At 44.1% G+C, this 72089-nt stretch overlaps 2 protein-coding genes across 2 annotated transcripts; one reads left to right on the top strand and one right to left on the bottom strand.

Moving 5' to 3' along the window:
- Positions 1-27844: 27844 nt before the first annotated feature.
- On the bottom strand, positions 27845-45590 carry NDUFS6 (NADH:ubiquinone oxidoreductase subunit S6). The gene is made up of 4 exons (XM_090039115.1): positions 45417-45590; positions 44498-44551; positions 28869-28991; positions 27845-28009 (listed from the first exon to the last, which is right to left on the bottom strand). The coding sequence occupies exons 1-4, from the start codon at positions 45543-45545 to the stop codon at positions 27941-27943; spliced, it is 375 nt and encodes a 124-aa protein (XP_089895241.1). The 5' UTR covers positions 45546-45590; the 3' UTR covers positions 27845-27940.
- Positions 45591-45640: 50 nt separating this feature from the next.
- Positions 45641-46350, top strand: MRPL36 (mitochondrial ribosomal protein L36). The gene is made up of 2 exons (XM_090039116.1): positions 45641-45787; positions 45879-46350. Exon 2 carries the CDS (start codon positions 45886-45888, stop codon positions 46153-46155), a length of 270 nt encoding a protein of 89 aa, XP_089895242.1. The 5' UTR covers positions 45641-45787; positions 45879-45885; the 3' UTR covers positions 46156-46350.
- The last annotated feature ends 25739 nt before the right edge of the window (positions 46351-72089 follow it).

The raw sequence follows: 72089 nt of genomic DNA on the forward strand, positions 1-72089 counted from the left end.
CCTTTCACACGGTCCCTTTGCCTTACTACTCTAGCCATCTCCCCTCAGTTGAGGGTCCCAGCCCTCAACTTTAGCTATCCCCTCAGTCAGGCCAATATTTGTACTTAAAAACTCAGATAACACAGAGAGCTTGGCCTACATGAGCAATGAAGTGTGTGACTTCTCTAGGGGGTTGTCTATTTTGGACTTTTATAGGCCAAATTCATCTGTCACCACAGTGCCTTACTTTCCATCTCTGGGAGGCAAGCTATATAATCCCTCCTCTCCACTACCTCACAGACAGACACAGATGAAGAAATTTAATTAAGGTGAGGATAGGGCTTCACTTCACATGGCCAATAATTCCTGTCCTTAGGTTTTGCACACTACAAATATTAGTTACTTGTGGGCTGCTATAATGTACCAGTTCCTTTCATCTGTTTTCTAACGTGTATGTAATTAGCTTCTTTCATCTGCCTTCCTAAAAGAGCTCCTACTTCCTTTTGCCTATTACTGCTGCTTTTGCCTGACCTCACTCCATTTTGTAAGCCGGGTAGTACATAGCCCAGAGCTGAACCCTTTATTCCACGTGAAGTCATGTGAGAGCTGGATGGAGATTTTTACTTCCTTGTTCTAATGGCTCTAATTATTGAGCCCAAAACAACATTCTCCTTTCACTTGCCCGTGTTGCAACACTATGCCTATCTAACCAAGAGATCATTTTTAAAGAAAGTTTTATTTAGATGCTCACTTTAAATTCACGTTTCCCAAGAAAGATGTAGCATATATTGCATTAATGGGGAGTGTAGTAGCAGAGCTATTAAGATGAAGGGGTCCTGTTATACCTCAAAAGGCTTGAGTTGGAGTGTCACTCTGGACTCACGTTGACCCTTACTGCAAATGGCTACCTCATCTTTCAGAACCTAGAGTACCATCATCACACCAGCCCAACAGGCCACTAGGCTTAGATAGACATTTGACTTTTGGACATGCTATTTTCTGAAGGATATCTGTTTCTTCTTGAAGGTTACATATTCCATCCTGACATCTTGTTTTTCCCAGTACAGGAGGATATACAGTTCATATCTATTCTGATAAATGAACCAAAGACTACCCTATGATGTTTCCTTTTAATTTTTTCTGAGAATGGCTGTAAATGTCTCTTCTATGTAAGACTGAGGCATGTCATTATAAACACAGTTCCTGTTTTCTTCTATGCATATCTGTTTTCCTAAAATTCTTCCACATGGCAGATACTATATATTTTCCATAATTTGGAAAAATGTGAGCCAAAGATATTTAAATAACTTGGTCTGAATACTATTAACCCCCAAAACATTTGATTTGGTGGCATATGTAATTTTTTATTCTGAATACAAATCCATGCCTGCTGGCAATGCTAAAAATGGACTCCACGCTGCTAGTTTGTAGAGCTTATAGTTATTGAACAGAAAGAAACTTGAGAATGTTAGTGAATATTTAGCACCTGCTTTTCCCTGTGGAATTTGTAAAGGAGAAGGGAATAATTGATTTTTGCCTGAAAATGTATATTTCTATAAATCTTGCATATATAGTAGGATATGTACAAAGATTGTATTAATTTTCTTTGGCATTTTGTATTCAAAAATAATAAACTTGGACAGAAAATATTTCACAGGTGACCTGCTGCCAAGAAGGATTTGAATTATTTTTGGTCATTTTGACTTATGAAGTCTCAAGATAAATGAAAAGAACATTAAGAATAAGCCATTAAGTCACTTAACCAAACAGTCCTAGAGGAACACACTGCTCAAGTGAACCACATTTCTGTGTTCCCCTACCTGCTGTAATGAATGATACATGAAACACTTTAGTTGGTACCATGGGGTTCACAGTGATGAGCTGACAGCATGACTTTCCTTGGCTTCACTAGCAAACTATCCAAATATTTTATTAAACCATGTTTCCCACATTTGTATCCTCACAGAAAAAGTTCAGATCTGCTCTTAAACTATATTTTAATTTAAATGATATATTAGCTTCTAATGCTACACAACAAGCAGTTTAATAATACCATAATTTCTTGCACACAGCCTGCACTGTTATTCAAAAAAAGAGATGCTGGAAATTGTACTGTGCATTATATGTGAAAAATATAGTAAGAGTAGTGACTGCTGCTTATGGGACAAAAGTGAAAGTAAAATCTGCAAGTGATTTACAGAGAGCAGAACAATGCTCTGCTCCTTCCCTAGCTGCTGCCACTCAGTTACTTACTATAAGGAAAGAAACTTTGTAAATTTCCATGTACTGAGGTCCTCACTTCTTGAACAGGATTAAAAGAAGACTTCACAGAAATCAGAAATAGTGGAAAGAAAAAAAACCCAGCGAATGTCTTTGAGGACATAATTAGCTTAAATTCAAATAGCAATTACTAGCTATTTTTTTGTTTTGTTTTCTCCAGTTTGGTTCCCCAGTTTCAATGGTGTGAAAGGAAAAAGAGAGCATGTCCTATGTTTATGTGGCACAACTTAGGCAGCTGTCAATCCTTCTGGATCATGAGAGGTCACCCAGATCTTCAACACATATGTCTAGGCAGGAATTTGGAGGAGTGGAGGCTGCCCAGACTTTCCATCCTCCCTTTAGGCCACTGAGACAGAATCCAAAGACCAGGCTGAGTCCAGCTGTTCAGTGCCTCCATGGCTGTAGTTGTATAAGCATCCAAGAACTGAACAAGGTCTCCTGCATAGTAGACAAGGAGTCTACTACTGAACTACAGGGTACTCCATTTAAGCAGCTAGGACCAGATCTAAGGATGAAACAGAGCACCTTCTCACAAGACACCACAATACCTAACATTTAAGTGTCTGTCCCCAGAAAGGAACCCAAAGCCCTGTATTAGGGAGCCTAAGTAATAAGTGGGGAAAGTTCAGTGCTTTAGACAAGCAATCCAGAGCACCCATGCACAGAGCAGGAAGCTGTTTTGAGCAAGGCAGTCAGAACTGTTGAGCTCAGCTTACAGCTAAACTCCCACCCCTTTGTGGAGCTGAAGTGAGTGAGTCAAGGCCACAAGGGAGCTGTCTGTCTGCCTGGGATCCAGAGCCAGGAACCCACTTGTAACAGGAGGCAGCTACAAGTGTCCTTTGAAATTATAGAGTGGGCCTCTGTCAGTTTAAAACATGGATGAAAAAGAGAGAAGGTCGTGCTATTGCCCATCTTTATATAGTACACTTGTGATTAGAATACTTGCCTGCTAATTCTGCTCTCAGGATTATTTCTGGTTTTATCCCTTTCATGTAAAAAGGCATGAACAGCCCCAGAAGCAGAAAAAGCACCCCACCAACCTTAACTGCCAGCCTAGAGTCATTCTTCCTATTGCGCCTTCTCTTTCTGACATGACCCCAGCACTCCCGTCTGCCCAGTGACCCAGCTTCAGCCAGCAGGCAGTGTGTGCCCCCACACTGTACTCTATAGACTGGTCACAGTAGCACTCAGTAGGGAAGTGGAAGATGTGAATATCCTCAGGACCTAGAACCCTGGCCAGAGGTCTTGTTCTTCCATTCAGGGTGCCCTCGTCTCCCCTGCTTTTACCCATGAAGTGTGGTGTTTCAGTTTCTGTTCTTTGTCATTGGGGGTGAGAGTTTGAAATGATCATTTTGAGAATTCCTGCAATCAATAATAACAACTGATCTGAATGAACCAGGTCTCTCACATTCTAGGCAAGTTCTTTAATCATGCTGTTGTACAAAAGGGGATGGTGGTGACACTGCCACCTCCTCTTCCTCTGGCCAGGCTTGTGAAAGACAGTAGCTATGGCTATCATGTTATCTGCTGTGCTCAATGCTTCCAGTGTGTATAAGGTGTTCTCTGAGCATGCCTTCCAAAATAGGCCTCTCAGGAGATTTACATGCTGCTCTTAGTTTCTGGATCAGAAACTTGTTCTTGCCTAGTGAGGTTTAGGCAAGAACAATATGGCTACCGGTTTGGGCTGGGGCAGCTCTGGGCATGTGCAGAAGGCAGAGCTGCAAGTCCTAAGGCAATTTTCAGATAATAGACAGAAGGCAGGTGGCAAGGGTAAGAAAATGAAGCGCTGGCATTTTTTGGGGTGGGGGGAGGGGAGGACATTGAGTCAAAGGAGGGGTATCTTGAGTCTAACAAGGTTGAGAACCACTGGTCTATCTGGGCAGGCATCTACACATGCAGGGACACAGGAACAGATTTTCCGCTTGTGGCAACAATTTGCTTCCATCCCTGCTGGCCCTGCACTAGCTTCCTGCATCAGCCAGCTCCCCTTGAGTGCTAGCCCAGGGGCTGGCGGGCAGCATGGGGCCAAGATACAGCTGTCTCCTGGCAGGGACTGGGACATTGCTCCCTGTCCCCAGGAGTTGTTTGCTGCTGGGGCAGGCTCCACCACCAGAGCCCAGGCAGGGACAATGTCTCCCTGCCCCAGCAGCAGGGAGCTCCCAGATCCCACTGCAGCCCAGGCCCCATGACTGTGGAGCTCAGGCTGGGAGACAAAGATCTCTTAGTCCCCGCTCCACAATCACAACTGCAAAGCAGGAGCTGGGAACTACTTCCTGTCAGGGCAGGTAGACATAGTCTTTGCTCAGGCTGTGGTCATGGAGTCCACCCCAGCATTAGGCAGCTCCCAGGGGAGGGAGCAAACTCCTGCCCCTGCTGCCCAGCTCACCAGAAGCCATTGTCTGGCAGCTAATTGCACTGACTGAAATGAAAACAACTGTCAACTGTTTCAGATGGAGTCAATGCAAAGTTATTTTTTTTAGTAGCATGAAGATCTACAAGTGAAAAAGCAATGTCAGAAGTCTATGAGCCAACGACTGTCAGTAGCATAGCACTTTCTGGTTTGCCTCAAAAATCTGATTGGCTTCCAGGTAAAAGGATGAGCTGGTCAGTGTAGAAGTCCTAAGATAATGGCCTAGCCACATCAAACTCTTCTCTGTGGCCCAAAGTCTCCATCATGGATAGCAACCACACTCAGGACCCTGTGGGCAGGATTGAACCCCATTGCCTGGACTTCCTGGGTGATACAGTGTCGCCTTCTCCTTTGAAGCGCACATCACATACCATTCAGGATGAAGCATGGGCAGCATCCTGCCTACTGGGATCCCATCCTTTTAGCCAGTTTTGTCTATTGCAGAGGTTCTTTGTCCCAGTGAGATCAAACAGGAAACAACAGGGGCAGCCACCTTTATTGAACAGATATGAATATTCTTCATATCTAAAAGCAGGCAGCAGAAAAAGTAAAATACAACACAGAGTAGCCCCTCCTACTTACAGGAGTACACATATATACACACACCACTCAGTATACAACACCCGCCCTTTCCTTGAACTGATAATATAGTAATATATTTTATTAAAATAGCTCTTGTCAGAACTTTAGCTAGTATAAACTGGAAGTCAGTTTGAGCTATGCACATTTGTGATGGCTAAAGATCAGTCTTCTATGCCCTTCCTGTACCAAAAAGGGGATGAGAAACCTCCCTCTAATCCAGGGGAAGGCCATTATTTCATCTGAAGGGCCACTTAATGAGTTTTGGCAAGCTGTCGAGGGCCACAAGGGTGGCTCTGCCCCTTGACAGGTGCTCTGCCCCCTGGCCACCATCCTAGGACCCGAAATCCTGCTCCTAACCCCTGACGTTTGCCACCAGAAATCCCTTCCCTTGCCCCCTGAAAATACTCCTTTTGGGAGGGAAAGGTTGCCATCTTGGAACCAGAAAAAAAACCAAATTATATATAAAAGTCAAACACTTACTACAACATATTTTAATCTTATTACAAAAATGTTTTGTCATGATTTATGTTTGTGTAATGTACATGGAGATGATTGCATAATAACTCAAAAATAAAATCTTAGTCTTGTATATTATGTGTCGGGGATGTGGGATGTGATGTGGGATGTGGTTGGGGATGTGTGTGTGTATGGTGGGGTATGTGGCAGGGGTTGTAAGGGGGTGTGGCTGTGTGAGGGGGCAATAGGGTATGTTGAGCAGGTGTGTGTATATGTGGGGGGAGAGTTGTGGGGCAGGGTGTGGGTGTGTCGGGTTTGTAGAGTGTGAGGGAAATTGGGGGGTGTGGGGACCCCCTACACACTCCCCATGGTGCATAGCCCCCACCAGTACCAGCAGGGGGGGCCACTAAGGGCATTCATGCCCAGCGCAGGTGCTGGCCAGAGATGCACATGGGGGCCAGGTGCATAGCACAGCCTGCTCACCTCTATCACACAGGGCTCCCCATGGCACACATGCAGCTCCCAGCATCACACGTCACCAGGGGAAGTCCTGCACAATGGAGCTGGCTGCCTTCACTGCTCCCTGCTGTGCAGGTCCCAGGACTCCATAGGGAAGCAGGGGCCAGGGCTCCCCTCCACTTCTGGCAGAGTCCCAGGACCTGCATGGCAGGGAGTGGCAAAGGCAGCTGGCTCCATCACACAGGGTTTCTCTCCGCTGGGAGCCCCATGCAATAGGGGTGAGCCAGCTGGGCTATGCTTGTCATCCATATGTGCAGCGCTGGCTGGAGCCACACACCACCAATGTCAGTGCTTGCATGGGTCACAAGTGCCCTGGGAATCCCCTCCTGCTTCTGCTGCCACCAGCTGGGACTGTGTGCCTTGAGAGGGTATGTGTTGGGGATTCCCACACCTCCTCACCCTCATTCGCACCCTTACCCTGCCCTCCTGAGCTTTGAATTCCAGCTGCCCCCCTGGGCATGGGCTCCATGCTGCTACCAGCCCCAGCCCCATGCTCCACACTCTCACCCAGCTTCAGCTCCCTCCCTCTCCGCGCCCAAGCCCCATGACCCATCCACTTTGCTCCCTCGTGCCCAGAATGAACATGATGCCAGAGAAGCCAAGCAGGTCCGCCAGCAGCTACAACAGTGGCAGCAGAAGCCCTGCCTAGAAGTTGTGTGCTGGCTGGGCTAGGTCCTTCCATTCACAAAGGTGGGAGCAAGGCACAATAGGGTATGTTGGAGAGGTGTGTGTATATGTGGGTGTCTCACTCCCACCCCCATGAATAGAAGGACTGGGTGGGGTACAATTAGTTGGTGGGCACCCGTGGGATGGATAAAATTGCCTGACAGGCTGTATTCAGCCCACAGGCCATATTTTGCCCACCCCTGCTCTAATCTCATACACATTTGTTGTAGGTAGCTTGGTGTGGTGAACTAACTCTCCAGAAACTTTTCTCTTTTTTTATTTGACTAAGGAAAACAGGTCAGGGTAGTTCCCATACTTTGAAGAATCTGTCAATTTCATTTTTTATTCTTGGTTTTGCTTTGTTTTGTTTTTTCATGGAGAAAATTCACAGAAAAGCTGATTTCCAGACAGATGAAGCAAATGTGCAGTCCCAACTTCAGCATGTCAAGCTTGCATTCTGTACTTCAAAAAGAAGCAGCTTGAAGCACCTCCTTATTGTGATCACCAGATTCAATGAGGACAGTCAAGCATGACTGAGAAGAACTAAACCACAGTTTTATTGTGAAGCAGTGAGCACGCTTCTGCAGTCCGTTACTCTCTCTAAATAACTACTCGGTGAGGGACCATCTCCCAAATCCCAACTCCTCTAAATCAGGAAGTATTTCTAAAGCAGATACCTATATCTGTATCTATATCCCTTTCATTGAAACTTTGAAAAAAGAGTGAGAGAGAGAGAGTGTGTGTGTGTGTGTCATAAGGGCTAAGTACAGACAGTCAAAAAGCTTGAGACTTAATCAATTCAATCTTCACAGGTTAGTCGAAATTGCATAGATTGAACCAATAAGCAAGGGAACAGACATTCACTTCTGATTCCAGAAATGCAGCCACATGATGCAGTGGCCCAGACTAGAAACGGGGGGGGGACATTAGACCACACCTCCCTGCTCAGCTGAAGCAGACAACTTGAGCCAAGTGTAGCCTGCCCAGCCTGCAGGGTGGGGGGTTTTCAGGGGAGATGCAAAGCATCCTGGGATACTGTGGTACTGTGAGTTAACTTTAATCTGGAGGGGATCTGGGACAGAAGTTCAGTACACATTACACAGAAGGGAGCATGTATCAACAAATGATGTAGAAATGAAGACGCCCACTTTATGGCACCAGAGGATAGACCTGTATCAGAGCAATCTCCAGCTGCTCTTTCAGTATAACTTTCCAGATGCTTTGCACTCACCACACTGTGCTGAACATTTAAGATGGAGTGAGAAAATTAACACCCCTTCTAACTTTTACATTTACCCTCTGTTCAGTAAGTAAATTTATGCAGATTTCCACCTTCTGTGAGATAGGGCTAAGGTTTTAACAGATCAAATACTTCATTGACTTCACTGAGAACTATGGAGGTTCCACAAATTCTGTCTGTGACATTCATTCTGTTGATAGAAAATCCACAAATTGTAATTTCCTTGGATGTAGTCATCTACTCAGACTCTTTTAGAAGTGTGTTTTTTTCCTTCAGGTTTTTGTTGTCTCAGCTGCATAGAGCGATCACAAACAATTTGCTGTGCTTGTTCAGAATTTGATTTTTTTTAGCGGTAAACTCGATTTATTGATTATGGTTAGACAAAGATTGTTTCTTTTCCCTGAGTAGGGGACCCCAGCTTTTTCACACACAAGAATTTCTTTAATATAAATTTAGAGTCACAACCTCACAATAATGCCATGGGCTGCCTGACATCTTTCAGTGTTGGAAAATCAGGAACTAGATTTTCAATTTCTCCTAAAGATGTCTTCCAAAAGTGTTAGAGAGACACTAAAAAAAACAACACACAACATAAAACACTGGGAAAACAAAATTAAGGTGACATACCCTTAGCTCTGCCCCCTTGGAGTTGCCAGGACCTTGTTTTATCATTCTTTTGGAATTGGGAATGCTTGCCTTGGGTGATCTGTGACCTTCAGGAAGGCAATTTAATGAAATCCTCTAATGTACTGTCAGCTTCATTAATTGCGTTCATGCAGCTGGAGGCAAGGAAGAAATGCAGCTGAGTGTCACAAGTGTGATCTCTGTTGACCTCCCGCAATTACTTTCCTGATCAATGCTGCTATGAGGACAAGATTGAAGGACCTACTGAATGTTATGAATAGGATATAGAGTTCCAGTGAGTACAGAAAAAACCTGGCAGGTTTCGTTAGGCACATGAATTTGTCTAAGCATCTCTATGAGAGCAGAGTGAAGGTGGTATGGCCACATCTTAGTGGAAATGTCATAGGAATTTAACATTTCCTGGTTTTCCAATATTTTTGTTTTATTTTGGGGACTGAAACACTGATGTTCAGCAAGGAGAATTGCTTTGTATCTGCTGTTTAAATTCATGTAATGAAGTTTTGTGCTTGAATGTTTGCCTTTTGTTTATTATGCTGACACTGACATTATTTTTAAAAGAACAATGTGAGAAATATTAATAATGTTGCTTATTAAACCATAATTTGATGCATATGCATTATGATAGAGGGAATTTTTTCATAAGTGCCTAAGTAACTTAAGAGCTTACATCTATTTTTCAAAAAAGTTTATGCAAAAGGTATAGAGTTTGCCCTCCTGTTTGCTGCTTTCGGGATACATCTACATGTACTATTAATGCAAGATAGTCTCACTGTGCAATAAAATACTGTACAGTAAGCCTTCTCTGGGAGTGCATCTACACATACACCCTGTTGGAAACAAATCTATTCCTGCCTTGCTCTGCCCTTCTGCAGTAGCCAGGAGGTGGTCCCAATGTCCAAGGGGCCAGGAGACAGCTGCTGCTGCAGGTGGCAGAACTCTCCTGGACCCATGCCCACTGGAACCACCTCGTGTCCCTTGCCGGCCCCAGGGGCTAGCAGGGGGTATGGGGGCTGGTCCTAATGTGCACAGGGCCAGGAGAGCTCTGCTGGCTGCAGCAGCAGCAGCTGTCTCCCAGCCCTGTGAACATTGCCAGGGGCCTGATGTGCACAGGGATGGGATAAAGCTTCTTCAGAAGCCAGCAGAGGTCTCCTGGCCTCATACACGTTGGGACACAGCTGCCAGTAGGCAATGTGCCCAGCAGGGCTTGTCTTCCCAGGAGGGGGCTCACCGGGAACTGTTCCACTTGAGAGGCAGCTGTTGGTGAGCCCTCTTGCCTGCCAGAGAATCCCGGTCCAGCTAAGGGCTCACTAGCAGCTGTCCCAGGAGTGGGACAGGTCTGGATGGGGAATCCCTGCCCAGCAGCGGCCTCACTGGCAGCTGTCCCAAGTGGGACAGGTGCTGGTGAGTTCCCAGCTGATCAGCGAAGCAGAGAGCTCTCCAGTTCTGGCACTGTGTCACTCTCAGCTCCTGTGGGGAGTCAGCAGCCACACAGCATGGGATGAAGAGGGCAGAATGTGACCCCATCCTGGTGCTGATTGGCTCCTGGGGGAGGCTGGCCCATTGTGATAGGGCTGACCAGAAGCAAAAGTGCTCCCATTTGGCATTTACATGTGCATTACTGCCCAGTAACTACTCATGAGTAAATTTTCTACTTGCAAATTTACTCACAAGTAGCTAAGTTTACTGTACATTAAGCATGTGCACATGTAGATGCACAGTAAACTGCACTACTGTGCAGTAAAGCATCACATGTAGATGCACCCACTGGGTATGTCTACACAAGACATTTTATTGCACAGTAAATTATTCTAATGTGCAGCAAAATACCACTATCTACACATGCTCACATTTACTGCACAGTAAATTAGTTTAATGAGCAGGTAGTAGATATTGTGCAGAAAAACACGTGTAGATACTAGCTGGGAGCAAATTTCCTCCCAGTCAGACTAGCCAGCAGGGGGCCCCAGGGGACAGGGAACTCTCTGTCCATGGTCCTGGATCTGCTAATCTTCCCAGTTCCCCCCAGGAGCTGGGAGCTGATCAGGGCCAGAAATAGGGACCTCTCTGCCCCCTGTACCTGCTCCCTATGCAGAGCTGGCTGCACTAGGGGACAAGCAAGGACTGCATTCCCAGCCCCCACTCACTCCCCAGAGCAGCCTGCTCCATGCCGTTGCTCCAGGGGGATAGGCAAGGGCTGAATTCCAAGTCCTCCCCCTCCTCCCCAAGGCAACCTGCTCCATGCCAAGCAGGGCAGCTGCTAGTGAGCTTCTGCCCCTCCACCCAGCAGAAGGCACATTCACAGTTGCCCCACACCCCAGAAAGCTCCCAGCAAACCCTCTGCTCCTGAAAGGGATCTTGCTGGCAACTATGTGTCTTGATGTGCACAGGGCCAGGATAGCTCTACAGGGCAAAGGCAGCTTTCTCCTGGCCCCGTGCACATCAGGTCCACTCCCAATGTACAAGGGGCCAGGAGACAGCTGCTGCTGCAGCTGGCAGAGCTCTCTTGGACCCATGCTCACTGGGACCACCTTGAGTCCCTTGCTGGCCCCCTGGGCTAGCTTGGGGTAGGGGGGAGCCTAGAGCTCTCCCTGACTGCTGCAAAGGGCAGAGCAGGGCAAGAGTGTCCCTGTACCAGGCTGCTCCCATTGGGAGCAAATTTGCTGCCAGGGGAGAGCATGTGTCAATGTGCTGCCCTGTAGACTTAATGCACAAAATTTTTACTGCACAGTAAGCCTACTTCAAATTAATATCATGTGTAGATGTGCCCATTGGGTTCAAGAAACACAGACCTAAGTGAATTAGAAAGACTAAAGAATGAACTTTATTGTGGAGCAGTAGGCTTTTGTCTGACTATAACTAAGTGACTATTTACTTGAGGGAATCTTCTCTCAATTACTAACTTCCTCTGTCTTGTTTGCTACAGAGCATCTTTAAATTACAGATTCTATCACTATACACTATCCACCTCAGCTAGCGTGGCTATCGTTGTAGTGCTGGGCATGGCATCCTTCCCCTGAATCCCCCAATTAGGCTGATGTTTTCTGTGACTTCATCCAGAGCTGCCCCTGCTGTGCTCACCACCTTGAAGCTGCCCCACATAATTTCAGTCTTCAGAGAGGAATCAGTGGTCTACAGAACCCCAACAAGGAAGACACTGTTGGAGATCACCTTTCTCCCTTCTCTATCCTCTCCTACCTCTCTTCTCTTGTCATTCTGTGGCTACAAACAGATGTTGTATTTGTCCCAGAGTAAACCATTTTATCCAAAGACAAAGTGTAGCCATTAAAGCGTTCGTATCCATTCTTCGAGGATAAACCATAGAAAGGTTCATGGGACAAAAAGTACTAACAGTTTATCCCAGGACACTGGAAAGTGCATCTAATGATTACTGCAAGACTACAGCATTGAATAAATGGCAGAAAAGTGTCAGTGAATTCAGCTGCTCACTAAACCCTGATTAGAAGTGCCATGTGTGAGCAAAGTCAGATCAATCTCTATTCCTGTTTCCAAAATGGGAACGAAAGGTCCCCATACCAGGATGTAGCTCCCAAATTTGTCTCAGGCCCTACTGAAACCTGGGACTCCTATATTCAAGGTAAAAAGCTTTGGTATACCAGAAGGGGGGAGAGAGAGGTATGTGTGTATTTCTCTCTTCCTTTTCTCCCTCTCCCAACCCACAATTCCATCCTGATCAACTTTCTTTGCAGCAGATACATTTCTATGAAAATCCCCAACACTACAAGATTTGTTAAAAGAATACTAGCCGAGTCTAGATCCAGTTCTATTTTTGTTAAATCCTTGGTATCTCTTTTAAGACGCATTGTTTTTCCCAAGTAATCTATATCACTGCAGGTACATGCGACTTTGCTTTCTCTACATGCTCAAATATGCAGACTTGAAATTTGTTTTTTTCTGCAGGAATTCATGCCACTGAAGCTAAGTGACTCAAATTTTTGAGGACAGCTAACAAAAAAGGAACATATTTTCAGCTGAAATAAATTAGAGTGAATATTCATGGAGGAATTGTACAGTATATTCCTAAATTCTCACCTAAATAAAGTATTTCATCTAACCTCTTTACATCTCCCAGGACATCCTCATTCCACCTCTCTCATTAATTCAACAAAGAAGGTCTTGTTTCTGTTGGTTTAGCAACCATGAGAAAACAGTTTTAATACCTTATTCTACACAAAGTTTTAACAGTTTTAGAAAAATGACTGGCTGTTTAATCTTTACAAGCCACTTGAAGTAGACCTTCAAAGGACTACACTTAGATCACCTTAGGTGGTAATTAAAAAGATAATAAAATGAACTTTTAAGAGATGTAATTTTAATGAAACTCAAAAGAAAAAACACAAAAATGTAATTAAAAACCTGTTTCTTATATGGTAACAACATAGTTGGTTGTCAGAAATCCTAGTCTTTCTTTAAATGGAAGGTGTAATAGGGACTAATAGCAATAAAGTAGTCATCTAGAAGACATCAATGTGAATACCCAGCAATATTTATTCAGGGTGGTGAACTATGCTCCATAAATCAAACACAACACAGCAATGACAATACATTTTTCTGGAAGACACCCCCCCCCCATTCTTTCTTTGTTTAACTCAGTATAGATACTACAATGATTCCCTACATCTGAAACTTGACCCTAGCAAAATGCACTTGCAATGGATCTGCCACTCCAGGTGCATGTGTGTCATAAAAGAGAAGATGAGGGTCAGCAAAGGAACAGTAACTTTATTGAAGACCATGATTTGTATTAAACCATATAGTTCCAAGGGGCAGAGTTTCAAAAGGAACAGGCTTTTTGACAAACCAGCCTTTGCTTTGGTAAAGAGCATGTTTCTTATAGACTGTGCAGCTGATGCAGGAACTGAGCTTTAGAATCAGCTGAACATTTTCAGAGGTCCTCTTCTCTGTGAAACTAGTGGTTGCTTGGTCAAACATCCTGTTCTTTATGAATAAAAACAAGTATAAATTGAAAGAAGCTGAAGCAAATCAGAAACTTGAAAAAACCTAAAGGGAATCTGAAAAGAAAAATGCAAGGGAACATACACTTAAATATAAAGGCAACATTTTAAACAACAAAATTACCCATATTTGTTTTAGAAAACCACAATTACTTTTACAAATTCTAATGCATATTCATTCCCTCTCAAGCTCTATGAAAAAATTCCAAGTCAGTCCTAAATAAAGTTATTTGATTCTACTACTAGAATAAAATTATGCTAGCATTGCATCTTTACAGCTCCAGATTTACAAAATATAAGAAAAGATTATGTGATAGACCAGAGAAAATAATGAAAGCTTGATTCCAAACTTCTACAAGTTCCTCGTGTCCTACAATGAGATGTAAAATTTTCCTGAAGAGAATAAGGGACAATGGTTGAGGGCATACAAGGGCTAGAAATAGACATCTCCATATGGAGCGGATCAGCTGATCTGTTTCACTGGGCAAAACACACCATCCCACCCTCAGTGGTGTAAAACAAAGGACAATGTGATCTCCCTGCTGCCTCAGACCTGTTCTGTGAGTATTCAGCAATGGGGAAAGTTGTGTTTTCCCTTACCTAGCTGAACTTCTGGCTAGAGAAGGCCTTGTTCCTGGAGTGGCATGCTAAACTTGCTATAAGTTTGAACTGCAAAGGCACCAAGCACAAACTGCTTTGATAGTGGAGAAAGGGCACCAAGCACACCCTGAAACCTCGCAACCTAAAACAACAGTCAATCACTGAGTTTGTTACTGAAAAGTCTATGGTGTGGATGGTCATCACGCAGATGGGCAAGGTCATGCTATGACATGGAGCAGTGTCCAGGAACCAAAGGGAAATGAAATTATACATTTCCCAAACTGTGGTGGGTTGATAGACAGTATGCATATCACAAGTCTGTGTTCCTTCCCAGTCTAATTTGCCCTTGGGGCACATAAACAAGGGCTACTTTTCCGTTTAAGCAAGCATTGGTGGATGTCTAGAGATATTTCACTGGCATTAACAGTAGTTAGAAAGAGAAGGTGCATGATATTTGACCTTTAGGAACAGAGAACCATTTGACAAGCTGAATACGAGGACACTTCTCCCTGACCAGTATATTCACTCTGGGGATACTGATGCTAATTGTGATTCTCAAAGAGCCAACTGGTGTTTGCAGATGAAGACCTTGTCTGGGCACTTGGACAGCAGCAAAGAAAGATGCAACTACTGGCTGAGCTGGCACATGACGATTGTGGAGAAGTATGTGCCAGATCGAAAGGATGCTGGCACTGCCTCATGACAAGAGTATTTCTCAGTGGGTTAAATATTCCCATTGTTATTGATGCATGTTGTGTTTTATATAATATTTATGAAGCGGGGAAGCGTTACAGGCAGGGTAGAGGGGAGAAGTAGAGACCGTGCTGATTTTTGAGCAGCTTGACACAAGGGCAATTACCAGAGCATATCCAGGTGCTATACATTTAAGAAAGGCCTCAAGAAAAGCAGACTGACATTTTCCATAGTCAGACCATGTGCAGCTCTGTGTCACTTTGTGAATAAACAGTCCTTGGCTCATGTATGAATTTTTTACAAAGTGATAAGAGGCTATTGATTTGGGGGGTTAGCACTCTGTTTTCTTAGAAACAGTAGGAAAATCATACTTTTTACAAAGCAAATGTTCTTGTGCAGCAACAAACAGGCTTCTACATTTTTTAAAGAAACAATTAAAAGCAAAGTGCAAGGGGTTGACTGAATTGTGAATCTTCCCTTGGGTTCGAGTGGAAGGGAAACTCTGATCGTGCTGTGTCAATGCCTCAAGGGTGGGATGGCACATGGTCAATCTCAGTAGGAAGGAAAACATAGCAAGGATTCCAGGAGCAGAGGCCTCTGGACGTTTTGCTCTAATGCTTTGTGGAGTCTGAGTTTGCTGCTTAGAGAGTTGTATGATGGCCTGATGCATTTTCATATCGTTCTGGCTGTCTTCATATATTCACTGGTCTTCCAAAGCACCAGACGGAGTGCTCCTAAGCAGTTCAAAGAACTCCTCCCTTGTTTCTTTTTTCCTGATCAAAATCAGTCTTTCAATAGGCCTGGGAGTTGGTGTCTTTCAGAGGTACACCAGCAAAAGCCTGTGATAAAATGAGGCTGCCCAAGTGACCAGGGAGCCAGTGAACAGGGGTAGCTGTCAGTTTGCAGGCCAGTTTGCCCCCCACTGCTCTTTGAGGGGAGAGCCTTTCAGCTTGGTGTGAAGAAGCAGGGAAAAAGGAAACCTTTGGGGCCAAGGAACAGTAACTAGGCTAGCTTTCAGGTGAGTTCGCCAGGGAAGGTCTGCTTGGAAGAAGGGCAGTAAGAGAAAAAAGGCAGATTAAGAGACCCAGGGAAATGACTGGAGGACGTTGCAATGCCAGAGCCACTGCCGCTGCCTCTGCTTGCAGCTGTGAGGTTGCTGTCCCGGAAGGACTGCTCACCATTGAGGCTTCCCCCCAGGCCTAGATTTGGTGCTGTGGGGGCTGCAGCTGGCAGGTTCCTTCCAGTGATGGCCAGACAGGGGAATGTCTGCATTGCAAGCAGTGTCTCCTGGTGGTGTCTCTCAGGGAACAGGCAAGAGAGCTACAGGAAGAGGTGGCAAGGCTATGAAGCATCCTCTGACATGAATCAATGAACTCCTCATTGCTGCAGGAGACCTCCGGGACTGTGGAGGAAAAACTGCCAGAAGCAGCACTAGAGAAGAGAAAGGACATGGACTCCCAGGAAGGTGGAAGCCCAAAGCTCGTGACCTCTGGCAACAAACAGAAATCTGCATCTCTACCTGCAGCAGTTTGTCTGGAGAATAGATATGGAGCCCTGGCAACAGAGGGCTTTAAATTAGGTATGTTGGGAGATGGAGACCAAAGCCCTGAGGTAAGTGGGGAAGTGGATGACCTAGAGGAAGAGCAAGAAAGGGGGGGGGCACAAGGGAGGTGATCTCATTCTTCCTGAGAAATCAGGGCAATCAACTTGTTACCTTAGATGCCTGTACATGAATGCAATGAGCCTGGGAAACAAACAAGAAGAATTGGAAGTCCTTGCACAGTCGCAGCTCTATGATGTGATTGGAATAACAGAGACTTGGTGGGATAGTTGAATGACTGGAGCACTGTCATGGATGCATACAAACTGTTCATGAAGGACAGGCAGGAAGAAGAGGATGATGAGTTGCACTTTATGTAAAAGAGCCATATGACTGCTCAGAGCTCCAGTATGAAACTGGAGACAGACCTGCCAAAAGTCTCTAGGTTAGGGTCAGAGGAGAGGGCAACAAAGGTGATATCATGGTGGGGGGTTGCTATAAACCACCAGACCAGGAGGAAGTGGTAGATAAGGCTTTCTTCAAACAGCTAGTGGAAGTTTCCCGATCACAGGCCCTGATTCTTAGGGGGGATTTCAATCACCCTGACATCTGCTGGGAGGCAATACAGCAGGGCACAGGCAATCCAGGAAGGTTTTGGAGTGTTGGGGACAACTTCCTGGTGCAAGAGCTGAAGTAGCCAACTAGGGGCCATGCTCTTCTTGACCTGCTGCTCACAAACATGGAAGAATTGGTGAGGAATATAGTAGTGGATGGCAACTTAAGCAGCAGCAACCAGGAGATGATTGAGTTCAGGACCCTGAGGAAAGGAAGGATGGAGAGCAGCTAAGTACAGACCTGGACTTCAGAAAGGCAGGCTTCAACTCTGGTGGCTGCCTACAAACTCATCGGGGGAGATCGACAGCAATTAGGTAGAGCGCTTTTCTACCCAGCACCACCTGGGGTGACACAGAACAATGGTAATAAGCTGGTGGGGAATAGGTTTTGGTTAGAGATCAGAAGGCAATATTTTACAGTTAGGGTGGCCAAAACCTGCAACCAACTTCCCAGGGAAGTGGTCCTCGCCCCTACCTTGGGCAAATTCAAGAGGAGGTTGGATAATCACCTGTCCGGGGTCTTGTGAACCCAGCATTCATTCCTGCCTGGGCAGGGGGGCAGGCTAGATGATCTGTTCAGGTCCCTCCTGACCCTAGCTACTATGAAATTCACTCAGGGAACTCACGGCCAGGATCCCATAGGAAACCAGCCTGAGGGGAAGAGGGGTCCAGGAGAGCTAGTTGTTTTTTAAAGAAGCCTTACTGAGAGTGCAGAAACAAACCATCGCAATGTGCAGGAAGGCTAGCAAGTATGGCAGAAGACCAGCTTGGCTTAGCAGGGAACTCTCCAGTAAACTAAGTCACAAAAAGGAAGCTTATAAGAAGTGGAAACTTGGACAAACAACCAGGGAGGAGGCAGCAGAGGCAAGAGAGTGATGAGAACTGGACGCAAGAGGTCTTCATTTTCCTGGCCACATGCTAATTCACTGCCTCTGCCATGCACCGCTGCTCAAAGGCCAGTGCTCTGCTCTGGACTGATGACCTCCAGGATAGACGATCATAAGCAATTTGCTCCCACAAATGGGTCAATGCCAAAACAAGGGGGCAATAAAGAAATGCTTTGTGGTCTAGTCCTAGAGTAACTTAAAGCATCTCCAGGAGATAACCATTGCCATAATTTATTTCTGGTAGGCTTCCTGGGCCAACAACATAGAATATTTCTCCCTTTCAACCTTTGAATCAAAGCACAGCATTCAAGCAGCTATTTTTGACTTGGACTCCCAGATGGGATAGCCAGAACACTGAGCATTAATGCTTGTACAGGCATACCTTGGAGATATTGTGGGTTCGGTTCCAGACCACCGCAATAAAGCGAATATTGCAATAAAGCCAGTCACATGAATTTTTTGGTTTCCCAGTGCATATAAAAGTTATATTTACACTATACTGTAGTCTATTAAGTGTGCAATAGCATTATGTCTAAAAAAAAAATGTACATACCTTAATTAAAAAATACTTTATTGCTAAAAAATGCTAAACATCATCTGAACCTTCAGCAAGTCATAATCTTTTTGCTGGTGAAGGGTCTTGCCTCAATGTTGATGGCTGCTGACTGATCAAGGTGGTGGTTGCTGAAGGTTGGGGTGGCTGTGGCAATTTCTTTAAATAAGACAACAATGAAGTTTGCTGCATCAATTGACTCTTCCTTTATAGCATTTTACCCACAGTAGAACCTCTTTCAAAACTGGAGTCAATCCTCTCAAACCCTGCTGCTGCTTCATCAACTAAGTTTATGTAATATTCTAAATCCTTTGTTGTCATTTCAACAATGTTCACAGCATCTTCACTAGGAGTAGATTCCATCTCAAGAAACCACTTTCTTTGCTCATCCACAAGAAGCAACTCCTCATCCGTTAAAGTTTTATCATGAGATTGCAGCAATTCAGTCACATCTTCAGGCTCCACTTCTAATTCTAGTTCTCTTGCTATTTCCACCACATTTGCAGTTACTTCCTCCACTGAAGTCTTGAACCCCTAAAAAGTCATCCATGAGGGTTGGAATCAACTTCTTCCAAACTCCTGTTAGTGTTGATATTTTGACCTCCCCCCATGAATCACGAATGTTCTTAATGGCATCTAGAATGGTGAATCCTTTCCAGAAAGTTTTCAATTTACTTTGCCCAGATCCATCAGAGGAATCACTAACTATGGCAGCTATAGCCTTACGAAATGTATTTCTTATATAATAAGACTTGAAAGTCAAAATTACTCCTTGATCCATGGGCTGCAGAATGGATGTTGTGTTAGCAGGCATGAAAACAACATTAATCTCATTGTACATCTCCATCAGAGCTCTTGGGTGACCAGGTGCATTGTCAATGAGCAGTAATATTTTGAAAGAAATCTTTTTTTCTGAGCAGCAGGTCTCAACAATGGGCTTAAAATATTCAGTAAACCATGTTGTAAACAGATGTGCCGTCATCCAGGCTTTGTTGTTCCATTTATAGAGCACAGGCAGAGTAGATTTAGCATAATTCTTAAGGGCCCTAGGATTTTCAGAATGGTAAATGAGCACAAACCTTCAATTTGTAAAAAACGCAATATCTGTGAAGCGCAATAAAGCAAAGCGCAATAAAACGAGATATGCCTGTATTCACATTCAGTTAATGTACGGACACAAAAACAGGTTGAATTTGAAACTGGATTCTATGCAACATTCCAGAGTATTTCTTTCTCCATTTGCAATTCTTTTATACTTTCAGTTGTTAGTCATTTGGGAATGTTTTGGGGTTTCTTGAAGAAAGTTAACCTTTTTTTTTCTAGCAGTGCTCTGGAAGTTCACTGGTGCTGACGTGCACCTCTGACACCAGTCTTGAGACTCCAAAATGCTTGCAGGTGGCTACTGGGAAGCATCCTAAGCAGCTTTGCTAGCATACTTCAGGGTTTGGGTGTTCCTGCAGGCACAGGTGATGGGAAACATCAGAGAGGGAGACTCAGGCTGCAGTATAGGCAAGCCCATTGTGACAGCTCCAGAATTTCTGCTGGCTTCCTTTGCCTTCTTTTCCTGATGTTGCTGCTCACCCTTGTCATTACTCCACATTTCACCTTTCCTGAGCAATTCTGCCCAACTTCCACCTGCAGGCTGAGGAGGTCCAGGATTCTTTCCTTGACTAGGTAGCAACCCAAAGCTTGTCTTGATCTACTTCTAGCTGTAGCTTGCCCTCGTGCTGCACGTAGTTGCTAAGATACCAGCAATCTACTTGCAAAGATCAGCTGGCAGGATGAGAGGGAGGGCAGACTGTTGCAACTTCCAGGGACACTTATTCCAGGCCCACTGCTGCACATTTGCCAGTGAATAAGAAACCAAATAAAAACCAAAAAACTGTATTCGGTCAGTTGACTGATCAGTCCAACTGACAGAAAGGATAAATGCCAGGGTACAAAAATTCAAAGCCCTCTTGAGAACATCTATCTTTCTACATGCATTCTTCTTTGAACCATCCAGTCACTGGCTAACACATACATGCACACTGCTAGACGTTATTCCTTTTTCCTGCTTATCAGTCTATTACCATTTTAATGTTCTTCACATTTCTTGACTATCCTGTCAACGTCAAAGTCCCCCAGGAAGCGACACCAGACTAATAGGACTAACTGCCCCTTCTCTGCTCTTGGTTGAGGAGATACTGAATAGAGGGTATTTACATTCATTTCCTGATCATTTAAGACTTAGACACTTCCCAGTCCTCTGATGCTGTTCCCCATTCTTACATTCCCAGGCTGTGGGTGACAATAAAGCAATCCCTAGGTAACTTCCAATCATCCTGACAGCCAACACAGGGTTCATGTCACTGTGAGCAGTCACTGTTGTGAGGTACTAGGGGCCTTACAAGACTATTGCTATAGGAATGGGTCAACACATACAGGTAAAGCAGCCACACAGGGTCATGGGGCTAAGGGAGTGTACCAGTGTAAGCATTAGGCCATTTGGGGCATATATACATGTGCAAGTAATGCATATGAATAAACTCTGGAGCTTATTGCTCAGGAATTTATTTGTGCACAGCACATGGAGCCCAGTTGGAGCAGCCTAGACTGGCAGGGGAGCAAATAGGGAATCACATACAGACACCAAGATGTTTACTCTGCAGTTAATGCAGGGGTAGGCAATTATTTCAGGGGAAGAGCTGTTTACTGAGTTTTGGTAAGTCACTGAGGGCTGCATGACAGGCAAGCAGGGGAAGATAAATATTAATTTTCTGAATTTGTTAAGGGCTCCACAGGCCTCAAACTTGAATGCAAGTACACATCAGCATATGTTAACCTGGAGCTAGTTTTACTAGTAACTCATTGTTGGCAGTCCCTCAGTACTTCCTGGGAAGGAAACCTTAATCCAATGGCAAGGAAAACCTAGAAGACTAAGATTTCTAATCCACTGCAGCCTTCATCTGCCCTTACAAGTTTCATCTGCCTTTGCAGCCATTGTGAAGCATTGCTTCTTCATCTGCCTGTGCCACTGTTGACGTGAGGACTTTTTTTTTTATTCTGTTGGATTGCTATTAGTCTGGAAAACTCAGTCTCGACCTTGGAGCCCAGGGTACCCTACCAGGAGTATGAGACTCCAAAGGACATTGCTCTCAAGATCTTTGGTAGCACACAAACCTTGGGAGATGTACATAGTAACAAGGCCTGGGGATCATTGTTAGGAACCACTGCCAGAGATGGACTGTTCCTCCCAGACTCACTCCATGAGTCAGTCTAACAAAAGGGCAGAATGGAGAGGGTAACACCTTCCTCAGATGCGTCTCCTCATTGACTCTTCCAGCCTCCTCCTTTGCCCTCCCCAGAAATCTGAGCAGCGTAGATCAGAGCTTGGGTGCACAGATGTCCTGTCCCCTCAGATGGAATAGCGTTATGGCAAATGATGGCAAAGAATGATATTTATGGAGGTGCTAAGGATACCAAGCTCTGCACTTCTTATATAGAAAACTTACCACTACCCTTGAAGATCAGATTACTTGTTTAAGGGGCTTATCTATGGCTGTAGATACCTACCTCAACACCCAAGTTTGAAGCAGTTTTGCAATAGGATGGAATAGTGTTCTATTTCTGCAAGCCATGAATCACCTGTCTGAAATTAAAGAAAAAAAACCCCACAATCAGCTGGGTGAGAGCCACCTAAAGTAGCCATTGGAGCAACACAGAGGAAGGGTACCTTCCATGGCTGCCTAGGTTGGAAACTTTGCTGGAGAAAACTGCCTCTCTACACTTGCCTACCTCTCTTCTATGAAACATATTAGATTCACTGAAGCAGGGATAGGGACTGTCCAATCAGAAGCATCCTAGCTACTATACTAGAGAAATGCAACTTTTAACCACTATAAAATGGGAAAGGGAGCTGCCATTTTGGAGTGTACATCAGCTACTACACTGTAACTGTGACATCTGCATGCTCCTGTAGTATTACAAGTGAACTAAATCACTGTAATTTTAAACTTTGAATGAAACATGCTTAAAATCGCAGCTACTTTGCTACAGCATCATGCAAACTAACACTTGCATCATAACTTATACTGGTATCATTTGACAATTAATACAACTCTTACATGAACCTATGCCTACAGCCAAGTTTGCTCTCTCTTGCTTTCCACATTTTCAAAAAGGATAAAAGTAGGAGACAACAGTAATGAGAAGTCAGAAAAGCAAGTTATATATTTTTTATTTTCTCATTCCTTCCTTTACTGCAAGGCATTGCAGCTCCAATTCTGAAGGCAATTGTGAACAAGAGATAAGCGTTGCTTTTGTCTGGTGACAGCTAAAGAAAATACATTTGTATCCTATAGAACTCCAGAAAATGTTAAATGGAAAAACAATAACAATTTTAAAAGAAAGTTAAAAAATGGGATTCAGAAGAGGAACACATGGAAACTACATCTATAGCGAAAAGCCAATTTAAAAATAAAATGAAGAAAAGTGGTAGAAGGGACTGAATAAGATGGCCTCACGGAAGTTTCTGCCAACTGTACTTTTGATTTCTTTTTAAAAAAATCACACTGGAAAAAGGGAGAACAAAATGAGGGCAGCTGATTCAGATTTTCAGACTCAAGGCTGAAGAAAGCCTAGTTCCACTTTTGCTATGCTTTTCTGGAGCAGTTTTCAACTGTGAAGCCATATGAAAACTAAAGGCAGCATGGCTTGATGTTGTAACAGCAGAGCGATTCCCCAGGCAGCGTTCAAAATATGTCCTTTCTGCAGTTGTGCATATTAGCTGGACTATAGAAGCCTGCCTTGGTAGAGGACTTCAGCATACAAGCTCCACTTAGTAAGTTTCTAGCAAAATCAAGCTTTGAGACATCTACGAAGCATGACTTTAGCCAAACAGTGAATAGCAACAAATCCAGGAGCAGAACAGCACCTTACTAGGGATGAGTTAGATGGTTAAAGTACTGAAGCACTTTGCAATAAGGGGAAAATCCAGTTTCTCTCTGTCCACACAAACAACACTCATTCAGCTATGTAAGTGCTAGGAATGGTATGTAAACAGTTTGCTGTTCTATTCCATACGCAGCATGAAGCTGTGTCCACACAGCTACTGAGCATGTGCAGTAGATATACCTTTGGCTGGACAGGTATGCGGCACCATAACTGAGCACACGTCTCAAAACTGTAGCAGGACAAGCATTAGAAGAGTACGGAGGAGGAGGATCCATTTGCCAAATGATCAGGGTGCTTACCCAGGAAGTAGACCAGGGTTTTATGCAAGTGTTTGAAGTTACACCTGTCCAACTTCCCAGCACAGTGCTCTAACCATCACGCCATAGGTCAGACATTGTCCAGCCCCCTCTTGTCCACTCGTTTTAAAGCAAAGCCACTGCTACTTGCATTCAATATTCCTTAGATGAAACAGGTGGAGAAGAGTAGGAGTTTCTGCCCATAAAGAAAAACAGCCATCTCACTGAACTACGTGTTTTTTAGCTTGCTCTCTTCTTCCTGACTCCATGTATTGCTCTTTCTCGGGCTGCCCAGAAGCCCAGCTTCAAAGAGAGGGATGGGAAGGAAAGTGGGTAATACTTAACCCATGACCTGGTTGTTGGAATACTGTACTGGGAAGCTGGAGACAGATTCAAATCTCCTCTGAGTGAAGAGCATCGAAAATCCGATCTACAACTTCCTATGGAAGGAACCCGCTAGCCTACTGGCTTAGAACAGTGGGGCCAAGCTTTATGCCAAGCGTGTCACAAATTAGCCCATGCAACCAGTGTCGCCCTGATCCCTTTCCCCATCTGCTGCTCTGCTTTTTTCTCCCAGTCCAAGCTGCTATTTTGCTTTCTAGTCAGTCCTGTCTGTTGCTGTATTCCTTCTTCTCCTATTTGCCAGATGTTGCACACACAGGTTGCCCATGCCAGTTGTGGGACCCAGGCCACAGGTTGGCCACTCATGAGTTAGAACATGGGAGGAGTCTCATCCTTCAGCATCTGATACCTGCTAGTCTCGGGTTTTGGCTTAACTGAAATTTCAGGACTCACACTCAGGAATGCACACACATAGGCACGTGCCTGCCCACCCAGCACACTGCTTCTGTTGTCCATACTGCACAAGAAACAGGATCGCAAACTAAGTGTCAAAAAAATTAATAAATAAATGAGTCATTATACAGATGTGTAACTACCATATAGGTCCATGAAGTGAAATAGGATTCTGCCCTAAATGTTAAAAGGCGTAAAATTCTAAGATGAATATTAAAATTTTCAGGTTGCCCGAGGCAGTTTAGAAGTGCAGGTGTGTATCTTGAGTACACAGCAAGTCGAGTATGGTGCCAGATAGCTCCCTGGGGAAAATATCCTCCATCAGTTCTACACACAGTAGCTTTGGAACCAAAAATGGTATAACTGCATTACTGCAGTGCTGAATTTAGATTAATAACGTAGCTAGACTGCTTGCAAATCTTGAGCTAGCACATGCTCCCTCCATCCTATGAATATATCGACAGCGATCTCAAAGCAAGAGTGATAAAGCTCTTGTGGTCTTTATTAAGGATGGACAGGTGCAAGAAAATTTCCTATTTTGGCTAGCTAATCCATGCTGGCAATTTACCAAATGATGTACCATGAAGTGGCTGGAAACTGAGCTTGCATTCACTCCCACAACACATTCTTTCAAAACAAGGAAAACTAAGGTTCAGCATTCAGTTTGTAAGTGCCATACTTAAGGCTGATGATCCAAACTTAACTCTGCCATCCTGTGCTTCTGCAAGACAAGACAGTAATTATCACTGCCAAAGTATTCGAATAGGCCCTGTGATCTTAGACACAGGGCTTATCAAGTCTATCTATATTACCTATATTCTGTAAGTGAAGGTGTGAATTGACAGCACTCTAGCCACTCCACAAACACTTCATGTTGCTTTTAGTGTGCACTAAATGCTTCTGTGCTAGGTGAAGTAACCTACCTTCCACCTGAACATCCACAAGCAGAGCCTGCATGGAGTAAACTTGTGCACTGAAACTTTGCATTATAGCTTAAGCGGCACTCTCTCAGCAAACAGGCCCTCGCAGTGCAAAGGGGAAAGCTTTGTACAGGCAGTCTTCAACTTCCAACATTTTGAGTTACAATGTTTTGCACTTACATTTATAAATTGACACCCGTTTAAACTTTCTGATGTCAGTTTCAACTTTACAACGTTTGATCTGATGCCACGCCACTCCACGCCAGCAAACAAGTTTGCTACGTTGCCCATCTCCCGTCTGTCCAAACGTCCTTGGACACTTTCTTTAAGAAAGCAAACGGGACTCCTGAGAAGACTCCAGCCAAAAATCTTTCAAAAAGTCCAACCAGGAGCCCTTCAAAAAGTCCAGCCAAGTCACCTCGAAGAAGTCCTTCTCAATCAGTATGATTGCTATTTACAATATAAATACATTAATGTAACTATATTACTCATCTAGAATTGATAGAGTACAAAATTTTGGGTTATTTTTGGTGAAAATAGGGTATCATGCCTTGGTTCAGGAACCAATCTCCCATTTATAACATTGTTTCCTATGGGGAAAAGAATCAGTTCCGAATTGCAATGTTTCAACTTAAAGACATGGTTCTCAGGAACCATTTGTGTCGCAAATCTAAGGACTGCCTGTAGACTCCAGAGCAGACGTATCCAAAATACGACCCATTGGCCAGATCTGGCCCACCAATGGATTTTTATCTGGCCCATGATGGATCCCTTGGCCTTACCTGACCCAGACTCTGGGGGCAGCCTTGGCTGTGGCATGTGCAGCTGGTTGCACAGCCCCTGGGTGTGCAGCAGGGCTGGAGTGGCACAGCAAAACTCCACTTCCCAGCAGCCCCAGCTCCTTCCACCTGCTGCTGCCATCAGACCCGGCTCTGTTGCCCAGAGACCCCAGCCCATCCATCCCAAACCCACTGCATGGGTGCCAGACAGAGTGGGCAGGTGGGGTCTTTATGGAAAACAGCCTGGGACCTGCGTGGACAGGGCACATTTAGCCAGGCATGGGGCCACGGGCAGGCAGAGATCACCATCTGGGAGTGGGATGGGTGGGTGCAGCTGGGATCAGGGGCCAGTGACAGCACAGGGCTGGGCCCCAGCATTGACAATCTGCTGCCTGCACATCCATGATGGGAGCTGACAGAAGCATAGTAGAAGCAGACTACTGCTCTGTCCAGGGCCCCAGCCCTAGCCCCCCTTCCCACACCTGGACGTTGCTCCCTGCCCATCCACAGCCCTATCCCATGTGCTTGGCCCAGCACACCCTGCCCTGGAGCAGTCTCCATGGAGACCCCAAGATCACAGGGTAGAGTGTAGGGCCAGGCCCCAGGACACAGCCACTTAGAGAGTTTTGGTGAGCTGCTGCAGGCCAAGGTGGGGAAGGGAAGGGGCAGAGGTGCTGACCCAGCCTATGACAGCTCATCAAAACTCCTTAAGTGGCTCTCTGGTCCAAATAATTGCTCACCCCTGCTCTGTTGCCACCAAAACATAAAATATACTTACAGCCAAAGAAAACAAATATCTTGGGTTACGAATTCCCATTGATCCTCCAGTATTTAGCTCCTAACAAAAGGAAAAGCAGACAGGCTTTTGTCCACAACAAAGGAGACTGTCTCACATTGGTACATGCCTCTGCCTAAACCCAACATTTCTGGCCGACTACCTAAGATCTGCTATAGAAAACTGGGAGGAACAAGTTTTTCATACCTAGTACAGGCTTTTGCCTAAACCAAGGCCCCAGGGTTTTGAATCTCATTGTGGCACTTTACCTCTCTTCATGCATAGTATAGGATACCTTGAAGGCTAACTCAGGGATGTTTAGACACTAAGCCACTCTGCAGTGCAATGTCCCCTCTAAGGTTCTAATCCATACCAATCAAGACATGAATGGATTAACATAAAAAACCAGGAGAGAAACACCAAGAAACAGCAGGTACCTGCTTATGTCTAATCAGATTTGAATATAAACACTATATTTAACCTATCAGAAATAGAGTATTACAAGTTTCAAATCCAAGATCTTTATATAATAGGATATCCAAGAATTAGTAGTAAAATAGTATCTTAACTATTTGAACAAACAGCTTAATATTTCCAGGTCATCCTGTTTATTCACCACAGATTCACATACTTTTTTCAAATTCTAAGAACAAAAATTCCAAAGTTGTAGTTTTTTCTTTTTTTAAAAAAAACACAAAATTAAGAACTCACTTTTAGCTTTAATTTTTTATTATTATTATTGTTATTATTAGGATAACGTTGAAATCCTGATAAGAGTTCTTCAGGGCATGCACAAGTATCTATCAGTGATGATGTTTCTGTTTAAACTGAAGTCCGCAGTAGCCACATGTCCCAGTTTTCGTTTCTTTATCCTGTCAAAAAAACCCAAAAAAACATAATTTTTATAATTTTCTATAAAATGAAATGTGTAACTAACAAGTTTCTTCTGAAATTAACTAATTTGCATGATTTTGAAGTTATTTATTTCAAGTGCAAGGCTATTCTGAAAAGTAACAAAAATGGCAATACAAAATTCATACTCAACCTGTAAAACATGCTCAGTTTCCAATGTTTTTATTGTTATTTCTGCTATCTTTGAATTGCTGAACTGGGATCAAAAGTCAAGTTAAGGAATTTCTTTGTTTATATCAACCTTAAAAGATATCCCATTACAAACTGGACCTCTGTTCAACCTCATAAAATTACTTCAAAGTGTAACTTTATTAAATTTACACTGGTGCTGCTGACTGGAACTTAGTAAATAATTCTGATAATTCAGAAAGAGAAATCAGCCTGTTCACATTTTGTCCACACTGGGATTTTAGCCAGCGATGACATCTATTACAGCAGTGCTCAAATCCCAGTCTGCAGTGCCACGGCTTCCAGCCCACAGGGCTTCCCACTGGTCAGAAAACTTAATGGTGGGGGAGCAGTGACCATTATTACTGACATTATTAAATATTTGTATTTAAGCCAACAGAAAAATTTCTAACGACTTCAACAAGTTTTGGGCCAGAATCATGTTAAGCCATTTAAAACTGTTGCTGAAACAGTCTAGACATCTTCCATTTTAAGTGTGCAGCACACTGTGGCACTATAGAAATAAGTCTATTGTTTAAGAGAATCACTTCTCACCTTGTTAAAACAGCACTCAAAAAAAAAAAAAAAGATGATCTTACAAAAAGTAAAATATGCTACAGAATAGCCAAAAGAGAGGTTAAAATTCATTACCAAGTTTATATACACTTTAGGATGTCCCAAAGCTCCTCCACCACCATCGCATGATACCACTCTGCTTTCAGCTTCATTCACAGGTTGTTCTGCTATCAAATCGATGGCAAAGCTTGTATTCACCTGCAACAGAAAGAAGTTTCAAAAGTGCACTATAGTATAACACAAAGCAATAATCACCAACTTTACTTTCCTCAAAAAACAGTTCTGCATCTTCTCTTTAAAAGTAGTATCAATAATTATTGCACAAATAGCTACAGGTGATGGTATACAGGTTGTGCTTTTAACTTTTTCTTTGTTCTAATGTTCTCATTTGCATAAAACCAGTTAAGTTCCTTGGCTTTAGGAGGAGAGCATTTAAACTGCCTACTGAAATAGAATGGCTCAAAAAAACCCTTTGAAAGTATTCAAGTGCACTGAAGTATGAGCTTGTCTCAAACACATTCATTCAACCTCACCTAAATCCACTGTATACATTTCAAATGCTCTCTCTCTTCTCTTTGAGGGCATACACCTCTAATTAGACTCTTAATTGCATTTCTAAACAAAAAAAAGCAGCAATCTCTACCCTCAAACCAGAGTGCATCCACTAATTGTTAAGAATTCAAATCAGCTAAAGGAAAATTCAGCAACAGATAACTCATAAGCCTAGAGGCAATATGTGCCAGCTGGCAAACTACATTTAAGTTTGATTATGCAGGTCAAACCAGAGATATTTTTTTGGATATTACTTGGAGAATAGTGACAAGTGATTCTTACTAACTTTAGTACCTGGCCATTGCATTTCATATATTAAAAAGCATGCAATAGGGAAGAACCCTTAAAGTTACAGCAGCAGCTTAAAATGATCAATGAAGAACACACTCTCATCCCTTTAGAATGCCAACATGAACTGATTTGCTCTTTTCTCAAGTTAGAACTTATTTTCTTTATAAGTCTTTGAACTAATGGCCTTCACCAGAAAGGCCAGAATAGCCTTTTCATATAAAATTACACATACACACACACAAGACAACAGGGCAATTCATATTAAAAAGCAGTACCTGCTGTGTATGTATGTTTGCATATCATAGCAAACATTATACAAAATATACAAATGAGTTTTCATCACTGTGAATCCTCAATGTAAAGCAGGTAAGTGGCGTTCATACGAACTCTGAAGTGCAATAAGCAGTTCACAAAGCTCTGCTATACAAATCTTGAAGAAAATGTACTAAAGAATTTAAACCTTGGAATTTTGTACAACTGTGGAAAATTCATTGTGCTAGTCACGTTCAAGAAGATTCAGTTATCTAGGTCAGATTTGTTGATAGTTAAAATACAGCTCATGAAAAATAACTGTGACTAATTTTGATTTTTAAACAAATTTTCCAGAGAACTCAATATTGGCACTTGATTTTTTTTTTTTTTTAAACGATCATAAGATACAGATGCTGCACAACACCAAACTGCATCTTGGACCTCCATTGGTTCTAGACATTTATCCAGAAGTTGGGCAAAATTTCAGTTTGCATATGAGGTTTGGGAACTATTATAAAAGTGGGCAATGGAGAAACCAGATTCCTTTGCTCCACACCTTACAATTATCACACAAACTGTAATGTCACCAGTTCAAGCAATTTATCACATGATAGAAATAGTGAATTAGCCATGCTACTCATTAAATGTAAAACACCTTTGTGGCTGGTTCCTACTGTACTTTAATTGGAAAGTGAGCCGCTCCCCAGTGCTGGGATGCCCCTGCACATGGGAAGCCCTGCATCAGGCATACAATTTTCATGCTGCCAGGCTGCACCCAAGCCATTTAAATTTTCCAGTACATAGGAAGCCCAGCACTGGGGAGTCGGTCTCTGACACATTCACACAGGGCTCCCTAACTGTCAAGTTTAAAGGGCATGTAGGCAGCCACACACTGGAGACTGGCTCTCTTTCAAGATCTGGGCAAATGGAGAGCTGAGATTGAGAAGCAGCTGCCCAATCCCAGGTGCGCTGGCAAATGTGGGAAGGGACCCAAGGAATTTTATCCTGGATCCTAAAAATCATGCACCGTGACATCTCACTCAAGTCACAGGATGACCATTTTTGAGACCCACGATAAAATTCCTCAAGAACCCATCTCATAATTGTCTGGAGGGGGTCTGGCATATCACAGTTGACTGAAATGAGGGAAGTCTAAGTGCTGAAGGACAGTGATTCAAAAGAGCAGAAACAAAAACCATCTCTCCCCAACCCCCAGTGCACTGCCTTAGTTAAAATAATACTCTTTACCATACAAACATCTGCTTAATTCACAATTCAGTCTACACAATAACAAAGGCCTAAGGAAGGACGGTCTAAGGAAAAATATGATCAACTCATTAAACATTAGACCACATTGAGCAAGGAAACAGATTTAAGACTACATGGTACCTCAATCTTCGCACTTCCTACCAATGAAGTTTCTCACTTCCAGTATTTATCATGAGGGTCCTACCAAATTTGCAACTGTGTGGTTTTCACCGAAATCACAAATTAGAGCATGTTCCATGATAAACAACAGATTCACTGCAAAAAAGCAAGCAAACTGGGGGCGGGGTAGGAAGGGGTCACAGGGCTGCTCACAGCAGGAGACTGCACAAGCAGCTGCAGCAAGGTCCTGAGCCAACTGTGGTAGGCAGCCAGGAGGATGCACCAGGTCCTGTGGTGCCCAACCCAGCTGACTGTGCATGTGTACACCTGCTGCTGGCAACAAGCCAGGTCAGAGCTCTGCCAGCCTGGGATCTTTCTGCAGCTGCTTGTACAGCCTGCTCGCTTGGGGACAGCCCAAAATTGTGGCTTAATTACCCTGATTTTAAGCCCGAGGAAGGCATTAATCCATGCTTAATAACGTGTGGATTAATTGCTTCCTCAGGCTTAATCAGAGTACTTAAACTGATCTTTTGGGCCATCCGGCAATCTGCAGAGAGGGGCAGAAGTGCCAGGACCCCTTGACCAGAGGCATGGGGGGACCCTGCCACACTCAGCCCATGAAAATAGTGACTGGCCCCAGGGTCTGCCCATGAAATCGAGTGGCTGCTTCCTTGAGTTTACTAGACCCATATTTATAATGCATGCCAAAGAACATTACTTAGTATGCTGCCATGGACGCCAACATGAAATACTATAACATGGTAAATACTTAAATGATACAGGGGGTCCCATATCATTCATATTTGGCTGCTTTGCACCTAGGATACTATGTATTTATTTGTCTACATAGTTAAGACCAAGAAACCAACTAAGCCCTCCTAGACTGGAAAATGCAGGACTCAGACTGAAACCTAGAGCTTTCTTCCTTTATAGAACACATAGCAAAGGACTGCCTGCCTTCCCATCTTGGCCAGTCACCTCTTCAAGTCTCTGTCTGGTTCATACACTTCCATTTTTAAATCATCAGAAATAAGTGACTCTACATCACACCCAAAGTATTTTTAGGAAAATTAGTATTTTAACCATATATTCTGTTAGCCACTTTCAACTCTAGCTGAGATTCTCTATTATTTCACAACAGCATATATTGACTTGGGTAATATAAATTATATAACCGACTTGCAGATTTTGTCATCTCTGACTGATAAAGACATTTCTTATGAAGGCACTGAGCAGTTTAGACTAAAAAACCCTAAGATTCTGAAAATAAAAACATAAAATTAGGTTTCTAAATCCAGAGTTAAGCATATACCAGATTATAATTCAGCAAGCGCGTCTCTGAACACAGGTGGTGTTAGTTAAGCTCAAGTGCTCTGCTGAAACAGAGCATGTGACTTAAGTTTTCCAATGCTGAGCAGTCAGGTCTCACTTAAATTAAGCCACTTAAACTGACTACATTTTAGTGTACCAAATCATATGAAGTTACTTCTAAAAAACACTGGCCAAACCTAACAACAACTTGCTCTGAAATGTGGTGTCTAAAATAGACAATGCCATTGCCCGTCCTAGGCTTTTCAAAAATATACCTCATCTTTAATTCAAGTAGCAACTTACAAAATAAGATACTGTCTATGTCTAGGCTAGCCAGTCTTAAGGTTAAGAACTGTTAGGCTGTACTAAAGAGTCTGCAGTTGCTCAGCTGAAAGAGGCAAAAATCTTTGAGTTTTTGATGCTAGAAGTAACCCTAGACTGAACCTGCACAGGTTTCTTGCAATTTTTCTTTTTGGCTAAAGAAATGTCTTAAATTTAAAAACTGATCTGAAGTTAATTGATATTTATCTTCATTTAGTTGCACAGTTGTTTGACAATCAAGTTCACCATTCTATATTAATAGGATTTTTAAAATAGCCTAAAAAATTCTAATAGGTTTTTTAAAACTGTTTAGTGGTTTTACAACTCCTTATCTTGTTTTCAATTAAGAGCTACAATGAATTCCCTTGCAGTATTACTGATATCAGTGAATGATGAAGTTAATGTTACTTGTTCACAGAAGTAATTTGAACACATGGATTTACATGTACTTCTGATTACTAACCCTTTTCCTTCTCTGTATTTCAATTTCCTATTACTTCAATAAGCCTAGAGGTATAAACAGACTTGCTAACATAAATGTTAACATCCTAGTTAGAACCTACGTAAACATGATGTCATGGTAACAGGTCACCTCAGGAATACAGTTTACCATGACTGTAAAATACTCAACAAATCAACCACCTATTGCATTAACATTTAGAAAGGGGAGATAGTCCTGCTTTGCAATTTAGCTTTGTAAAACTGAACTTCCAAACCCAGAATTTACAGCTATGTTCTCTAAAAGCTCCATACCCCAAAATATTTCCTAGGGAGGACAGTCTGTTTGAGATTTTCTTCAAATGTTTTGTAGACAAATCCACTGTTGCTCCAAAAGGCCTACTGGAGAAGAGAACCTCTAAGAGACTGAACCCCGAGTAAGCCTTAATTTAAATTATTTTATTCTTGGTTTGCACTTGGACTTGGAATCTTTCTTTAGCAAAATAACAAGAGGTGCACCGTTAAAGACTTTCTTAGCCGATATTGATAGCTGATTATTAACCAGTTATAATCAGCCGATACTGATCCAATAGCCAATTTACAGGAATGCAGCCCAGCACCTTGGAGAGCAGCACCCTGCTGGTAAGTCTGTGGGGGCAGAGGGGCATGGGGGGAGGAAAGATTGAGGCCCCCCACAGCAAGGGAGTGGAGCAGGGGTAGCCACTGCCCAGCCATGGCAGCAAATGCAACCCCAGAGCCAAGACCGAGCCATGGGCCTTCCCCCACCCCCATACCACAGATTTACCGGCTGGAAACTGCTCTCCAAGCTGCCAGGCTGCATTCCTGGCCACATGTATGCAGCATTTATCACGTTATTGGCTACATCGGCCAAAAAAAGCCAATGGGTGATAATGTTAATTTTCTTTTCATCAGTACCAATCTGATATGCAACCGATATATTGGTGCATCTCTAAAAATAAGTATTTTTTTGGTTTGTAACCATTAAGACATTTTAACTTTCAACTACAGTACAAAAAACCTGTACAATAAATCTGTACTTCAAATACAGGCGGAGACCTCACAAGTCTACATGCCTTAACCTAAATATATTCCAATTTTCAATTTACATTTACTATTACAATTTAGGAATGAATCTATCGTCATGGAAAGGTCAAAGCCATCAAAGGAGAGATTCTTGAAATTAGTAATTTCTTTTCCATTCTATCTATGGATAAGATGTCCTTGGCTTTTTCCTCTGACCGTGCTGCAAGTTCCTGTGGAAATTCAGTTATAGAAATGTAACGAATAGTAACTGAGCTTTTCAATTTGTTTGGCTTTTCAGCAGCCAGCTGAAAGTGCAAACTCAGGCAACTGACTTGCCTTGTTTATAATGGTTCTAGGAGGAAGAATTTAGTAGGTACAGCTGCTTGCAGACATGGAAAAAGAAAACAAAAAACAGCGCTTTAAACACTCTGCATGCCCCCCCACACTGAGCCCAGTGCATCCCCAGAAGAGGCAGCGTGTTAGTTGGACCTGGCTCACTCAACATCTGTATAGACTGGGTGCTTTACTGGGGTGGGGTTGGCACTTTTATCTAATAGCTGATTGAATCAACTAGTAGAGAAAAGCACCCAATCTATATAGACGCTGCGGAGCCAAGTCGAACTAATGTGCTGAGTTTTCCAGTAAAGTGGGGTTTTGGGGGGGGGGTTTCCCACCACGTCTGTCAACAGCATAATTGCTCAGCACCCCAAGTAAATGAGCTATGAGAGAAATGCATAGCAAAAGGACCTCAGATTAGGAGATAAAACTGAAACTGAAAAAGGCAAAAAACACCTAGACTAACGAGCAGTCAGATCGGGAGCACAGGTGCTGTATATGAAATTTATGACCAGATGGTATCATAGTTAGTACGGTCTGAAGGGACCTGAGCAGATCATCAAGTCCAACCCCCTGCCATGGCAGGAAAGACTATTGGGGTCAAACGACCCCTTGTCTTAAAGACCCCTAACGTAGGAGCCAGCACCACTTAGCTTGGAAGTTGGTTCCAGATTCTAGCAGCCCTGACAGTGAAGTAGTGCCTCCTGATGTCTTGTCAGAATTTACCCTCTTCCAGCTTCACAGCAGGAGACTCACTAGTCACTCCTGGTAGTGCTCGGGGGAACAGGGACTCCCCCAGTGCCTGCTGGTCCCCTCTGACTAGTCTGTAACAGGTCACTAGATCCCCCCTCAGCCTTCTCTCCTGGAGGCTGAACAGGTTCAGGTCCCTGAGCCTTTCCTCGTAGGGCCTGCCCTGCTGCTCCCTGTCCATGCGAGTGGCCCTCCTTTGGACCATCTCCATGTTGTCCACATCCCTCTTGAAGTGCGGCACCCAGAACTGGACGCAGTACTCCAGCTGCGGCCTGACCAGTGCCGCATAGAGGGGGAGGATTACCTCCTTGGACCTGCTTGAGATGCATCTGTGGATGCATGACAAGGTGTGGTTGGCCTTCCTGACTGCATCCCTACACTGCCAACCCATGTTCATCTTGGCATCAACGATGAGTCCAAGATCCTTTTCTGCCTCTGCATTGATGAGAAGGGAGTTCCCCAGCCTGTAGGTATGGTGCTGGTTCTTCCTCCCCAGGTGCAACACCTTGTACTTGTCAGTGTTGAATCCCATCCTGTTCTCATCTGCCCACCCCTGTAACCTGTCCAGGTCCGATTGCAACCTATTCCTCCCTTCTAGTGTGCCCACATCCCCCCACATCTTAGATGTGTATCAGTTTACCAGGATTTGTTTCCTCACTGGACAATTTCTGACCTATCAGTTCAAGACAAGGACAAACTTCCCAACTGCACTCTGGCTGTAGCAGAGAATGACCACTGACTTGAACAAACCAGGAACAGTAGAAGTACTCAACTAGCAACTTGCTTCCTTTTGGAGATGGTAGCAGACATGAGTGGAATGTCAGGCATAGCTTCTACAATGGAAGAAGTGGTTATCCTAATTCAGAAAGTAGTCATTCCTTTTCAGCTTAGTTCTATTCTTCTACTGTACTGAGGCTATATACTAAATGTTGTGTTCCATCTCATCATAGTGCAGGAGAAGGGGGCTGCCCAGAAAAGAGCTGTTCTAGGTAAAAAAAAAAAAAAAAAAAAAAAAAAAATCACTAGAACCTTCCTGAGTCTTTGAACAGTCACACATCTTATTTGGACTCATCTGATAAGTGTGGCAAACACAGCAAACACCTCATCATTAGAAACCACCATGCTAGAAAATAGTTATGGTATTATCCACGGTATTTGGGGATGGAAACCTTCAACGCCACACAAATGCTGAAAGACATTCCCAACAAGATCCTTAGTACTGGCCAAACCCCAAAATGTATTGTGTCAAGTTTATTTCCTGGTACCTCGACCTGTATTCTAATATTAGAAGGACTGTGGGTTAGGCTACATGGGGGGCAAGGAGAAAAGGATTTGGTGGTAGGGGTCTGCTACAGACCCCCACATCAAGGGGAAGAAATAGATTTGGGGCTCCTGAGGCAACTCTCAGAGACCATAAAAGCTAAAGAGGCGGTGGTCATGGGGGACCTAAACTACCCGGACATCTGCTGGGAGACACAGACAGCGAAGTCCCACCGCTCACGCAGGTTTCTAACCTGTGTACAGGACCTCCACCTGACGCAGGAGGTACATGGTCCCACTAGGGGGAATGCCTTACTGGATCTGGTATTGGCAACGGGGGATGACATAGTAGGGGACCTACAGATCGGTAGCCATCTGGGGGACAGCGATCACCTAAAAGTACAATTCAACATAAGGCGTCGAGTGGGTAAGGTAACCAGTAGGGTGAACGTGCTGGACTTTAGGAAAGCTGATTTCAGCAAACTCAGGCGATTAGTGAAGGATGCACTGCAGAGTAGTAGTTTTGAAATGATGGGAGCCCAAGAAGGGTGGCTGTGCCTTAAGGAAGCTATCCTTCGAGCACAAAGCGAGACGATCCCCGTGAGAGGTAAAAGAGGGAAAGGGGCCAGGAGGCTTCCCTGGCTGACCAGAGAAATCCAGGAAGACTAAGGGCCAAAAGGGGAGCACATAAAAAGTGGAAACAGGGAGAGCTCACCGAAGAGGAATATACCTCTTCTGCTCGTGCTTGTAGGGAGGCAGTTAGACAGGCCAAAGCTACCATGGAGCTGAGGATGGCAACCCAAGTAAAAGACAATAAGAAATTGTTTTTTAGCTATATAGGGAGTAAAAGGAAGGCCCAGGGAGGAACAGGACCCCTGCTAAATGGGCAGAAACAATTGGTGACGGACAGAGGGGACAAGGCTGAACTCCTCAACGAGTTCTTCGCCTCAGTGTTCCTAAGCGAGAGGCATGACAAGTCTCTCACTGGGAGTGTAGGGAGGCAGCAGCAAGGCACCAGACTTCCATGCGTGGACCCTGAGGTGGTGCAGGGTCACTTGGAAGAACTGGATGCCTTTAAGTCGGCAGGCCCGGATGAGCTCCATCCGAGGGTACTGAAGGCACTGGCCGACATCATTGCAGAGCCACTGGCGGGAATATTTGAACACTCGTGGCGCACGGGTCAAGTCCCGGAGGACTGGAAAAGGGCCAATGTGGTTCCCATTTTCAAGAAGGGGAGGAAGGAGGACCCGGGTAACTATAGGCCAGTCAGTCTCACCTCCATCCTTGGCAAAATCTTTGAGAAAATCATCAAGGCTCACATTTGTGAGAGCCCGGCAGGACATATTATGCTGAGGGGAAACCAGCACGGGTTCGTGGCAGGTAGATCGTGCCTGACCAATCTAGTCTCTTTTTATGACCACAAAATGCCTCGACGCAGGAGGAGGGGTGGATGTCGTATACTTGGACTTCAGGAAGGCCTTTGATACGGTATCCCACCCCATACTGGTGAACAAGTTAAGGGGCTGTGACTTGGATTACTGCACAGTCCGGTGGGTGGAGAATTGGCTGGAGGGTCGCACCCAGAGAGTTGTGGTGGATGGGTCGGTTTCGACCTGGAAGAGTGTGGGCAGTGGGGTCCCGCAGGGCTCGGTGCTTGGACCAATACTCTTTAATGTCTTCATCAGCGACTTGGACGAGGGGGTGAAATGTACTCTGTCCAAGTTTGCAGATGACACTAAGCTATGGGGCGAAGTGGACACGCCGGAGGGCAGGGAACAGCTGCAAGCAGACCTGGACAGGTTAGACAAGTGGGCAGAAAACAACAGAATGCAGTTCAACAAGGAGAAATGCAAAGTGCTGCATCTAGGGAGGAAAAATGTCCAGCACACCTACAGCCTAGGAAATGACCTGCTGGGTGGCACGGAAGTGGAAAGGGATCTTGGAGTCCTAGTGGACTCCAAGATGAACATGAGTCGGCAGTGTGACGAAACCATCAGAAAAGCCAATGGCACTTTATCGTGCATCAGCAGATGCATGACAAATAGGTCCAAGGAGGTGATACTTCCCCTCTATCGGGCGCTGGTCAGACCGCAGCTGGAGTACTGCGTGCAATTCTGGGCGCCGCACTTCAAGAAGGATGCAGATAACCTGGAGAGGGTCCAGAGAAGGGCCACTCGTATGGTTAAGGGCCTGCAGGCCAAGCCCTGCGAGGAGAGATTAGAGAAACTGGACCTTTTCAGCCTCCGCAAGAGAAGGTTGAGAGGCGACCTGGTGGCTGCCTATAAGTTCGTCAGGGGGGCACAGAAGGGAATTGGTGAGTATTTATTCACCAAGGCGCCCCCGGGGGTTACAAGAAATAATGGCCACAAGCTAGAAGAGAGCAGATTTAGATTGGATATTAGGAGGAACTTCTTCACAGTTCGAGTGGCCAAGGTCTGGAACGGGCTCCCAAGGGAGGTGGTGCTCTCCCCTACCCTGGGGGTATTCAAGAGAAGGTTGGATGTGTATCTAGCTGGGGTAATGTAGGCCCAGCACTCTTTCCTGCTTATGCAGGGGGTCGGACTCGATGATCTATTGAGGTCCCTTCCGACCCTAGCATCTATGAATCTATTATAAAAGCCTTAGTCTGTCTGTCCATAACGCTTTATTCACACACTGATTAACTATTTGACTCTGCCTGACTCAGCCGGGCAGGGGTGGGGTGGAGGAGGGGCAGAGTGGCCCAGGCCCGACGCAGCAGAGCAGGGGGTGGGGAGCAGGGCCAAACCCCAAATGGCAGAGGCAGAGGAGGGGAAGGGGGGAAATAGGCCCAGATGAGAGGGGACAACCCGGTGCTCTGGTTCCTCCCCCCTACCATTTATTCTTGACAGGCAATTTGTTAGTATGAATATACACTCTATTTTGACCCAAATAAGAGGGTCACAGAAAACAATCCTGCTGTACAGACATTCAAATTCAATCCCGCTGTATGGGCATTCAAATTTTCATCTTTATAATGAAGGTCCAAACCGAGAAAATTAAATTCAACTTGGGGTAAAAACATGCCACTCTTTTATAACTAAGTAAAATAAAGCCCTTCTCAATTACTTACATTCTTAATGTTTTTAAAAGTTTTAAGATGGTTTTCACTCTCTTACAAATATCAAGTCTGTGGCTTCCCTGGTTTCAAGATGGCTAGTTCTGGAAAGTCTCAGAACTGTTTTTGAGGACTCCAACCTTGTCTGTCAAGGAACAATGGTGGTTTAATATTTTAATAAGATTTCCTTTTTCCAAATGTTATTAGCCAAGACTAAGTTTAAAAAACACAGTTTCTGACAGTGTGACTGCCTTTCCAAATTTGTTCCACTTGAAATGACGAAGACAGGGCTAGACCTCAGGAGGTCACCTAGTCCAACCTCCTGCTCAAAGGAGGATTCTTCCCAAGTAAATCATTCCAGCCAACCATTTATTCAACCTGCTCCTCAAAATGTCTGAAGATAGAGACTGTACAGCTACTCGAGGTAATCTGTTTCAGTGTTCATCCACCCCCATATTTAGAAAGTTCTTCCTTGTATCCAACCTGAATTTCCTGTTTTTGTACTTTCAGACCGTTACTTCTTGTCCTATCTCCTGCAGCCACAGAGAATAGTTTATTACCATTTTCTTTTTACCACCCTACATGTATTTGAAGACAGCTAGAAAATCTTACCCCTACCTTAATTCTTGTATTTTACAGACTAAATAATCCCAGTTCTTCCAACTTTCTCTCATAATTCATGTATTCTAGATGTCTAATCATTTTCATCACACTCCACTGGACTCCTTCCAATTTATCCACATCTTTTTTCAAGTGCAGTGCTAAAACCTGGACATGGTACCCTCCAGGTAATAATGTCGCACCAATCCTGAACAGAGTGAAAGATTCACTTTCCCCGAGTTGCAGACATGCATTCTTAGCTTCAGAGATATCATGCTTTACTAGTTTCCCAACCAATCAATTTCTAAGGTAATAAAGTATGAAGGAAAAAAAGACTGAATACAGGCGCACACACGACAGAAAAATTAAAAAGCATTAGCATGCTTCGTTTCTCATTTGTAGATCAGTTTTAAGGACACCTCAAACTTATGCAAAAATTAAGCTTCTCTCAAATTTTAATCTAATTTTGTTACACTGGGAAGGAGGACCATTATGACAAAAAATTGTGTAAGTGTATCATAATATAAAATGCTACACTGTGCCCAACATCCTAGGGAAACCTACTTGAAGATAATACGGTACCATATAGTACAAGCTATTTAAAACACCATTTAAATCCTGCAAATGACAACAGTCATTTTCCAAAATTCTACCGATTTCAATATTGACTGTACTACTTAAATGTATTTTGGCTATTTCACATACCGGAAGTTTGTTCTTAGCTTTCCCACCTTATTAATACTGGTTACACATTGCTACTCAGTGCTTCTGCTCATCTGTTCACACCTTATTATGGCTACATATATTTAACTGAGAGCCTTGCCTCTAAAACTAACCATGAAAATGTTGAAAGTCAACTTCACAGCTTCTAATAACATACAAATGACAGCAAAAGAAATGGGCTAGAAGGAATAACCACCCTCCCCATGTCAGGATTTTCTGCTTACCGAAGTGACCCCATTACATGTAATTAATCCATTTAATGTCAAAATCTATGACGAAAGGGCGATGGTAACATTGCACTTGTATCTTCAAACTTGGCATGACTGAGCATTTAACTAGAACATGCTCTTCATGTTCACTTCTGTTCACAAATTCGAAGGTCTATTTAATTCCCTAAGCACCCACATCCTATACATTTAAGAGGATATTCCCAAGACAGATGTCTTTTAACAGTAAACTATTGCATCTCAAGCTAGTTCACATGGGGATTACAGAAAAGATTTTCTAAGGCAGAAATGAAAGCCTCCCTTAGGCTATGCTGAAAATCCCAGCCAAATCTGTTAGAGTGGTATAATGATTCTGTACTTTTCATGCCATATATCTTCAAGTAATCTCCAGAAAGTATGTTTGCTTTCCTCAAGATTGGGGGTACTAAGGCATATTTTTAATGAATATTTCATATTTGTAAATTAGAAGTCATACTTGTGTTTGGCCAATTAGAAGTAAATGAAAATTAGCTCTTGCCTACATTAACCAAATGCTTGCATATTTCATTGTAGAACAGTAAAAGTATATAAGAAAACTGTACGATATATTAGTAATCACCGCCTTCACTTGCATGTTTAACTGAAAAAAAAAAAAAAAAAAAAAAGTGAGGCCTACTCATGTAAGTAATATGCATGCTTACAGAATCAGGGCCTAATACCACTACCACGCACGAGCTTGAAGTTACACCTGTGTTTTAACTGTTTTGCTGAATTGAAGCAGGAGGCATGCCGTAATTTAAAAACTTCCTAAGTGACAGCTTAAATTGTTTTTACTATTGTCAGGCATTACAGGAGAAGCATAACACCCAAGTTATTATACTTATATTTCATACACAACTGTCGATTCGAGCACTACAAATGAACATGTAACTCATGTTGTATTAAAAAAAATAGTAATTTTGTAAAGACTGTCTTTATACTTTCTTACAAGAGAAAGATTGCAGGCTGCAGAGTATAGGCCAGTTTGTTCCAGTCATTTAATAGATTTCATAGACATTAGGCCTGGAAGGGACCTCATGAGATCATCAGGTCTAGCCCCCCCCTCCCCCCCCCAAGGGCAGGAAGTCAGATGGGGTCAAATGACCCCAGCAAGATAATCATCCAAACACTTCTTGAATGTGTCTAGAGTAGGTGCTTGCATCACCTCTAGGGGGAGTCTATTCCACTCCAGTCTACTCTGGAGACTCAGACAGTAAAGAAGTTTTTCCTTACATCCAGTCTAAAACAGTCTTCCAGCAGTTTGTGACGCTGGACCTCATCTTCCCTTGGGGTGCCCAGGTGAACAGATGTTCTCCCAGATCCTGATGCACACCCCTTATGTACTTGTAGGCTGCCACCAAGTTCCCTCTGAGCCTATGCTTTTCTAAGCTGAAGAGTCCCATGCCTCTCAGCCTCTCCTCATAAGGCCTGCTCTCTTGACCTCTGATGGTGTGTGTGACTCTCCTCTGGACTCTCTCAAACTTATCCACATCCTTCCTAAAGTGTGGAGCCCAGAAGTGGACACAGTACTCCAGCTATGGCCTCACCAAGGCTGAATAAAGCAGGCACATTTAATTTCTGTTGGTCTGACTACATAATCTAGCCAACTTTGTCTTGGGTGTCCAGGCAGCTCTCTCCACTCCGGTACCCAAGGAAACTTTCTTTGGTGTCCAAATAACTTCCATTCTTTTGATACTGCCCAACCCCTGTAGTTATTGTACTGTGATTTTGTATGTCAGGATTAGAGCTATGTAAAATTGACAGAACGCATTCTTGGTTCTTATGTATCATACTTGTGTTATAGGATCATACTGTACACCAAGAAATATGGGGGAATTTTTTTTCAGAAGAATCCAATAGTATCTTGTTTGCTTGTGAGAGAACCCTGCTTTGACTGCCAAAGTTTATACATGGTCTGATTATGTTTTTAGACATGAAACTGTTTTCCTTGGGATTTGCTTGGATGATAGAAGCTTGTGCAGTGCAAAACAGGTTCTATTTCCTGCTTCCATTCTTCCTTTAATTCCTTTGTGTTACCATCCTGTGCTATGATAGAATATAAATAGTTGAAGTGGGTCCCTTGCTTAAATTTTGTGTTGTTTACTGTTACATGAGATCCCTGACTTAATGTGCTATTTACCACCAGCAATTTTTTTTCTCCAGGTTCACTTGCAGCATAATTATTTTTGCTTCATTTCTTAGTCACGCATACCAAGCCTCTACATGACATAACACATTACCACAAGCAATCTCACTACCTGTTTGTACAATAAAATCCCTGATATCGAGCACAAGTGGGGAATGGAGGGTTCTGATGACGTAAAAATTCCACTTACCTGAGGGCACAGGGTTTCCACCCCAATGCAGAGCAGGAGTGGGAGTGGTGGCAGTGCAGCATGGTAGGTGGCAGCAGCAGCAGCTGCATGCAAGTTTCCTCTCCCTCCCCAACACCGGCTGGAAATTCTGGTTGCTAGAAATGCCGGTTAGTAAAATCCCAGATGACAGGGATTTTACTGTACAATATTTAGGCGCAGGAGGGACAAGGAGTCTGCATCATAATGCAACTATCAAATATTATGTCATATTACCCTTGAATTTTATTACAAGCGTCTCCAGAAATAACTTGTCAGTATTTGATTTAAGTTGAATAAAAAACAAAAAAAATGCATTGATATTAACTAAAATGTGGACTTTTTCATACTTCTCCGTTATACAGGGAATAACTATATTTGAATCACAGAACTATATAAAATTAGGGCTGGAAGGGACCTCAGGGGTCATCTAGTCCAACCCCCTGCCCAAAGTAGAATCATTGCAGCCAAATGTTGGTCTACATGTGAAGTTATTTAGGAAGAGCTGTTCCTGCATTGATCCATGTATGCAGAAGCTCTTGGATCAAAGCTGTGGACCAGGAGAAGTTATAAGCCATCAGATATCATTAACAGCAAAGTACAGAGCAACGATCTTTGCACAAGCTATTTGTTTCCATGCAACACAAAAATAAGTCTACCATTTTTACTCTAACAGAATGAAAAGTCTTTACACTTCAAAAACATGTTTAAATAAAACCAAGCCTTAAGGTATTACCAAGAAATTTAAAATCAACTCTGGCAGGGCCTAGCTACAGCGTATTTTACCTCCTTCTGCCGTGTCACGAAACGAGTTCTTCTGTAGTCATGTTCATCATATATCTGAAATACCAAATAAGTTGCAGCTTAATTATACATTAGGAACTATTAGCCCATTTTGCCACCTTGCACCAAGATCTTGTGTTGAACTGCTTGCTTGTTAGTCTACTATGGGCTTTCCAGAACCATTCCTTACAGAACAGCCTGCCATCCCATATATGCCTTGAATTCCTTGCTCCCAAATAAGTAACTTTGGAGGTTCTCTGTTCAACACGGCACCAAAGCGCTGACCCCATTAAAACTTCACAGTAAAAAAAAAATGGGACTTAGTGAATACAATGATATAGGAACCTGGGTCTACTTGACATGTATTGGGGACATAGACCTTAGGTCTACAGAGCAACAGTTCCTCTTCCCCTCCCACCCCCAATTAACAAAGACTAGTGTGTGTGTGTGTCAGCTGATTACTTGGAACAACAAAGAACAAAGCAGGGATGGGAGTAAAGGCCACAGGTTAAAAACAAGTGCACAGAAATGTGACACCAAACACACCGGACAGTGCCCACTGGCCCTTGAAAGAGTCCAAGGAGCCAGGAGATGCTGCCCAGTGAAACTACTTGGAGACACAAATGGTCATGACAGAAAAGTGATTCCGCAGTCCCTGGGAGCCCTCCCAGCCAGAGCCTCCTTTCTGGACAGAGAGATGTTTGGCTCGGGCAGGGGATTTACCAAGAAGCCCCAGACGAGGCACGTGTAAATGAAAAGGTGCGGGAACCCGCGTAGCCAGAGCCTCGGCAGGAAGCACTGCAAGGGGCCCAGGCCTGCAGGGCCACCTAGCCCTCCACCATCCCGGCTGCTCCATCAGGGAAACGGGGAGCCCGAGCCTACAGTGCCAGCACTCCCGCCTCGGTCCCGGGGCACACATCACCTGCCCCGTGTGTGTCACCAGCTCGCCAGTGGCGGACGCCCGCGCGCCGTAGCCGCGGCACCACGCCCGGCCCGGGGCCCAGCAGCCCAACCGCGCCAGCAGGCGGAAGGTCGAGCTGGGCGCCGCCATCTTGGCACGGCCACGTGACCCACAGCGACGGCACCATTAAGCATGCGCAGCAGCCTTTAAAACACACCCACACGCAGGGGGCGGAGAAAGGCGAGTGTCCCTCCAGCCCAGACCCAGCTCCGCTATGGGCTCCGCCCCCTCGCCCAGTGCGGCCTTGTGCGCAGGCGCGGGCGTCCCGGCAGCGACCGGCGTGGTCCGACCGCCATCTTAGCTCCCGGTGCGGCGACCGCAGGTGTCTGCGGGTGCGGACGGAGGGAGGGTCTTGGGGCTGGTAGCAGCGGGTGATGGCGCCGCCCCCGCCCTTTAACCGTCGGTCATTTTTCTTCTGCGCAGGGCGACCATGGCGGCGCTGCTCGTGCGACGCCTGTCGGTGGCGGCCCTAGCCCTGGCCCGGTCCGGCCTGCCCATGTGGGCCCCGGTGGCTGTGGGCGCGGCACCGCGCCCGCTGCTGGCGGCCGCGCGTCTCCTGCCCCTCCCGGCGCCGAGCGCGGGCATGAAGGCGAAGGTGGTGCTGCGGAGGCGCTGCAAAGACTGCTTCATCGTGCGGCGGCGCGGCCGCCTCTTCGTCTACTGCAAGACCACCCCCCGCCACAAGCAGCGCCAGCTCTAGCTCTAGCGCCCGCGGCCCCGGACCCTCCCCGGGGAGGGAGCAGGCGGCAGCTGGAGCCCGCGGCCCCCCACCAGAGGGGGGAAGGAGCCTTTGAAGCCTGCAGCGGGGACCAGCGCCAGCTCCTGTGGCCTCTTCTTTTTCCCCCTAGTGTCTAGTGTGCACATGAGGCTGTAACAGTAAACTTCTGGGTTCCTAGCAAGTGTGTGCTTCAGTTATTTTGTGTGCAGGTGTGCAGTCATCAGCAAGCAGTGCCTTGGAGGAGGATCTCGACCCCGGCTCAGGGATGGGTCCTGAGCTGATGATGACCATCTTCCAGCCACAGATCATCCCCACCCCCCCAGTTGCAGGTTGCAGGGGAGAGGGTGAGATATAGATACAGTGCATCTACTGTCAGATTTTATTGCTAGTTCTCCACCGGGGGGTGGATGGGTGCTTCTGTGCCTCTGCATCAGGGTGCTTTTAATGGCATGAAAACCTACAGTCCCTGCCCCACCTATGGCATGCTGGTGACTGAATGCAGTGAACAGACTAAGTGGTGCTCTGGTTGTTGGGTAGTTGTATAATGTGCGTGTGTCTGTGTGCATATGCATGGATGTAATGGGGACCTAGCAGCAATTTCTGTATTTAAATATGTTATACCAGGGGTGGCCAGCTTGGAGCACGTGCCCTCAAGTGGCCCCCGCAGCCTTTGCATGTGGTACATAACAGAAATGGAATGAGTGGCATGGTGGCAGTTTGGACAGGGAGCACAGTACAAAAAGCAGAGCAACAGATTGAGCAGATGAAGGGGATCTGATTAGCACATGGAGAGAGTGTGGGCCTAATTGTGACACGCCTGCCGAAAAAATTGGTTCCACACTTTTGTACCTTTTTATAAGTAGTTCCAACACCTGTTTTCAGCCATCCTTTGAAATCTGGCAGTGAAATTAAGACCAGGAGATTATACAGGGTTGGGGTGTTTGTTTTATTTTGTTTGTTTTTCTTTCACTCTATTTATTTTTTTTAATTGCATACCAGAAACCTTGGTTTTGAAGAGGTTTTGGTGTGGACTTTGGGACGGTATATTACAGTAACTTTCCCAAAAAAGCTTTTCTCCAAGCAGGACCATACCCAGTTGATTATGTTGGTGACAGTGATGGGTCGGGGAGGAGAATGATATTTTGAGGAATACCATGTTTAGTCAAATCCAAGGTGAGGTTTTTTTTCTGAGCCATCGTGGATTTGGGTAAATGCAGTATGTCTGTTTCTAGTTATAAATTCAGTTTAGTTTCATAAACACTTGTGATGTTGATTGAGTCAGGCTTTATTATAGGTTTTTGATATGCAATGAAAACCCATGTTCTGGGAGATGTGACCAAATAATCAGGGTATCAATACTGAATGGGTCTCTGCTGGAGCAGTGGAGGTTTCTTGTAGCAGCACCTTTGCCTGTGACTGGACTGTATCTTCACACACACAAGAAGGAAGTTGAGAGCAGATGGATTTATTTTATCCAGGTTGTTGTAATATGAGTGCTTCTCAAAGACCAGCAAGGAGTTTCATTACCAGAACCAGGAGGGGTGCAGAACAGAGAAGGATCTTGGTTCAAGTTCTTTCAGGGAGGCAGCATCTATTCCAAGACGTTACAAAAAGGGATGAGATCATACTTAGGGGATTGGCTTTAAAATTTGTTTTCCATAAATATGTAGCTTCTGTAGTTTAAGTGTCAAGTGCACGGTAAGAAATGTCTTCATTTTTCTTCATTTTATGATCCCTAGGGAAAATAAGGGTCCATTCAGGTAGTGGATTCTAAGGGGATCATAGAAAAGCAGTTGGTGGACCTAGACAGTGCTTTCATGCAATTAAAAGCATTGTCATAATGCATGTAGTCAGCATGTGGGATCTCACAAGGATATAAAAACAGGGCCTGAACTGCTTGACCCAAAGTTTGGATAATGAATGATAATTGTTTCTGTTTGGGAACATGGTAGTGCACAAGATTCCATTCCTAGCTTCGCTTGGTCCAGATGGTCTTAAGAGAGTGGGCTGGTATGGGCTTGTGAAGGAATAAGAGCTGTAGGGCTGGGGCATAACATACAGGTTATGTCTCTTCCTTTTACCGGGTGCGCTATCTACAGATACCAGACTGCTGCTGGCAGCTACTATAGTCCGTACTCTAGCTGAAGTGGTAGAAATCTGTTACAGTGCAAATTTTCAGGAAATAAGCCCTGATGCTGTTGTGTGCTGGTAGTATTTATAGCTGTGCAGCAGAAAATACTGGGGTTGCAGATTGAAACATTGCGAGGATAGAAAGGCCAAGGTGTGTTGCCTGTGCATTCTGAATGTTGTCTTTCTGCACCTGTATTATGACAATGCTTTTAATCACATGAAAACATCTCATGGCTGGGGGAGGGATAGTATGCCTGTCACTGAATGCAGCATGCAGAATAAGTGATATTCTGGTCATCAGGTAAAGTTGCATAATGAATGTTGTCTGTAGGTTCTCCATCTCGCTGTAGAAGCTGGAACGTGCAGAGAATGAAAGGATTAGTGTAAATGAACAATGAATGTTGGATTCTATTCAGGAAAACTAATTTTTTCCCCTACGTATGCTGCAGACTTTTCCCATAAAATGCTGTATAGGTAGCCACTAACTACTTTCCTCATCCCCTGGGCAACCAGCTTCAGGTACTTGGAGCTACAGTTGTGTCTGGTGAAGTACTGAATACTTGCAAGAGCAATTACAGTCAGTTGAAGCTGTGGGTACTCAGCTGCTCTGACAGTAAGACAGCTTTAAACAGGAGTGTAGGCTTCTGTGGGGTGGGCTCCCCCTGCATGACTGGGAGGGAGTGGGGGGGAGCTGGGCAGCCCTCACTCAACTTCATGCACAGCCTGACACACTGCCAGCCATGCACACCACCAATCTGCAGTGTGAGTTTGGCCCATGCACAGCTTGGGCAGTCTACCCCACCTGGCTGCTGTAGTAGGAAAAAATGGAGAGCAGGGGACAGCCTCTGGGGTGCATATGGGCCCACAGGCTGCCAGTTGACCAGCCCTGAACTAAATGACACTTTTGCAGGCTGGATCCACTGCTGTGAGCTGTATGTTTGACACCACTGCTCTAAGATACAGAATTATCATTCATGGTAAAGTGCTGTTCATGTGGCTACAGAGTGTTCAGTTATTCAGTGCTTCAGCAGGAGGGACTGATGATAAGGACAGTCTCCTGAATGAAGGGAGAGTTCAGTTCCAACCCCCTTAAGCTGAGAGAGTCCTTTAATTGGTATCTCATTTCTGGGATGAATGCTCTTAACATTAAAAAAAGATCGCTGCCTGTGGCAGCAGCACTACTATCACCACCTTTGTAGATGTTCTTTACAAAGTATTGTGAGCCCAGTCTAATTTTTTTTAACAGATGCTGGTGCCTGCCCTAGGGGAATTTCCGGCTCTGGATCCCAAATGGGTGAAGGCAGCTGCCTGCAGCTCTGACTTAGGTGCATAAGCTCCAGGGAAAAATGAAGTTACAGGGGCACCCCTGTGCTTCATGTTTCCTGTTGGCTACCTCTGCAGAGCTCCATGCTCAGCTGGAGAGTGTTTTGGATCACCCTTCTGAGAACACATTCCCACCCCCCCCCCCACACACACACACACACCCTCTTGTTTACTATATAGAGCACCTGGGCATCTAACTCAGGGTTGTTGATTCCACATTAGGGACATAAGAGGTATCTGATGTCCTCTTTTGAATCTAGCCCTTTGGCCTTCATCTCTTCTGTACCTTAGTTCTGCAACAGTAAATGGGATACAGCTATACTTCCTTGCCACTTGGGGTTGGTGGTGTGATCATGTACTAGTCCTAGGCTGCTATTAGCTATCTCCTGTGCACCCTTGTCAGAACAAATGACTTAAGCTAGGTGGGTGGGGAGGGGAGGGGAGGGGAGGGTGGGGAGGGAGGGTCAGTTTCTGGCTACAGTGCATGTGCTTCAGGAACTTTGGTTCCTTTCATTTGTGATGCAGTTATCTTTTATTTTGGCATGCCCTCTTAAAATTGTAGCTTAACAAATGTTAAAACTGAAAAGATTAGTATTGGCAGTGGAGTCTCTGTTGCAGTGTTTGTTGGCAGTTTCAGAGAAGAGCCAGACCCTTGATCAAAATGATCAAAACAGCTGTTGTTATTTATTATTCATTGTATTATGGGAACAGCGTGACTGAGAAGAGGGCTGACAAGACTATCTATACAGTAAGAGATGCCCATGCCCTGAGGAGTTTATTATCTAAGTAAACAATACTGACACGGGGCTAAGGGTGAAGAGATACTAAAAGGCCGATTGAGAAGCATGGTAATTGGCAAAGGCCATAGTTCTATAATTTATATTAAAAATATTTTCCTAAGTGTTTGTGGTTGGGAGGGGGCTATGGAAATGAGAAGAGAAAGATCGTATTGCGGGGCGGGTGAAAACAAGGGGAGCATGGAATGCAAGCGCACTGAGGATTGAGCAAAGGCCTGCGGAAAAATGGTAGCAAATAGCCTTGGAAAGAGGCTGCCCAGAGTAAAAACTGAGCAATGCAGTTGGGCAACACTGATCACATATCAACATCAGCAGGTTTCTTTGAGCTGCTTTCTTGGGTCTGTTTTGGCCACCCAGGAACTTGGCTAGGCATTCTCAAACGGTATTTTTTTCTTCCCCATCCTCAGGCAACTGGTAATAGGAAGGGGGCTGATGGCACTTCCAGGGGGTGCTCCATACAATTATGGAAATCTACAATGAAGGTTTCCTTATTCCTACAAAAGGTTTTAAAGAATAATACCCTGTCCTTCAGATTCTTGACATACAACAGGTGAATATGTATCTAGGTCAACTGGAGTGAAAATCTTGGAGCTCATGTATATTAATGAATGTCAGACTTAGACGGTGGCATAGACTATAGGAATCACTGCACTGGTTGCTGAAATAAGGACAGTAGCTCTTCTAATAATGACAGGTGAGGGAGAAGTCTGTCTGAACTCTACTACTTGGAGAGCTATGTCTGCTAGGATCAGCAAGGTATATATTGAGGCTGGCTAGCTGACAGATGACTTTGCCAGATACTGATATAGCCAGACTCAGTTCCTCATGCAATGCTAAAATAATAGCCTTCTTTGCTCTGTAATCTCTTACTGTTCTTTTATTTTTCCATATTACTAACATAGAAAGGTGAGCTTAGACATCAACGAGCAAACTTCAACAGGAATTGGCAGCACATTGTGTACAATCCTGCATTTACAGGGAAGCAGACTGGGTGATTTAGGATTATTTTTAATCTAATGTCTATGATTTTTGTGGTTATTTAAAAGAAAATTAAAAAATAGAAATGATTTAACTGCTAGAAAAATGACCTAGAAAAACTACAAAGAAATGAGGTCCAGTTCTCTTTTAAAAGACAGAGAATGTGTCACCATGCAAACAGAATCATAACTGAGTTATAAAATCTACCTGCATAAGTATTGTAGAGTGTCTTCAGTGTGTCAGTATGATCTGTTCAGGATTTTAGTCTGTATCAAGCTCTGTGCTGCTGTGGCTAGACTGCTGTTTGTACCTGAGCTAGTTCAATTCAGGTCTCTACACTGCACTGTCTGCCACATAGATACAGAATACAGCCTGATTCAACAAGATACTTGGCACAGACATGTGGTTCTCAACTATTTTAGATTCAGGATACCCCTCCATAATTTTTTCTAAGTTGAGCCTTACCCCAGTTGAGAACGACTGGCTCCAAATTTACTTGGTGTGTTTTGTCACCTTATGCCTCTTGAATATTATAGAATGCAGCAGGGGTAAAACCAAATGCATTTAACACAATAAAATAGTTGCATTAAAAATGATGTTAAAAACTATACATATAAAGGAATACTATTGGTATTCGTTGTAGATTCGTTTTAAATCGATAAATGTTTTTTTTTTAATCTATTCTAGAATTCTTCTGGATAGTTTAATAATCTCTAAAAGGTGTATTCCTTATCATTACTTTAAATAAGATTTCTCTTCTAGCCTATAGTACCTTTACCCTTAAAATAGTAAGCTCTGTTGTACACGATTCTGTTGTTCTCCCATTTATTATTGTAAATTAAATCATTTATATGAAATGCTGATTCAGGGAAATTATTTATTTGGGCTAAAACGCACGGGTTACCACAATGACTTTAGCTTGGTTCTCCATATATTAAACCCTGTACTAGTTACATTGGTTCCCCCCTGCTAATATAGTACTCTTGGCCAGTGTGGAAACAAATCTGGTTCTGCAGAAGAAGGAAAAAGGGAACTCAGTTTATTCCTGATTTGTACCATTTTCCAGTCTATTTCTATGTTCCTGAAATATCTATCAACAAGCAAAATCAAGCTAATTATTCTGGTGGAATTCTGATTTAAGGATTTCTTGGAACTACTTTCTATTTGATTTTGAATGTTAGAAAAAAAAAAGAAATCTATTTGTGCATGGTATGAAACAAGCAAGAGGTGTTTAATCTTCCAATTAAATCACTTGGCCACTGTCAGGTAAAGTAACATAGTGATAAAACTTCCTTGGAGCTGAAATTGCAGTGATAGTTAGGTACTTAGAGCAAGATTAGGTGATACAGTGGTAAAAGTGCTACTGTCTATGAGATCCTTCCTTTTACTAACTGTTCTCAGCATTGCAGCTGAATCTGGCTCTGGATGTTGTTCTTGTCCAGTCCTGTACCCACCTTCTAACAAAAGGTCACAGTGGAACTGCCATCAGCTCAGTACTTAGCAGCTGTCAAAAGGCAAACATAAGTTTAGAGATTATTAAGAAGGAAAGTGTAAACAAAACTGGAAAGTATCGTTATGCCCCTTGAAAAATCCATGGTGCATCCATACTTTGAATATTGTGCCCAGTTCTGGTCCCCACACCTGAAAAAGGATATAGAAGGCTACAGAAGGTACAGAGAAGGGCAGCGAAGGTGATAAGTAGTATGGCAGGGCTCCCATATAAGAAGAAACTAAAGAAGCTAGACCTATTCAGTTTAGAAAAGAGACACTTGAGGCAGAGGACATAAGGGTTTACAAAATACTAAATGCTAAAGAGAACTTAAATAGGGATTTTTTTTTTTTTTTTTTTTACTATCTTTCACAATACAAGACCCAATGAAACTAGCAGGTAGTAAGTTTAAAACAAACAAAAGGAAGTTCTTTTTCACACAGTGGGTGCATCTACATGTGCCTACACATGTCCTTAATGCGCCTTTAAAATGGCAATTGAAGGCTATATGAGCCTAAATTTGATACCTGCATTAAAGCAGGTATCAAATTTAGGCACAAATACCTAAGTTGCATTAGCACGCATGTAGGTGTGCCAGTGCACATTAACGCAGTGTGTGTCAGTGGACATGCACTGTGTTAATGCACATTAGCACATCTACATGTGCGCTAATGCAACTTGGCTATTTGTACCTAAATTTAATCTGCACATTAATGTGTCCATATGTAGGCATGTGCCTAAATTGCCGTAATGCGCCTTAAGTAAAGGCGCATTAAGTTTAGGCGGTCATAAATACACATGTAGACAGGCCCAGTATGTAATTAATGTGTTAAACTCATTGTCACGAGATGCTGTAGAGATAACAGTTTAGCCTGATTCAAAAAAAGGGATTGGACAAATTATTGGAGGAAAGGTGCATCAGTAGCTACTGAGCATGGGAATTAGGGGTATAGCTTCTGAATCAGAATTTCCTAAACCTTAAATACTGGAGGCTGCAAGTGAGAGAGGAGCAGTGGATAAAATCTTGGTCATACCCAGTTCACTGTCCCTTTCAGTATCCACTCTTTGTCACTGTGTGACACAGGATATTGGCCAAGATGGACCTATGGTCTGCCCCGGTAAATAGCAGTTCTTATGTTCTTACATAGTAGTGACACAGCAGCCTGGAGAGAAATCCAGAGAACAGTGGTTCTCAACTAGCTGTCTCTCCATGACATCGCCAGTGCCAGACAGAACTGTCCTGTATGCCTCTGTTTCCAGGAAGCATGTGTGGGGCCTGACCAGGAAAACATCCACCAGAGCAAGATATACCTGCTCCTGCTGCAGTCACTTCCCAATTCAGCTTGGCATGCATTTGGCAGTACTGCAGCATTGTTGGAAGGGTATTGTGGTACCCAAGGTTTCTGTAGCACCCTGCTTCAGAACCGCTGACATAAAAGTTACTAGATTTTTTTTTTTTTATCAAAGTCTAAGCAATGTGAATAGTTGTGCTGTTGACTTCAAAATGAGAGTATTTACATTCTTAAATTTGTTGTATCAGGATCTATTTGAATATCAAATTGCTTAATACAAGATCATTAATCTTTTACAAAACCACACCATATTGCTCCAAGGGTCATCCCAGACCAAAACCTCATTAAGCTGCAAGTAAGGTTTAGTGTACTATCAGTAATTTATATGCCGAAACCTTCAATCTAGTACTTTTCTCCTGAAGATGATTCTACTTCTTACAAAAAGATAATATTTTATTCTCCCTCTTTTTTCTGGGAATCACAAAATGCCTGATGCTACACAAATTGATTTTGGAGGTTTCATATTATGTCACTAATACAATAATGGTTTGAGAAACACAAGATTTTTTTTTTAATAGAATCTGGATCCTTGGCTGGGGAAAAAAATCAGCACAAGTAGGTTTATTCCTTTCATATACTCATGATCTTGGAATCAGGCCTGCTTAGGTGGACCCTAGCATCTGCACAGAAACCTTCTAGAGCTAAATCCTATTTCACCATTATGTGCCTAAGTAGAATTTATGTCATTGCTTAAGTGCAACTTCGGGCACTTACACAACCTTTATATTTTACTTACGCTTACATAGTTACCCTGCACTGCCCTTCCAAGAACCCTAAGGCTGCACACTATGTATCCTCTTTGATGGAAAGGAGGAAAGCAAGTTGTGGGGGGCAGCTCAGTGGGATAGGTGCTGCCCTGGAGAGGGAGGCCATGGGTTCTAGCCTAAGCTTCTTTACCCTGATGTGATGGAGGCTGTTCCATTACTGCTTGTCCATTTTATGTTAAATGCAAGGCGCAGAAAAGCCATTGTGGGCCAGACCATAGAAGCGTATCCCTTCTGGGGGCAGCTTCCAAATCAATAAGCCAAACTTTCTTTAGCTTTGTGGAGCAAGAAGGAGCACAATCTTCCCCTCCTGGATGTCCAGTGAACCAGCTTCAAGAGGAGGGCTTGCGAGTGTGCCTTGGGAAACGCCTACCACATGGATGGACACTTTTACTGGGGAGCGTGAAACAGGGTCAAATTCCCTTGGTGAAGGGGGGACCAAAACCTGGGTCTCCTATTATTGTGCAAATGCCTTAACAACTATGCCAAGGTTCAGCCCATGAAGATGTCCTATCTAGCCTATGCAGGTGTGATCTGGCATGATGGATCAGTGACTTGGAGCTGCACCATGCTGCCCATCATCTCTATGGTGCTCCCCTCTACTGCAGAATCTGCTGTCCATGGCATCTAAAGAGGGGATGGGGATCAGGAGTGAGGATAAGCACAGGGTATTCCAGGCTGCAGAGTCTTGTCATAAAAGGAGGCCTGTACTAGGCTATTGGGCTAAAAGGTAAGAGTGTGCCCGTCCCTACCCACCATTTGGCAGGTACACGTGTACCTGGGCAATCCCATTCTGCCACAGATAGAAACCAAAATCTAAAAGCCAAGTTAAATGCTGAAAATTATGCTTGCATGGCAGTGTAAGCATGACTTGGGTGCATAAAGGTGAAATACGACCAGTGCAAGTGGTTCCACACTGGTGCAGCAATTTGCCTACATGAGTTCAGTTGCAGAGCCATGATCTGTATTAATTCAATTCCTTAGAAATCTCTGTACTGCTGTTCTGTGGAATTTTAAAATCCCTTCAAGGCAATTCTAGCTCACACAAAACCACAATCAGAAACCAAAGAAATTACAGTTAAACTGTAACTTAAAAGAAACCGAGACTCCCAACAGTAAGGGAGTGCTGAAAGTTAATTTTGCCATCATAAGCATACCTTTAGAACCATCAGAAATGGGTGAAAAATTAATTGATTTCTACTTATTTGTGACTGCAGAAATCTAGAAAGATATCTTTGGTTGTTTTGCCTGTTTTATATGCAACTTACTGCAAAAACTACCCTTTACATGTTTCTGGTTAGCATATGCAGGGTAGATGTTACTCCCTTCCCACCTAGACTCCCCTGGATGCTAGGTGCTGACAGTTATGCAAGTGTCACTAGCCCCCAGTAAGTGCATTTAACTAGAGCCAGGTTGTGAAGATCTTTCATCTTTCTTCCCTGCTGTGGGTCATCATCACACACCCTTCCTGAGGGCTCCAGCAACTTCATGGGCTAGATAACATAAACCAGGGGTCAGCAACGTTTTTGGGCACAGTGAAGGTAACAAGGCTGATATCCCCTTATGGATCCCCAAGACAACAGGCTGAAAGAACGGTGGAATCTTTTTGGACAATAATGATGATGAGCAAATATTGCTGCTTTCTGGATCTTAAGGCTAAATGTTAACTCTAGGTGCAGGCAGAAGTGACAATTTTTGCCTGATCTGGACCCTGAAAGTGCTCTATAGCTACGGCCAAACAGAAGTACATGGCTGCAGAACACTTTAAAAGGGCTAGATCCCATTAAAATCTGAACCGTCATTCCATGAGTGTTTAGATAAAGGCGCTCCAAAATGCTTCAGTAATTTGTGTCTGCATGCTGGGCTGTGCTGACAGCAGCTCAGCCCTGCTCTGGTGCTGTCTTCAGAATGGGAGGGGGGAAAGGGAACAGGGGGAGTTTGGTCTAGGGATTTTTCAGCTGGCTCCCCCTGGGCGTGGAGGGGGGGCTCCAATCCATCCACCCCACCCTCCAGCACTGGCTGGGGACCCCCAAGAACCCGTTCCCTTTCCCCCCTCCCATCCTGAAAATGGCACCAAGACTGGAAGGGAAGAGGGGCCTTGCTATGGGAAGAATGGCACAGGCTGTCAGCTGCTCTAAACAATAGCTGGTTTCCCCAACCCCCAGGACCCAACAGCAAATTTCTGTTGTGTTTGGGGGATTGTAACTCATGGCACTTCCTGCAAAGCAACATGAGTTACAACGGGGTGCTACTTTTCTGTCTCTGTCTTCTGAGATTCTAAGCGTAGAAGGTACTCTAGGATTTTGGCAACTCCCAGCTGAGATGGACTAACCCTTTACTTTCAGCCTATATGTCATTTTTACTTTTGTGTGTATATATGGGCAGGTCCAGGATTTTTAAAGGGGGGTACAGAAGCTGTGACCAGTGCTGCAAGAGTGACTATACCCTTCCATGCTCCCATCTTCCCCCTTACCCCACTGGGGTGGGCAGACTCTACTGCAGGAACTGAAGTCCCCAAGTCAGGTAAGAATATCCCACTCCTCCTTTCTGTGCTCAGTGGCATGTCCCCTCTCCTTCCCTTCAGTTTCTCCCCTTCCTTGCCTGCTCCTTCTGCTGTCCCCAACTGGTGATGGGTGGATTTCTCCTCTCTATTCCTGCTTCCAGGCTGGCAAGGAAACATGGGGGACCAGGCAGGAAGAAGTAACTCGCTGCCAGGGATTGGCTGGGCCCAGCTCCCCATGCAACCTGACTGGGACGCAGCAGGAGGGGCTCTGGAGCTCTCCCCACTCCTGGAGCAGCTGGAGACAGCAGGGACAATGGTGGAGAGGCAGAGGAGGGCGATAATGGAAGGAGAGAGAACGTGCTGTTTAGCACATAAGGGGAGGGGGATTCTTATCTGCTTCAGGAGCTAAAGAAAGGTCCCTGCCTGCTACTCTGACAGCATGGTCTGAAAGTGGGGAGTGACTGCACCACAGCATCCCCTCTGAATCTACCCTTGTGCCTACAATATCAGCATGGAATGCTTGCTGGCTTGGTGCCTGTGCTCCTCTCTGCTGCTGATATAATGCACAACTGCAGATGGTCTGTGACAGTGTTGCAGGGATGGGCACATGGCTTTGAAAGTCCAGTGCCATGACTGAGCTCCACTAAATCTGTATAGAGTCTGGACTTCTATTTGGTCTACAAGCCATGTATTCAGAGACCCTGCACAACCACACCCTGTTCCCTTTTCCCACTCCCATTGTGAAGACAGCACCAGAGCAGGGCTGAGCCACTGTCAGCACGGCCCTGAGAGCAGACACAAGTTACTGAAGCCAGTCCATTTTAGTGTCTTTAAACCTTCACGGAATGACAGTTCAGATTTTCATGGGATCAGGCACTTTTAAAGCATTCTGCAGCCATGTACTTCTGTTTGGCTGCAGCTATGGAGTGCTTTCAGGGTCCAGATCAGGTGAATATTGTCACTTCTGTCTGCACCTAGACTTAACTTTTAGCCTTAAGGTCCAGAAAGCAGCTTATCACCATTATTGTAAAAAAATCCCAGGGGGACTGGGGGATGATAATGGTAGGGGTGAGAAGGAGGGGCACCCCCTTAATAACATAGTCTATATTGGGAGTAAACAACCCTCAGCATGCATGCCAGAGCAGGCACACAAAGGCGTTTTGCTTGGCATGCATGCCTTGGGGTGGAAGATGGGGAAGGCATGAGGGACCCAATCCATGATGTGGTAGTGCAGCCCCTGCCCTTTCCCCACCATTCACATCAAGGAGCATGTGCAGCCAATGCTGGCAACGAGCCAGGCCGAGGCTCCAGGCTGACTGTGGCAAGCAGCCAAGAGGCTGCAATTAGCAGTACTCTGTCCACAGAGTCCCAGCCGGGCTCATTGCTGGCAGCAGGTGCATGCATGCCTTGAAGTGAATGATGGGGAAGGGGCCAGGGCTGTGCTGCCACAAAAAGGATCAGGCCCCTCACAGCTCCCCCACCATCTGGCCCTGGCATGCCAAAATCTTACAAGTCGAGGTTGCGGGTGTTTTTGGCACTCTGCCCAAAAAACGTTGCTGACCCCTGGTCTGTTATCTAGCCTATGAAGTTGCTGGAGCTCTCAGGAAGGGTGCAAGATGATAACGCACCATTCAATATTGCAAAAGTGATGTATTCAAGAAAACAAATTCACAGAAGTTTAGGGCTAGAAGGGACCTCATGAGATCATCGGGTCCAGCCCCCACCTGTTCTGGGCAGGAAAGGCAGCTGGGATCAAATAACACCAGCAAGGTGTGATGATCTCCAGGGTAGGTGCCTGCACCACCCCCTGCTGGGAGTCTATTTCAGGGTCTGGTCACATGAATCATCTGGAAGTTTTTCCTTATCTCCCATTCCTGGTCAACAACCTTCCCACACTGCCTCTGGCCACCTGCTTGGAGGGATAGTTGTTCTCCTTGCTAGTGATGGAGGGACTGTCTTTGGTAGCCACTGCAAGTCATGACTGTAGTCATGGTTGTTGAGCGTAGCTCCCCACTATCTGCAGAAGTGACAGGGCCAGGAGAATTAACCCCCTCCCTGCAAGAAGGTGGCAAAGGTTGCCTCCTGTTGAAGCAATACATTGTTTAGGCCAGGATTCATCAGCATATGTCCTGTGAAACCTTTGGAACCAGTCTCTAGAACCAGCCATTGGACCCAGTGGTCCTTGGCCAAGCCACATGGCAGCGGGGGCACAGGCTTTGCCTATGCCATGCTCTGGTGGTGGGGAGAAGCAACACTGGCAACAGCAGCTCAGGTTGGGAGCATCAGCCTGCCATGGACCTCAGCAAGGTTGATCCAGCCTGCAGCTTCAAAAGCTTCCCTGCCCATTGGTTTATGCCACTAGACCCAGGAGCTTTAAGAAAAATGGTGCACTTCGTACTAGTTGCTCCCTGAGAGTTGTCAGGGGTCCAATACTTTGCTTAAAACCCCCCCAACACACTTTCATTTGGAAGAAATATCTTGGCTTGAATGGAGTCCAGGACTACTGATGAATGTGATCATCTGCACATCTTAGAGAGGACTTTTTCCTAGTGATGGACAGTGCCAGACTGCAGCAGATGCCATGAACCACAAGGGAAAGGTCATGGTTAGATGACCAGGCTTAGGAGCCAGGTGTCCTTGAGCAAATGCTTTATGGATATTTGAAGTGTGCATCAACTGTGATAAGGCGCTTTGTAAGCAATTGGAAGGCTGTCCACAAGCTGATGGGAAAGACACCGATAGTACTTGTCCCCATACCAGACATGAAGTACTTAGCAGAAGAGGTAATGTCCTCCAGAATGAGCATCCACAATCTGAATATTCAGAAGTAATCACGTACTATACATTATAAAATGAAAAAATATCTTTCAAAGAGGAGAAATGAGGGGGAAAGTACCAGAACTATGATGCAATTCAGTGTCAGGCTCTTAAATTGCCCCCCCATACACAAAATTACTAGGAGGTTGATGTTGCAGGCAAAGATGTGCAGTATGGCATTCTGCTCATGCTGATAGCACCATTTATTGGCAGCAGACTGAGAGATCAGTTGATGTAATCTCAGAAAGTGCACCCCCTGCTGTGGAAATAAGGGTTATTTGCTCATCTTGTCTGAACTCCTGTGTGTCACAAGCTGTAGATCAGTGCTAGTTACCCTTTTATCAAGCCCAGCAATTTGTGTTTAACTAAAGCATATCTTCCAGGAAGACACCCACATTTGATTTGAAGATGCTGACAGCAGGAGATAGAGATTCTTCCACTGCCTATACTAGTTGAGAAAAACAGTGGGGCTGTTTCCTGATTTGATCATTGGGATGAAACAGAAAAAGGAACAAGGGAACAGAAAAAGGGACAAAGATATGGTTTAGAAAAGCAGCCTTATGCTCTCTTTGACTTCCAGGCTACTGTAGATCAGGGAGGAGTTGAAATGCATGGCTGGTGGTGATTCAGGCTTGATCACTTAGCTTGCAGCCCTTTCTCGTTTTGTCTTTGTTGCATTTGTGCTGCAGCTGTATTTATGAACTAAATCTGGGTAGAGGACTTCCTTCAACAGTATCCGTCTTAGTGCCCATTTATAGAGACTGTTGGGCTCCATGGTTTAATCCAAATAAAAGATTCTAGCCTAATCACACCAAGATGAATTGCCCTCTGCATGTAAAACATTTGCTTTGCATACCTTTTTTTTTTGGAAATTTTGTTTGCTTGAATTAAACTACCCATTTTTAGTGATTCCTTAACACCGTGTGTGTGTGTGTGTGTGTGTGTGTGTGTGTGTGTGTGTGTGTGTGTGTGTGTGTGAAAGATTTGACCAGACTCACCAATCTTCTTTTTTTTTTTAATAAACCAGCATAAAGTAGAATTTATTTACATAATGCAATGATCCATGAAGGTTACCATAACATCAAGGGACCATATTAACCGCTTGAATGGAATTCATTAGAAATTAACTACCACTTAAATTAATTTTCCCACATTCACAAGGCTGTAATGGTGGAAAAAGGAACCGTCCATCAGCATGTAGTGACAGGAGAGCTGTCACTGGTTTTATTTATAGGTGAATACATTAACCCGTGAAGCAGCCTTTTCATGCCAAATCCTGATCATGTGTACGCATAAGCTACTTCAAAAGACTTTTCTATTAATCAGTAATCCAACTTCAGTTAAACAGGAACTTGTCTTGTCTTAACATGCTCACCAGTGGTTTTATATGAGACTGTTGCCATTTTTTCACATATAAAAGAGAAGAAATTGCTCATAAAAACTCCAATAATTCCTGATATTATTTCAAAATCTCCTGATAGTATTCCTAATATTAATTCCTACTACAATAAGATTATTTTCAGGAATTAATATTTCTATTAACTATAGTAGTATTACTGATAGTCTCTTAATCTGCTATATTGAATGCTTTAGCCAATAATACATTAACAAAAATAATGGGTTTTCTTCCATTCTCTTTGAGTTTGTTGCATCTTCAGTTCCAACCTACCTCTACTGAAAATAAGTATGTGTGCACATGTTAAATATAGGGGGAGGGGGGGCAGATAAGAGGGGGACATCTATGGCACTTAGATTCCTAAGTGACTTCTATGCTTTTGACAGTTTACCTGTTTATTATTATTATTTAATTTGGACTGGCAAAATAGTTTTAAAGTTCTGTGTAAAATGTAAGAATACTTTAGAACAATTGCTAGATCAGCATTTTAATCATTAGGTTGCATTAATGTAGCATTAGAAACTTGTGACTTTTTTTGATTCTGTGATTTGTAACACAGTGTGGAAAAAAGTTCTCAAGTACTCTACATACTTTTTATTTCAAGCACTTTTTTCATGAATAATTGCCATTTAAATCTGCAGATGTTGAAGTGTTGGCATTTGCCACCTGATAATGAATTTCATTTTTTCAATGAAATGAGACGTCATTAGGAAAATACTAAACTGGATAGCTTTTTAATACCCTACTCTGCCCCTTTAAGGTTAAGCTTATATAAAGAAGATATCTGATGATAAAATTACATCAAATTCTGCTGCATCCCAGCCACAGGCAACTGCTCGGGGGGGGGGGACACATGCCCCCCCTGAGATTAGCCCCCAAAAGTGCTGGGGGACGTGTTGATGCACCCCAACTTGGTCTGACCCTGAAGCAGTTTTTTGCCGCAGTGGCATGTTTGAGCAGGGAAGAAGCACTAAGCCTCAGCATGTGGGCCTGGGCCACTCCGACCCCTGAGAGAGCTTTTGGGCCTCACAAGCCAGCTGATGACGCTAAGATGTGGGGGAACGTGGGCACACTGGCAGGATGCAACAGGCTACAATCAGACCTAGACAGGTTACAAGGGTGGGCGGATGAGAATAGGATGGGTTTCAACACAGACAAGTGCAAGGTGATGCACCTCGGGAGGAACAACCGGCACCATACCTACAGGTTAGGGAACTCCCCTCTTGTCAGCACGGAGGCGGAAAAGGATCTGGGGGTCATCATTGACTCCAAGATGAACATGGGCCGGCAGTGTGGGGAGGCAGTTAGGAAGGCCAACCGTACCTTGTCATGCATCCACAGATGCATCTTGAGCAGGTCCAAAGAGGCGATCCTCCCCCTCTGTGCGGCACTGGTCAGGCCGCAGCTGGAGTATTGCGTCCAGTTCTGGGCGCCACACTTCAAGAGGGATGTCGACAGCATGGAGAGGGTCCAGAGGAGGGCCACTCGTATGATCAGGGGACAACAGGGCAGGCCCTATGAGGAGAGGCTACGGGACCTGAACCTGTTCAGCCTCCACGAGAGAAGGCTGAGGGGGATCTTGTGGCCTGTTATAAACTAGTCAGGGGGGAATCAGCAGGCATTGGGGGAGTCACTGTTCCCCCGAGCACTGCCAGGAGTGACCAGGAATAACGGTCACAAGCTGGCAGAGGGTAGGTTTAGGTTAGATATCAGGAGGCGCTACTTCACGGTCAGGGCGGCTAGGGTCTGGAACCAGCTTCCAAGAGAAGTGGTGCAGGCTCCTACCCTGGGGGTGTTTAAGAGGATGTTACATAAACATCTTGCTGGGGTCATTTGACCCCAGTATTCTTTCCTGCCATGGCCAGGGGTCGAACTAAATGATCTGCTTAGGTCCCTTCCGACCCTAGAAACTATGAAACCCCCCACCCCCTCAAATGGCTCAAAAGATTCCTCGGAGCTATGCTTTCAGGCATAGTGGCAGCCATTTTGTCTCAAAGCAAAACTTGCCCAAGAATTCAGGCAGTGACCCCAGCTCCACTTGGGGTTTTTTGAGTGATTCTAAAGTGGAAAAGTTTGAGATGTGCTGATTCTTCTGGAGTGGGTATTAAGACAAAGAAAACTACTGAGCATTCAGCTTCTGAGTAGGGAGCTCACGGAACATGGAGAACAGAAAAAGCAATTTGAGCTCTCCCTGGGAATGTTCACTTTTACACTATTTGGATTCTGAAGTCCAGTTCTCCTATGCTTTGTGTTTGATTGAAAAGGGATAAGTCTATATCTCATTTAACCATTCGAAGCAACTAAAACCAAAGGCTGCTTGCAACTGTGTATTCTGTTGCCTCTTGTGCTTGTTCTGCCAAGAGAACATAAAATCGGAGGGTAGCTCAGGTCCCTTCTCACACACCCTAAGTCTATGTTTCACTATTGTCAGGTACTAATAATGTACCTTTTCTTTAGCTTTGCAGAATGGCAGAGACAGTTGAGTTTGGACTTTTTCTGCTCAAAGAAGGCCAAGACTTTGGCCTCCTCTAAGAGTTCTGCCCCCAACACAAGCAGTGCAGTTCTGAATTATGGTACCGGAAGAAGCCACAGTGAGAGTGACACTCCAGATTGGGATGCCACATCATGCACAAGCACTCATACAGACATTAGTATGGCTTCCACTAGCAGAGACCCTTGCTTTGGGTCAGATGCAGCTTTGCAATATTTTAAGGAAGGGCCATATCAGCCCATAATTGTGTTTCCAGGCACTCTGTCTGTCAATAAAATAAGAAAATTCAGAAAAGAATGGTACAGTGATCACAAATAGCTTGACTACAGTGTCTATCAGGACACAGTTTTCTGTTTCTGCTGCCGAGCATCACAACTCGACAGTCGGAGGAAAAAAACTGGACAAAAACCAAGCACGCTTACAAACTGTAATACAGACTGTGTTGTTTTGTGCTTGCCAAGGCATACCTTTGAGGGAACATGAGCAAGCTGATTCCACAAATCAAGGAAACTTGCAGGAATTGACAAAACTGCGTAGTGAAGACAACAAAGTGATTCAGCGGCTTATAATTAACCAAGAGAAGTTCTTCAACTACCTACACAGCTCCTATCAAAATGAAATACTTGAGATTATGGCTTCACAAGTCCAGAATTCAATAGTAAAGGAAGTAAGTAAGCTGGAGTGTTTGCCATAATTGCAGATGAAACAATGGATCTCTCCAGGCATGAACAAGTTACTCTCATGCGATATGTAAACCAGTCCTTCGAAATACCAGAACAATGTATTGGCTTCTATAGGACATTGCAGACAGCTGGTGCTTCACTTGCCTCACTGATCAAGACCACGTTGTCAGATCTGAGACTTGATATTTTGGCTCTAAGAAGTCAGTGCTATGATGGAGCCGCAAGCATGAGAGGACCCTATAAAAGTATGGCTGCGTGGATACTTAGTGAGAATCCTTCAGCTTATTACGTTCACTGCTATGCTCATATATTAAATCTGTGCATAGTGGATGTGGTTTCTTGCAGTCCCTCTGACCAGAATGGCTTCACACTTCTCCATGAACTACAAATTTTCACTGAAGGAAGTGCAATGAAAGTGCTATCTTTAGAAAAATTGTATCGGAAGGAAGACAATCAGAAACTGCTTCTTTTTCTGGTGGACCAGTAACTCTTAAACAATTCAGTGACCCTCGATGGAACTGTCAAGTCAAGGCTATCAAAGCTCTTTTAGAAAATTTTGATGAGGTAGTTGAAGCTTTGGATGAAATCGAACATGGGGGTTCAAAAGCTAGAGCTGAAGCTTGTGTACTTCTCCAACACCTGCAAAACTTCAACTTCCTGTACTGCATGCTGCTTATGAGGAGAGTGCTTATCCAAACCAGCCACCTATCAAAACTTATTCAATCAAAAGACTTTACATTTCATAGAGCAACAGTGATGGCTAAATCCACAGTGTCTATACTGCAAGGACTCAGAAGTGAGGAGTTTGCATCCCGAGTATTCAACAACGCTAATGAACTGTGCCAGAAAAATGGGTATCCTGGACCTTGCGTCCCTTGTAAAAGGGTTATTCCTTGAAAACTGGGAGGAGGGGAAAAGTCCTCCTTTGAGAAACCAGAGGACTGTTACAGGACAGAAATACTATACAGAACTTTGGACACCCTTATTAGTGACATTGAAGACTGCTTCACTGAGAATGACCTAAACATTTTCAAGTCCCTGGAAGATGTTCTGTCTTCTGGGACCCCATCAGAGGAAAGCATAGGCACTGTTTTCAAAACTTACAGGATTGCTCAAGAGGATCTGAGGTCTGAAATCAATGTGTTTTCCAGACTGTTTGAAATTCATGGCAGTGCTGGCACGAGTAGTGAAGTGGAGTGCCCCCAGCTTGAAAGAAGAGTGAAGTTATTTCATGAAATGTCACTGAGTGATATCCTTCCAAATATGGGAAACCTCTTCATACTTTACTTAACTATCCCAGTTACTACAGCATCAGCAGAGAGAAGCTTTTCTTCACTGCGGCAGCTGAAAATGTACCTGAAGACTACGATGACAGATGCTCGTGTTTCTAACCTGGGAATGCTACAGATTGAAAAACAAGCTATGAAAACATACCTGACATCACTGCACAGTTTGCCAGCAGAAAGGATTCCCAGCATGACTGCTTACTTGGGTCTTTAACTTCCATAGATCTAGCTGGAAAACAAGCAAGCTGCCTCTGTGAACATGGTGATGAACCAATTAGTGTTGTGAGAACTTTGCCCCCACTCCCCCCGTCCCACCCCATATGTGAGCAGCTAATGAAGTAATTTCCAAAGCAGCCTCTAAGAGAACTTCATTCCACACCCTCCTGTATAAGGAATTTGGCTTTCTTGCTCCCCACTTGGAGCCTCTGCAAAGCATTTGTAATGTCCAGATCCATTTGGCGTTAGTGGCAAGTCAAAGACTGAAGGTGAGGCTTCACTCCAATGATGAATGGCTTCACTCCAATGATGAAACTACAGAGTTATAACTTATATTGTTCCAGCAGGACTTATGCTTTCCAATAAACTTAACAGGTTTAGAGATAATGCAGTCAAAACCAAAGGTATCAATGTATGCTTAGTAGAGCTCAAGAAACCAACGTGAAGAAAAGTTGACATTTCAATATTTAGCCACCAATGTGTGCCTTGTTTTCCCTGAGTGTTTCTCAGATGTGGCTCTACTTTGCCACTGAACTAAGTTAAAAACCTCTCCATCCATATTTCATAAAAAGCTATGTGTACAATTGTACTAAACTTCAGTCTGTTATACTGTAGCTCTTAACAATGAACTTGTTCACATTTGATTTCCTCAACTTTTTCTATGACTTAACAAGCAATCCATTAAAAGATTCTCCCAACCTTTTATAGTGTTTCTTATTTGCAAAATAATGCTTCTTTTCGAGAAGGATCAGACTTGCTAGAAAATAATGGCATGCTACATGGATCCCAAGAGGGATTACATTTAAGTTAGTTAATTGATAAAATATTGATCAAGTAATGACTTTCACTTCTGTAGATGTTTTTACATTTGTTAAATTCCCCTGCATTATTCTGCCTTTCTGATTTACTTCCTTTTAAAATTTAAACCTCTTCCAAAAAAAATCTCCTTTCCTTAATTAATGCACTTCATGATCAAGAAACACTGAAATTAACTTTCAACCAATTAAATTTTTACGAGTATCTGTTATTGTCAACAATAGTAAAAACTTCTGTTTCAGCCACATCAATTATTAATTGAGAAGCACATGCCTGAAATACTTTACCACATGCAAAAGAAATGCTGTTATCCCACTGCTTTCCTCACCATCATCCTTGGGGCTCCCTTGGCACTGCTGCACCATTATTTTGTTGGCAGCATTTTTATTTCTGCATGGTTATGATTAACCTGTACACTGTGTTCCTCTTAATGCAAAGCTGTTTTCTTATCCCTTCAATTGTACAAACTGGAAAAAAAGCATATAGCCGGAGGCCACATAGAATAATACCAGTGTCAAGTTTTAAAAAACATATTTATTTTGTGTCCTCTAAGGACAAATGATAGACATGTAAAAATGTTTTCTCTGTTTCTCTTTCAGGGAATACTTAGTTTAGAATTAACTTCTGTCAGAGAAAACATAATTTGCTGTGCCTACTATATATTATTTCCCACCATTTCTATTTTAAGGGGGGAAAATAGTACATTGTGTATGACATGTGTGATTACAAGGTTATAGAATCTACTTATGTTCCTGTTGTTGTTATAGCTCCTCTTTAAGAAAAGCTTGTCATTGGAAACAAAACAGCAATTCTCCTTCAAAAGTTACAAATATACTAAGCTAGCAATCCATAGTACAGGATAATGCATTTAAATTTTAATCATTGTAGAATATTCTATATTCTTACAACTCCAAAATGCTTTATTTTTTCATGCATTCTAATCATGTATCCCATTTGAAACACTTTACAGGGTGAGAGAGATCTCACTCACTATAGCCTTAAGTCTTCTTTGATGATTGCACTTGCATAGCTAACTCTTCTCTCCATTTCTTTGGAAATGTATCCCAGCTTTTAATTCCATCTTCTAATATAGCCCATCCTATTATCACTTTAGTTTCTTTATTCATAAAGACGTTAGTTACTTTACCCTTTCTCTTTTACTGATTTGTTAATTCTGTTTCTCTGCAGTACCAAGTATACTTCATTTCATGCTTCATTGTCCAGGTTTTAGTTTCAGCTCCACTATATTAGATGTACCCACCCTTTTGCTCCATATTTTAAAGCTGACAGTACACAAGTGTTAAGAGCCTGTCTGTCAGAGAAAAAGAGTGAGTGAAAGAAAGAGAAACGGGTCTTTGTGACATGGAGTTCTCTTCTATCAGAAATCAGCCTGACCCCAGTTCTTATGACCTTTAGAAGAAAATAAAAGATTCATTACTTTGCCCGTGTACAGACGTTCAGTTTCTACCAAGAGAATTACCTCTCTGCTGGTAGAAATCACAAGTGTATAGACCTTCCAGCTTATTCTCCCAGAGCAAAAGTGGCTGTTCCCAGAAAAAAATAACCCAGGTTTAACTAGGTAGAAGTGGCCTCCAGGAGAGTTTCTTCCAGTAGAATGAGTGTCTGCAAACTTCCTCACGGTTTAACTCCTTGCTTTCCACAAACCAGGGTCACCCTGATGTGGAGAAGGAGCCAGGGGGCAGCTGTTCCCACCCCTCCCATAGACAAGGACGGCTGAAGCAGCTGCCAGCTGTTCCCTGCCCACATCTCACACACTGAAATCACTGGAGTAAGAGAGAGGCAGGAGGTTTTGCCAGGCTGTTTTGTCCACTCAGCTCCTAGGCACTGAGAGCTGAGCTGAGGGAGTGGTGCTATAAATCCTTGGTGTGAGGAGCAGGCAGGAACTTTGCCCCACTGCTCCAGTCCTGCTCGGGAATGGAAGGACTGCAGCAGTTCACACTTTCCCCAGACAAGTACAATCTCAGTCTCTGGAAAGTAAAAGCAGCAGGGAAGAGGGGACAGTTGCAAGTTGAATTAAATTTTCCACTACTTTGGGTAAGACTTTCCAACATGACAAAACCTGAAAATTATCTAAACAACACTCCCCAAAATTAAATATCAGAAGTGAATCCTACACTCATAGAATTAGAGAGAATCCCAAGGGTTATCTAATTCAACCCCCTGCAAAAAATGATGTTCCTAAACCATACTTGCCTTAACCATCAACTTCCTCTGGCAGCTTGTTCTGTTGTCCTACTGGTGTGATAGTAAGGGATTCTGAGATTTAAGGAAGTTTTTTCTGAGATCTGAATCTCCTTTTCTACAGTTTAAAGCCACAATTTCATGTCCTACCCTCTGCAGTGAAGGAGAACAGTTGTTTTCTATGTCAGCCTTTCAAATATTTGAAAACTGCTGTTATCACATCCCCCAGCTTGGTCTCTTTTAGTCAAACTAAACATACCAAGTTCTCATATAGTTTGCATTCTATTCCTTTTACCATCTTTGTCAATCACCTCTGGATCTTTCCCAGTTTTTTTACATGGGTGGATCCAGAGGGGATGCAGTAGTATAGTTGCACCCACGCTTTTGGACTATGCTGTGGGAGCAGCAGCCACACACTTTTTTTTTTTTTTTTTTTTTAAGTCCCTGAAGCAGGTAATTTCCCACCACCCACTGTACTTCCCCTCTGTGCTCAGTGGCAGGTCCCCTTGCCTTCCATCTGTCCCCTTCTGCCTTGCTGCTGCCACTGCCCCAAGCTGAACTGGGGGTGGGGAAAACTCCAAAGCCACTCCAAGCCCTGCTCCAGCAATGGTGCACAGATAGCCACACTCAACAGAAGAGAGCGGCAGTGCGGGAAATGGGAAGATTCCTCCTTCCTGCCCAGTCCCTCTAGATGTTCCCTGCCAGCTTGATCACAAGCACAGTGAGGGGGAACCTGCCCATCACCACTGCCACTGTCCCTGGCTAAGCCCAGGTCCCCACACAGTCCACCAACTTCAGGAGTGGCTCTGGACCCTTATACCCTGCTTCCAGATCAGTTAAGGACAGCAGAGATGGTAACAGTGGTAGGCAGGGTAGGAAGGAAGGGGAAGGGACATGCCACTGAACACGAAGGGGAAGGGAGTGGATGCCAAGATGTGCACCCCACCTTGTGCAGGAGTCTTACCTGATTTGGCGACTTTAAAAGCTTTCTGCTTGCTGCTACTGCAGTATGGTCTGCCTGACCCAGTGTGGGGAGGGAGGGATGCAGTGCTGGTAGCTGTTTCCATGCCTTCACTTACAAAATCCTGGATCTTCCCATGTTTACATCCTTCCTAAAATGCAGAGCCTAGAACTGAATACACTGTTTCATCTCAGGCCTAACCAGTGTTGAGAAGAGTGGTGCTATTGCCCCTCCTGTCTAACATACAATGCTGCTAATGCACAAATGCAGCATTTTGCTTTTTTATGGTTGCAGCATATTACTGACTCATGTCAACTCTGTGATCCATTAACCCCAAACTCAGATTCCTCTTATCAGTGCTACTGTATAGCCTGTTATGGCTCAGTCTGTATTTGTACATTTGTTTTTGTTTATTTCCCCTAGGTGTAGCACCTTACATTTGTTTTTACTGAATTTCATTTTATACTGTACGGCCCAGTTCTCCAGCTTATTAATATCCTTTTGAATATTACACTTACCCTCCAAAGTATTTGCAGTCCTTCGGTGCATCCAGACAAGCACATGCATGCCTCCTGTGTCATCTCAAAGGAGTTTGAGATGCTGCGAGATGCACGCCGGGAACAAAAAAAAACATTCCCTGCACTGCATATTTGCAGCACGGGCTCAACATTTGATACCCAGAGACACAGGTATCAAAATAAAATCTGGGGGTGGCTTCCTGGAGCATGAGGGTGCTTCAGTGTGAGAGCTGCCTGCCAGCTAGCCCCATGCTGGAGCACCCTCATGCCCCATCCAGCCCTTCCACAGTATGTTGAGCCAGGTCAGAGCAGCCCAGGCCGGCAGACTGACCCCGCAGATTCCCTGTCTGCTGGGGCTGCTCCAACCCAGCTCAATGTGCTCTGGTTCTAGGCACACATGTAAACACAGCACCCAGGTGCAATAAACTATGGCATGATATGCACCAGAGTTTTTTGCATTGCATTACTTTGCATGTATAGATGAATTCCAGGAGGCTCAGCCCAGGGAAAAGCAGCAGTCCAGCAGGAGTGGTGGTGGCCAGACACACTGGTTAACCCTGCTCTGCCTGCTATCCCAGAGAACAGACAGCCTAGGCAGCTACAAGTGAGTGGCGGGGGGGAGAGTTCAAGGAGGAACCTCAGAGGTAGAGGGAGGGGGTGAGGTGGGGGGGAGGGGAGGGGAGGGGCGACAGGGACGGGGGGAAGCCTGGAATGGGAGTGGGGAGGATTCTTACCTTTCAGTCCTCCAGGCTTCTAGTGGCCTAAATGTGTAACTACTCCAAACCTGAGCTAACACTAACACCCATCAACATTTGTGTGGCTCACAGTGTAACATGTAAAGAAGCCCTTACTCCACAAGAAGTACCACTCACTTAAATGCAAAGATAATGCTCAGCATGGGTCAGGGCTGCATTTGACCCTATATTATCAATTAGGAAGTCACCAGTAACAGCAAATAAAGTTCCCATTATTAAAATAATCTATATCTAATTGCCCAAGCCACACATTTTACAGTTTCCAGTTTTTTACACTGTATGTAAGGTGAGTAATGTCTGGGCATACAGCAAGCATTGTTTCTTCTTGAGGAGGAGTGATTCAGGTTACCCTTTTGATGAATTATTGACCTTATACCCTCCAAGGGATAACTTAAATAGTACATCTGCATTGGCTAATTCTGATCTTCATAGAAGTTTG

This window comes from Crocodylus siamensis, chromosome 3 (genome assembly GCF_052110815.1).
Source record: "Crocodylus siamensis isolate JL-2025a chromosome 3, ASM5211081v1, whole genome shotgun sequence".
NCBI classification, from domain to species: domain Eukaryota; kingdom Metazoa; phylum Chordata; order Crocodylia; family Crocodylidae; genus Crocodylus; species Crocodylus siamensis.

Excerpts from the sequence above, each read along its gene's own strand:
- NDUFS6 (XM_090039115.1), bottom strand. The coding sequence starts at position 45,545 with ATGGCGGCGCCCAGCTCGACCTTCCGCCTGCTGGCGCGGTTGGGCTGC. Across the intron at positions 28,992-44,497 it reads TCGTGACACGGCAGAAGGAG|GTGAATACAAGCTTTGCCAT; the intron begins GTAAAATACGCT and ends TTTCTGTTGCAG. Across the intron at positions 28,010-28,868 it reads CTAAAGTGTATATAAACTTG|GATAAAGAAACGAAAACTGG; the intron begins GTAATGAATTTT and ends TTTTTTTGACAG.
- MRPL36 (XM_090039116.1), top strand. The coding sequence starts at position 45,886 with ATGGCGGCGCTGCTCGTGCGACGCCTGTCGGTGGCGGCCCTAGCCCTG.